General features: G+C 36.3%; 1 protein-coding gene across 1 annotated transcript; it reads right to left on the reverse strand.

Annotated features, from left to right (window-relative positions):
• Window positions 1–24,511: 24,511 nt before the first annotated feature.
• Window positions 24,512–27,125, reverse strand: LOC131065419 (11S globulin seed storage protein Ana o 2.0101). The gene is made up of 5 exons (XM_057999921.1): window positions 26,765–27,125; window positions 26,073–26,440; window positions 25,299–25,757; window positions 24,969–25,183; window positions 24,512–24,885 (listed from the first exon to the last, which is right to left on the reverse strand). The coding sequence occupies exons 1-5, from the start codon at window positions 27,108–27,110 to the stop codon at window positions 24,711–24,713; spliced, it is 1,563 nt and encodes a 520-aa protein (XP_057855904.1). The 5' UTR covers window positions 27,111–27,125; the 3' UTR covers window positions 24,512–24,710.
• Between the last annotated feature and the right edge of the window lie 44,964 nt (window positions 27,126–72,089).

Consider the following 72,089-nt stretch of genomic DNA (forward strand, 5'->3'; position numbering starts at 1 on the left):
ACCACAGAAACTAGAGGAAAAGTTATCAAAATGAAAGAAGGCATTGCAAGGAAGGTGTTGGAAAAATGGGAGGTAACAAGAAAAGATTTGAACCTGTTTCTTGCTCTGAATGGAGAAAGAACGAAGAAGTCTGGGGTATCCTTCAGTAGGGGGGTCTCAATGTTTTCATGGAGCAACTAAATGGGAAGGACCCCACAATCACCAGCTATTTCATCAAGAACTAGAAAAATGGAAAATTTTTGTTTGGGTCACATATGATGAATGTAGATGAAGAGGTTATCGTTGAGGCCACGGGGATGACTACCGAGGGTATGAAATTTTGCAGGGACAGAGGGATATCAGATAAAGCAGTAGACAAGTTTCCTATTACGGATGGTGAGAGAAGAAAGATGATCAAAATTGACAACTCCTACCACTCCATGAAGAGAATTTGCAGGCCATGGAGGTTTGTCTTATTTTCTTCTATTGAATATATTACCTTAGATGGTAGGTTTACCAGGCCATATGGGAATCACTTCGTCCTTCTCAACCATTTCTGTTATGGAGAAAGGGTTAGCCTTCCCTATTACCTTGCCTATTCAATGGATCATACTATAAAGGAGATCCAGAAGGACCCTAAAGGTGATCATGCCCTCCACCAGGGGCTTATGGTCCTAGTTTATAAAATGCTAAAGGGGAAGTGCATTGAAAAGCCTATTAAAGGCAAAAAAGCTAGAGATGAGACTACGAAAAGTAAGGATAGTGGTTTCAACTTTGATTCAGAGACCGAAGGAGAGTCGGAAGAAACTAGCAAAAAAGGGAGGATTAGGGCCAAGAAGAGGAGGATTATTGTGGAATCTGAAATGTCAGATTCTGAAACTGAATCCCTTGAGGAAAAACCTATTAAAAAGAGGAAATGGAAAGCCTTTGGAAAGAAGGCTCAGAAAAAGAACACTAAAAAGGGTAGCAATTCTGATTTCAATTATGTTCTGGTTGAATCTGAGGAGGAGGATGAAGAAAATAAGAGGATTGATAGTCAAGACAAAGAAGGGGAGGGTAACCCAGTTAAGGATAATTTGGAGACTGTGAATACCACTAGTCTACATAACGAGGAAAAAGGGGGTCAAAGTGATAGTGGTGACAAAGATACTATTAAGGATTTCTATGAGACCATTGCTACTATGGTGAAGGATATTAATAGTTTGAAAACTGATACACAGGCCATGGCAAGAATTACAGTTGGTGACAAGCCCTTGGCGGAGCATGTTAAAGAGTTAGTGGCCATTCTGCATAATGCGGAAGCTATTGAATGTATGGTTGGAAAAATATTAGCAACGAAAAAAAAGGTCAATGAGATGGGAGATAGAAAGGAAATGGAAAACAAATTGAAAGATTTTGGTAGTAGAATTGATAGGCTAGAGCACAACGTCAAGCAGATTGCTGATTAAAATTTCCAAATCCTCAAATATTCGGTGGACAACATGAACATCTTTATCAACAGGTTCGAGAATAATGCAGAGAAGGATGGTGATAAAGAGCAGGTGAACAAGAAGGGTCATGAAAGGAGGACCAAAGCCAACACAAAGAATAAGGTCGACATCGATGGTCGTGAGCTGGAGGATATGAAGACCTCAACAAACAACATGAAACAAATGGTTGTTCACGCTAAGGAAATTCTGAACAATATTTAGTTCCAGTTGTTGTCCTTGGTTCTGTCTCTTTGTTGTCTTTGTGCTTTCCTTTTGTTGTCTGCTCTAAGTTTTTAATGTAATGATGTATTAAGTTATTCCCTTCCGGTGGGTTCATTTTGTCTTTTTGAAGTGATCAGGCACTTTTTTTAGCATTTCTGTTTTCCTGGCTTGTAAAAGGTTCAGGTACCTTTCAAATACTTACTTTTACTTAATCAAAACATTATCCTCTATAACATCAAAGACCATGCAGATGCTTTCCACATCTTTAATGTGTTCATCTGGGGTAATAGAGATTTCCCTAGTAAAGAATGGTATGGCCTTTAGGGTTGCTACTCAGATATTATTCTTTTGGGATAATACTAAAGTGTTGCCACCATTAAAGGTGATAATATATGTGCTCTAGGGATTTCAATAAAATATAGTGGGCTATTGATGTGAATGGCAGGGCCTTTAGGCTGTGCTAATCTTGAAAATGGAGGGGTGGAATAGGATCTTAGGGGTGTAGATGCTCTGCTTGAGTTCCCCTAATAGGTCACAAAGAATGTCTACCTCCTCTTCTTCTAGAACTTAAATATGAAAAATGAATATATTGAAAATTACCTCTAGAAGATGCTTTGGTTTGTGTTCTTGGCATGAAAAAGGTAGCTAGTCATCACCAAGAGATTGAAATCATTCCTCAAAGTCACCAAGTGTTGAATGTGATTGCGTCCAAAGGCTGGATTGCTAAGAGCAACACTGAAATGTTAGCATACAAGTTGAAATTGTGTCCCACCGAGCGTGCTAGAAACTATTATCACAAAAGTTTGCCTGCTTGATGAACAACCTTGATCATCAACCTTGTGACACATTGAAACAACCTCCAAGTGTGGGACCTTACATAGTTGAGGCTGAGTCTTTGGAGAAGGTTGGCTTCCTTTTCAATCTAATGCAAGTGTTGGTTTAACTCAACACAAATAAATCCTAATCTATTGATCTGAGGGGGAAAAGGGGAAGAAGGAATGCTTGAAAGGGAAAAGGTTTGCACCTAGATTGAAATATGATCTTCCATGCCTGTAACTGCACAAAAAATCAAGAAGACTACCCCAAGTATGCACAAATTTCTATCCTAATTAGCTCCCTAAGTATGAGTGAAGGTTGGAATTCTATAGGATGAATAAAGGAATTAAGTTAATTCACAAGAAACATCCATAGAGAGATAAACACTCACTTAATACTAAGGAAACAAAAGAGAATACATTTAAATAAGAAGGTAAACACATTACACAAGTTGTTTAAGATGAAAAAAGGCAAAATAGGCTAATTCTATTAATGCAAGACAAAAAATTTTTTTACAGTTGTAGAAAAACATGTTTCTTTAAAAGAAAAGGAAGATCCCTGTAACAAGGCTACAAAACTGCCTTTATAGTTCAGGCATAACTAAGAATGAATCACAGTTAGAAACCCTAACCCTACTAGGGTTAAGTTACAAAATATCAGAAGGGGTCAGATCAAACCAACTGATCTGATGGTTGCATGCACACAAGTCTCTGAAATTATCTTCCCCTTTTGGGAAGAAGCAAAATCCCTGCAAAGGGGAAAAATCTCTACATTCGAGGCATCCGAAAAGCACTTGAAGAGAAAAAGTCCTCATTTTACAATAAATGAGCATGGGTGGCATCTGTAAGGAACTTGCAGAGTCATGTTTAGAGTTATGGTAGAATTCATGAGACCGGATGAGCTACAATCGATTAGATTTGACCTGATTTGACTACCGACAAGGCGATCATCCAATTACCGACCCTCAAGTCGACAACCGCCTCTTTGCAAGAGATTTGAATTTGGTTCATTTGATCCTTCCTATCATGCACATATGGATGCCTCAGATCATGCCACGAGACCCTCTAAAGGGTTTAAAAGAAGTTTAAAATGTGGATGTTTGATCTGCCTCATAAGTGAAATTGGATGGCTGAGATCGCGTCATGCTACCCTGGTCCTCTAGTGCGAGATGGCGAGAGGCCATCATGTTTCTATGCTTATGTTACTCTTCAAGCCCCTTTGGTTCATTGAAAATCCCTCACAGGATGGCGAGAACACTTGTATTCTATGTTGTTTGTTACCCCAAAATCCCTCACGAGATAGTGGGGAACAAGTATCGTAGTTACCCCACAAGGTCACTTGCTTTATCAAAATATTATCGCGGGATGGTGGGGAACAAGTATTTTCATTACCTCGCAAGGCTTCTTTACTTCCTCATAATCCCTAGCGGGATCATGGGGAAGCCTTTGTCTTATCATTATTATGTTTTCATGGTGCACCTTCAAAATTCTCTATGGGATGACGGGGAACACTTTTGTTTTGTTGCCCCACAAGGTCACTTTGGCCTAATGAAACTGCTTGCAAGATAGAGGGGGATTCTTTATCATTATTACCCCACAAGGTCCCTTAAGTGCTTAAAATTTACCATGGGCTAGTGGGGAAGGCATGTGTTCAGTGTTGTTTATTACCCCGCGAGGTCGCCTTGGTTCCTTGAAATCGCTTGCGGGATGGCAGGGAAGCATATGTTTTAGTTACCCCACAAGGTCGGCCATAGAAGCTTTGCCAAAAAGGGGAAGTTCACCAAGACAAGGAATTTCACTGAGATACCTTTTATTCTTGTTGACTTTGGAAGGTTTGGCCAAAATGCTTGAGGACCTCGCCAACTAGTAGGAGGAAAGAGAGAAATTGTCACTATCTTGGACCTGACCCCCCCAATCGGTGACCTGTTAAGTGATTTGACCACCTGAGCTGGTCAATGTATGAATAGAAAATTAGACCCCAAAAAGATTTGAAAGGCTTAAAAGCCTTAACACTTAAGGTTTAGGGTTTAAGGGCTCCAAAGAGGTTTTCTCTCAGGGTTTTCTAGCCAATGAAATATCTCAAAGAGGATTTTTCCAAGGCTAATAGTTGACATGAATTTAGTCAACATTTATCTCTTTTCTTGAGCATGAAACATTAGTTTCAAACGTGATAAGTATCTCAAAGACTATAAGTGTTACCCTCTAATCCGTAATAGATGTTCAATGCTAACCTTCAGATTTGGGACATGTGCTTAACCGCCTCTCATCGATTCTTGACTCTGGTCGCTATGGCATTCATTGATAGCTCAAGATTTTGGCATAATGCAAGCGGTATCCAACAAGTGGTATTAGAGCATTGGGTTATAGGTTTGAATCTTGCAAGTTGAGCTGAGAGGGGGATTTTTACCCTCTAGTCTGTAATAGATGTTCAATGTTGACCTTGGGATTTAGGACATGTGCTTAACTTCCTCCCATGGATCCTTGTCTCTATATAATGTGGTATTCATTGACAGCTTGAGCTTTTGGCATAACTGTAGAGGTTTCCAACAACAAGATCAAGTTTGACAATAAAACATTACTTCTAAACACAATAAGCAACTCAAAGACTACAAGATTGGGTTTAAATCTCTTTCAAATAACAACACAATTCTCACAATCAACTTTGAATAATGTTTTCACATTACAACTTGTTCCAACACAAAGATTGAAAGAAAAATCTCTCTTTTATTGATTGCAATTTGATTTACATCTAAAAACAAAGTTTTAGAGTGCTTCCCAAATTGGTAGAGTTTTGTTGCATTGCCCAAAAGATGAAAAAGAAAATCCTTATTACAATGAGCATCATCATATATAGAGAGGAGAAGTGCAACATGAAATTAGGAAAGTTACAACTAATTTGTGACCAATTCAAAGGTATGGTCCTATTTGACTTAGGACACATGCAGTCCTACTTGTGTACCAGTGCATACATAGAGTGACACCTGAGGTGTTGATTGATATTACAAAATGCCACTGCACTAGAGAGACATAAAAATGACTAAGTGTCCAGAGACACATCGTTATTATGATCATCCTTCTTTAGAAAGTCTTCATATTGTTGTCAAGTAGCCTGAATTTCAAAATCATCTGATGTTCACAATGTTTGATGCCATTGAGGATGACAGAAAAAGTGGATAGGAGTCTTGCTTCTTCAACTTCATTGTCTTTTCCTTGGAGATGATTCTGATATCTGTATAAGGACAACACTGTAGCATAGAGAAATCATCCATACCTGTAAGGAGCAATTTATCAATCATCTTGATCATTTGTACTAGACAGGATCATGTATGTGTTGAATTTGATTTCATTAGGGTTTCCAAAACCCCAATCATATCATGGTAGAACAAGTGTAAATCAGACCTACGAACCCTATTTACGTTTGGGTGCAATTGGTGTAATTTTGGCTCATAGAACCGATTTACACTTAAGGAAAAGTGTGGCTAAAAGGTGCAATTTGGGTTTGTGGACTTGAATTATACTTCCAGAGAAAAAGGCTAGGTGTAGTTTGGACCTATAGACCCAAGCTGCACTTGAGAAAAATATGTCATTGGTGTAGGTTGGACCTATAGGTCCAAACTACACCTAAAAACGTGCATAAGGTAAAACTAGGTGTAAGTCGGACCTACAGATCCGATCTACACCTAAGCGAAAGGATCAAAGTGTATAAACCCACCATGCACTTGAAAAGGGTAGAACTCAAATCATGGTGTAAGTCAGGTTTGTGAACCTTCCATACACAATGGCAGCCAAAAATGGTGTAAGGTGGGTTCAGAAACCTTCCATACACTTAGGACATGGCACGTAAGGTTGGTGACGTGCAGGGCAAGATCGCAAACCCACCATGCACCAAGTAAGGTTTTCGGTGTATGTTGGGCCTATGCCCCTGCCACGCATTGTCCGCACAAGGATGGAAAGGGGTATATGGTGTCATTCACTTTCATAGGCCCAATAAATGCCAATAACATGGTGTAATTTGGGTCTATCAACCCAAACAACACCAAAAGGTGTAAAGAAGGAGGAGGTGCAATTCAGGTTTGTAAACCCTAATTGTACTTGAACACTTAGAATTTACAAGATGCACAAAATACCAAAAAGATTCAAATGAAGGTTCTAAGGTGGAAAATCACACATGAGAAGTGACACAAATTACCTCGAAAAGTGTGCATACAACATATAAGCAACATATTGGATAAAATTTGTGGGATTACCCTATTTTTCCAAATTGGGGATAACAACTCCTTTCTTGTCACCCCCTTCCAATACATAGCCTGAATTAAAAACCCGCCTATTTTCACCAAATATTGTATGTATCAATTTTTTCTTTAAAATTTTTCATACCCCTTTATATTTCCATCTTATGTATCTCAGAGACATTAAAAATTCATCTTGCTGACTCACCGATGCACATGTGCATGGACACATCATAAGGAATGGCCATTTGGAGAATCTTTTTTTGTTTAGTTCTTGCTGATAGGCATGATACTAATACATCCATTAGACGCAATTCTTCTTTTTAATCAAATAATCATTGTAGACAATTTTTCTATTACTTTAATTTCCATTTTTAACATTTAAATAATTCTAATAAAATTATTCCTTTGCCTTCCTATTGGCTGATGGCGTCAACAATCATTGCAGGGCTAAATTGTCCAAGTAAAAAACTATTCACAATCTCTATAATTTTTCACTTGTTTTTGATTGGAAATACACAGTAGAGTTGTGAGAGATACATATTAATCATTTAAAAGTATTACAAAATTTGTAAGGATTATAGAAAGACTCATATCAAAACCAATGATTTATTATATAACCCATATGATTTTTTTTTATATTGAGAATAGTATACAAAAGTTAAAATATATGCATTGTTTATTTGATCGATATTTTATAACCATTAAACCATATACAAAAAAAACTACTAAACACCCTAGTCTATAGTATCTCCATCTTTTTTGAAAGCTCACATTAAATCAAAATACATCATAGTCAGCAAAATTGATTAACATAACCCATATACTTCCCCTAAATTTAGACATTAAATATCCAGAAGCAAAACCAGAAAAGCCCTTATACATTCTCTCGATTGTAAACCAAAAAACCAAATGCTAAAACTCTTAGTGATATGCAAGAAGAAGAAATGAAAGGGCAGAGCATCCCTTAGACCTTAGTGATGGATTGGTCCTAGAATGTTTGCCCCTGCCACACCTAGTGTATCGGCTATGGTTCATCATCAGAAGGTCAAACTTCTTCAACAACCACCCCATGATGCTCAGGTTCATAGTTTGTGCCACACCATGGCCAAACCCTTCCTCTCTAATTAATCCCTTCCTTTGTTGAACTTTAGACCCAAATTTTTTTGAACGAATCTCATGTTCTTGGGAATTTATGGTCTTCTTGCTTCAAACACATCCACAAATGCCCCAGAAAGAATAGGCATCCTACGAACTTGTCGACCCCCATGACAAGTTGCAAAATAGTACTATGGGAATGAAATGGTGAAATGGTCATCAATATTAGCAACGACTATTTCAATCTCCCAAAAATGTGTCGCCAAAGAGCTTCTAATGCAAGCACATGGCTATCACCTTTTCTTCTCCCACCCTGATAATCAAAGCTAGGAATACAACAAGGATGCTTGAATTCACTCTGTATCTATGAGAAGTCATGATGAAATCCTCCCTCAGAATTTTTTTGACTACATGAATGATGAGAGGGTTCAAAACCCCTAAGAGACGCTAATCTAAAATTTCTCCAAGAAAAGATATTTGTTGTTTAGTAGAAATCAAGCAGATAGGAGAAGCCATAGATGCAAACACAAAAAAAGAAACAAAGGCAAATGGTGGGGAAATGAAGGAATTGAAATGGAATGCAAAAGGAGAAGTTATGCATAAATATATAGAGAAATAACTGGCTTCAACCAAAATAATCAAGAAAGAGATCATTAATGTGAAATAAATATGACATAAGTAGAGGTCTTGGAAATATATAAACATATCCTTTTTATAGGAAAAAAAATCATGTTTGTAGGAAAAATAATCATTCTTAATCACGTCGTATACCAGTTGTCCATCGATATGTGTGAGGGGAAGGTAAGAATCTAAGGAGTTCAACCAAACATTAAATGAGAAAAAAAAATTGAGGAGAATGAATAAAAGGATTGCCTAATTTTGATGGTGTATGCTTCAAAAAAATTTAGGATCTCCAATAACCAGAGCCAAATTGCCTTCAATCTCCACTTTGTCTATGTTTAAGTTGACTGATTTGGCTAGTAATATTTTCCTCTTAAGTTGTCTTTAATGCTTCTAAGTCATTTCATTAACTGGCCTCGTGCCTAGGCTTGCATTATATTTTGTTGGTCAGTATATTCTCCTTAAGTCTCCATGCACATGTTTTTATTTTTCCTAAGTCATGTGTTAGTATGTATCACTCCCTTATTATGTCCTAGTAACTCCATCTTCAAAGCATGTGCTTTAAGTCACTCCTAAGTCATGCTCCCACTAGGAGGTCATCAGGTTGTCGTAGAAGCCTAAATCATGTTCCTCTGATCTGTCAAGCTGATGTGGAAATCCACATCATGACAGATAAATAACAAAAGCAACTTTCAGTGGCATCAGTGATATCCTTGTCGAAGTCTCAATGACCTATCAATGTCCACCTATCAACAAGGATTCAGCGAAGGATTGATGTCGAATGTTTTCTAGGAGATTTATTAGATCCCAATGACTTGACGATACCAACGTGGACAATGTTCAAAGGCAAATTGATTATTAGTGAGATCTTGTGCTTAGGGGAGGCTTTGATTCTATCTTGTCAACTTGTTAATACACATGTGGATGGACACTCAAAAAGAGAAAGCTTGTTGACGATACCAACATGGAAAATGTTCAAAGGTAAACCGCTTATTGGTGAGATCTTGCGCTTAGGGGAGGCTCTGATTCTATCTTGTTGACTCGTTGATGCACATGTGGATGGATACTCAAAAAGAGAAAGATTGTCAATGAGATCTTGTGTTTAGGGGAGGATCTGGTTTTATCTTGTCAACTCACTGATGCACATGTGGATGTACACTCAAAAAGAGAAATCTTGTTGGTGAGATTATGTGTCTCGGGGATATTTAAATTTCATCTTACCAACTCGCCAATGCATACATGGATGCACACATAAGAAGAAATGGCCATTAACAAAATCTTCTTACACATCCAAATGACTTAGAAATGGAGGAGGTTGTTAAACCATGGCAGATATGTGGCATCCACATCATCAAATAGTGCAAACAAAAAAATGATGTTAGGAGAGAGATTGGTGGGAGAGATTGTTGACTCCTGCAATCCACCAATGATGACACATATGGGAAAGTTCTACGTTCAGCCAAGACAAAAAGACATAGTTACATTTCCTAATTGGTTTTCAGTAGAATCAAAACTCATCGGTGATGGTTTTAAAATGTTTCAACTATCCAATGGTGCCAAGTGTTGCAAAGCCAACCATCGATCAAAAAATTTCAAATTTTGTTGATGACCATCAATCAAATCTAATCAACAATGGAGTTTTAAAATTGCTCAACTTCTCATTCCAAGGAATGAAATCTCACATAAAGTATATTAATGGTAGACACATGGTAGATAGATAGTTGATAAAAGCACTAATTTGAGCGGATTTTCTCAATTTTGAGAAAAAAGTCAATTGAAGGTGAAAGAAAAGGCAAGCTCAAGCTCTAGAGATTGTGTTTTAGAGAATCTGGAAAAAAATTGTAGACAAAGAAATTTGTATAGTGACTTGGCTTCTTTCCAATTTTCTTGTATCTGTTCGTAATTTTTAAAAGTTTAGAGGTTAAAGAAATTAGAACCCCTAGCCATAGCATTGATTCAATGTTTAGGGTTCCTCCGTAAAATTAAGAAATCGGAAAACATGTCAACCTAACCCAAAGACTTTGCATTGGAGGGCCCTAAACCCAAAAGGCAAAATGAGTCAAACCTCTCTGATGACCTAATTTCTTAATTTCCAAGGTCTTCTCGAACACCAAGAACTCTAGGGGGTGCAGACGAATTTCATGACTCTCTTTAAAGACGTAAATTGTGCTAACTTCAATAATAGCCGAAATACTCTTTATTCTTAAATAAACTCATAAATCAGTTAATAAATCTATTTCATTCCACTTTTCCATCCATAGCTACATTTGATCATTCCATTTAGATCGTAATAAACACAAAATTTTTATAAAAGATAAAGATTCTTCATTCAATAAATCGATAAAACTAGTATCTCAATCATACAATACTTAAGCTTTTCAAGGTGCCATAAGTTCAATAATAAATAATACAAGGTAAAGGGTGAGATGCATCAGTTGATCTCCAACCTAAGCTATCACAAATGCAATCTTTAGCATGAAGACGAGAACAAGATTCAGGCACTTTTTCTGCCCAACCTTGAAGCTTACACTTCCCCGGAATTCTTAATCAATCAAGAATACCCGACCCTGCATGAATTGCTTAGCAAAATAATTCGAAAGGCAAGATGGAATCTGGTGCCTGCCTAGATTATACATGCAATTCATTTTTCTAATTCCATTAAGAAACATGCAAGATTAATCAAGGATATGGTAGAGATCATAAATAAAATAATTCCATCTATTTCAATGGTTTATTCAATTTCATTACTTGGCCGAGTATAATGCCATGCATAGCAAAAATAAATAGTTTCGAAAAAGCAACTATTCTCTCTAAGATTCCATATTCGACACCCATCCCAAAAGGTAACTTTCCATACACAAGCCTATCTATATTTGTTCACATAAATCTAGAATAAATATATACAGAAGACAATCTTTCGCCTTTTCAATTCTAGCTTCCTATATCTCATAAGATATTTATATTATGTTTAAGGAAGACAATATTTTGTTGAATAGAAATAGAGAGAACCAATCTTTTGTTAAAATCAATCCTATCTGACAGGAAGCAATCTTTCATAGATAAACAAATATACATCTGAAAGAAAACAATCTTTCGCATTCTATCTTTCAAGCAATTTAAAGACAAGATTAAAATATTAAGGTGGTGTAACACATGTATGTATCTTACATATAAATTGAATAAAATGAGTACACATTCTTTTATTCAATTATCAAAACATTTAAATAGCATAATCATTAACATGAATTCCATTTCTTATGGTTTAGAAATCTAAGTTTTATATCATCTAAGCTCTCTATCTTTCCATGTGTCTTGGTTCATTTACCTCTTTTCTCAAAACATCATATTTAGTTTAATACTAATATGTGACTTTTCATGATTTAAATACTCAACTCACTAATTTTACTAATTTACCATAACAACAATCTAACATGATGAAAATTCATAAAGCATCTATCTATATGGCCTTTTTTAATGAGACACTTGATAACCATCTTTTCTCTTCATGCAAGGATCTAATTTGAAAGTGTAAGTCTTTTCTTATGATATCAAAATAAAATTCACTATTTAATAAGTCATAATCCTAATATTTCATCTTCTTCGTAGTTCAATTTCAGAGTTTCTCTCTCTATCCTCTTACTCTATTTTTAGAGGATTGCGTGATCTAATTTCTAAGAGTTTCACTAAGTTTTATCAACAAACTTTCATAAAATATATAATTATTGCATATATATTTGCATGATCATAATTTAAACAATTAAAAATGATTCATATTGCGACTCTAACTCTTCCATTAGAATATTTCATAAATCTAAAACTAGATCATTCTTTATCTCTTAAATCTCTTCAACAAAACATACTAGATTCGAGCCTACCTCAAGAAATGTGATCTAGGTCTATTATGATCCTTGATAACTTCAAATTGTTGGCAATACGTCCAGATTCCAATGCTTTCCTTCTCAGCGCTCTTCTATCTCACGAGCTCTCTATTCCTAGTCCTTAGCCTTTCTATTTTCTGAAAATTTGTCTGATAATAACAAAGTAACTAACACTCATTCAAGAGCCTAACCCCTAAGTTCGACACTAAATCAGAGATGATCAATGTTGATCTTTTATGACTCGGTCGTAAACACATCAAAATCTCCTCTATTTCATTCTCTCTAATCTCTTGTCACTCTTCTACATTCTTCCTCTCCTCTATTTTGCTTCCTCTAACTTGCTTCCTCCAACTTCCTATCCTCCCCTTTCTTCTAACTTTCTATTTGCTATCTTCCTCTATATCATTTCTGCCCCCTCTCTATCGAGCCTATGCCTCTATATATACTATTTTTCTCCTATGAAATATGCTACCTTTTTGGCTTAGACATTGCCATGGGTCTGACACCTTAGTTACATTATTGGCAGGTCTCTCACTCCTCTTCCCCACGTCTAATCCTTCCTAGGAGACTTCCTAATCCATCTACCTCTTATTTAACTACCTCGTCGATGCGTCTAGGGTGCTTGGATCCCTACTGTTGTTTTCTACAGTTGAGTCGGCCTCCTCTAGCCTTGGATTATGGAGGGGATTGTTTGATTTCTCAGTTATCTCCGTGGGAACTACAGTCTTTCCTTTTGCCATCATGAAATGGGGAGAAGTCTGTGGTTTTCAAATTGTCATGGCACTACGTGCCAAGTCGCTTTCCTTCCCCATCGGTTGTGAGCCACCATGTGGAAGGGTTAATCTGCAATTTAAGTTAAGTCGACTTATCGACTTCTACATGCAAATGGCCAGTTACGTAAATAGTGATCTCTCAAGTCTTAATGGTTGCTGGTAGTAGGTGATTGGAACAACATTATTGTGGTTTATGCTTTAATAGGAGTGGTCGGTGTGGTCTAGGTTTTATAAAAAGGGAGGAGGGGTGGTCGGTGGTAATACCGACCCCTCCCTTTAAATAAGAGGGTGGTCGATATTACTATCGACCACCCTCATTATAGTTTTATTCCTTTCTTTTAAACTTAACCCACCACTAATATCTCCTTTGTTATTATTATTTTTAATTTTAATTTTAATTTTATTTATATTTATATATATATAAATAATGACTTATCTAATATATATATATTAAACATTAAAATCGTTAACAAATTCTTTAATAAACTATTTTCTATAATTAAATATATATATTGAATTTTCATTAAATAATTTAGTTATGCAAATTTATCTACATATTTGATATTCACATATGTACTTATAAGTCTATAATTGAATCATTATTATAACTCTAATATATATAATACATATACATATTTAATCTCAAATGATTATGTATAGATAAAACAAAATTCTTGAAGTAATCATATTTCATGATAATTGGATATTTATAACTATATATATATATATATATGATTGAATCCATTTCACATATACATATATATTTTATACTATTGTCCAATTTACAAAAGTAAACTCATAAGTACAATTTTTCATACATTTATACATATCTGAACAAAAAGAACATAAAAACCTAGGGTCAATATTCATTTTTGAATCCTTTACACATTTCATCTCTTTTAACAATAAAGCATAATATTTTACAATCACTCATGCAACTTAGATTTACTCAATCACCGCTCAAATCATGCAATCAATACACATGTATAAACATTTAAATCAATCTACTACTCATTCCAAATTCATTATTCCAATTTAAACAAACATTCAAATAAGGTCATTTAAATCATCCATCATTACAAGATGCAAATTATAAGTCCTAATGTGGTGTGTGAGAGATTCCATCTATTCTAATGAAATACAAGAGCTAAGACAACTCTACCTAAACCATTTTCTCACCTTCATCTGTGTTCACCAATTCTTGCATTCACTTGCACTCAGTTGCTCATTAGCAATGACGATCCAAATTTTGCTATAAAAATTATTACTGATCATTCGATTGTATATAAATCATTTCATTGCATTCGATCTCATATCTTATTTCATTGATAATTCCAATTTCATTTCATTTCCAATTCATTTGCGGAAAATAAACATTATTTTCCTAATAAAATAATTATGGAAAAATAGGGTTTGTGACATCCTTCCCCTCTTAAATGAGACATCATCTCGATGTCTTATTATTCTATCAATAAACACATACTTTCTCAACATCATAAACATTAACCATACATTGTGGTCTCAATCAAATATAACAATAATAGTATCATCTATACTATCCAAATTTACAACATGTAAATAAAAAATCAGAGTATTCAAGTATTTCATGCATCAAGGAAATACTGCTCTAATAAAACAAAAGATGAATATGATAGTCAATCATCTCATCATCCTCCCAAATAGCACTATCATCAGAATATCGATCATACTGGAACCAATACTGAGGGAAATCTCTTCTAAGTAGTCTTAACGCTACTCCAATCAAGAATTTGGATGTGCTCCACTAGCACCATTCCTAGATCCTATATCCATAAGCAACTGGATTCATACTTCCAGCACATCGAAGGGTCCCACATATCTTGGTACCAACTTTGATGATTTCCTCAGTGAAATAAAGCTCTTATGAGGCTTCTCCCTCAAAAGAATTTCTTCTTCAGTAACAATTATCTGAGAGTCTTGTTTCTATTACCATGACTTTTTCTTGTTTGTCGACTATCTCTTCCAATATATTCTTGATCAATTTCATCTGCTCATCGAATTCTTTAAGCATATTAGAACCAATGATGATCCTATCTTTATCCTATTCCAACTAACAAATGTTTGTCACTTTTGTCATAAAGCATCATAATGGGTATCATTTATTAATAATGCATGAAAAGATTTTGTTGCATGCCAACTCAGTCCAAAGGAAAATATTTCTTCCATTCGCATTTTTAATTCATGTGATACATCAAAAGAATTTTCCACAACCTGATTAACTTTTTTCTTTCTTTCTGTTCAGTCATCTACGTAAATATGTCATACCGATTTAATCTAGTTCCCAAAGATATATTCAATATTGTCCAATTCCAAAATGTCATCCAGTCATTCCTATTTAATATTTCTATTTTTGAAACTCCATGCAATAGATAAGTTGAATGAGTAAATGTCTTCACAAGATTTAATGATTCATCTTTATATATATCCAAGTACGAAATATGCAATCTTTGTCAATTTGTTGACTCTATCCAACTATAATATCATGCTTGTTCTTACTCAAAAGCAATTCTTGAATACATTTCATATTGATTTCCTGCCACCTATACTCAGGTTTGATACAAAAGTCCTATTATATGATCTTTCTCAACTTTTTATTGTTGAACCTTGTGCCACATACTCAACTATCTTTTCCAAAGTTCTTAGGTTCGTCACATCTTTACCAACAATCTCTAGATTAACTAGATATTTCCAAATGTTTTAAATATGGTGCAATATTTACTTCCTCAAGTTTCTGCCTCTAAGTGAGTACATCCTCCATTGGAATTCTTAATTACCCTCAATTTCTTTTCTCAAACCTATCAAATCTATGATCTAAAATATCTACTTTCAAAACCTCAACAATGTTTTTTTTTCTTCCAAGTGATTCTGAAATAATTGCTATTTCAAGTTTGACCTTCTAGTAACCATGGTAGATAAAATTTCTTGATCTATGAGAACCCATCATTTGACTTCCTTTTTATTTCCAACTATTCCAACCAACTCAATCTGCTTCATACCTCAAACTTCTATCAATCCATAAGATGTCCAAATTACTATGTATGCTCTTAATCAACAAATAACAAGGCAACCATGACGACAGAAAATTTCCTAACATCATAACATTTTGTTATACAATTACTAGCACAACCTTATACTTAATTATCTCAAATGTGTTTTTATGCCAAATACCATATATTCTTGGATGTTCAAGACTCCAAAACCTACTTTTTAACAAAAGACATCTTTCATGGTCACATGATCTTGAAGGTAAAACCAAGGAAGGAAGATCTCATATAATTGATGAACTAATTTGAATTTGTCTATATATATATATATATATATACCTTTGAAAGGCCTATCCTCTTATTCCACACATTGAATTTATTCAAACTAAAAAATTACACAAATACATAGTATTATTGCCCTAACTAACACAACACCTATGTTTGGTACACTCTCCACTTTTACTCTCTTGGACATACTATCAGGGGTTTGCTATGAACATGATATGGAAGGAATGCAATATGCAACCAAAAGACAATGCAAATTTCAAACATTAGATCAGCCACCATAAAGGTTAAGAGAACAAGTGATCAATTTCAACAGTAAATTATAAAATACACATAATGAAACATTAAGTCAAGTGTAACCAAGGGTCACAAAATAGAAAATTGGTGACTCATCCATTTAGAAAAGAAAAAGAAAATATAATCAAGTCAAGAAGTCAAAACTCATTCAAAAATCAATGATCAAATAATTCATCAATAAGTCAAATAAAGCATCAAATCGAATACATGTCAAATGTATTGAGTGACTAGGAGTAGTCACATATGAAGGAATGTTACAACACCTTGGGGTATCTTTTCCAGAGTGTGTGGGAGAGAGTATAAAACATAGTACCTACAATTTCATGTTTGAAGATAAGGACACAAACTAGAATACAGAGTCCTATGAAGATTTCATCATATCATCCATAATTACTATCCATATAGTACCTACCTTGTACACTATAGACATAGAATAATATATTTCTCAAGAGATAAGTTAGAATAATTATCAGTGTAATAAATCAAGCATCTCAATAATCTAGGTTCTAATAACAACCATCATTTTTATATCAATAAAATCTCAACTTACAACTTCACTATATAAGTACCCAACTCTTACTCAATAAACTATCATCCGACGAATGTGTCCATTAAGTATGTCATTCTAGGAGATACTCTTTCTCCATCTATCCAGACACCTTGTTGATTTCGCAAAAAGCAACTTTACTTATCGATTGTTCATAAATGATATCACCCAAATTTATATCTCTTCTAATGGAGTCAATGGGGTTCATCCTTTCGACTTATCTGAACTAAATATAGTTGACTCAGTAGGGAGATGCTCATTCTTCATCTATCTCCTCAATAGGATAGTCCAACTATTCTTGTCTCCCAAGGGAATGGTAGATGGGATTTCCGTTACCCTACACAGCTTGGTTAGCTATTTCTTCTCTCTTGGTTTAGAAGTTGATTCCTTTCTTATTTAATCCTAGAAGTAGACAACTACCTTCCTCAACCTTATAATTCTCATCTTGAATATCTTGAATTCATTTCATAGTAGGAGGGAAATATTTCTTCCTTAATCAACCATCCTCCTCTTCTAGGTTGTTGTCATCAATTCACCTTGTAAAAGCTTCGTGCTCCTTCTTAATTTGCAAGTATCATGCATTAGATATCCAATACCAAGTTTGCTAAGCACAAGACTTCATTCATGAAGTGAACTCATAGGCCCTAGAGTTATAAAACTTGGCTCTGATACCAAAATGTAAAGACGTAAATCGTGTTAACTTCAATAATAGCCAAAATACTCTTTATTCTTAAATAAACTCATAAATCAGTTAATAAATCTATTTCATTCCACTTTTCCATCCATAGCTTCATTTGATCATTCCATTTAGATCATAATAAACACAAAATTTTTATAAAAGATAAAGATTCTTCATTCAATAAATCGATAAAACTAGTATCTCAATCATACAATACTTAAGCTTTTCAAGTTGCCATAAGTTCAATAATAAATAATACAAGGTAAAGGGTGAGATGCATCTATTGATCTGCAACCCAAGCTATTGCCAATGCAATCTTTAGTAGAAGATGAGAACACAATTCAGGTGCTTTTTCCGCCCAACCTTGAAGCTTACACTTCCCCATAATTCTTAGTCAATCAAGAATACCCGACCCTGCACGAATTGCTTAGCAAAATAATTCAAAAGGCAAGATGGAATATGGTGCATTCCTAGATTATACATGCAAGATTAATCAAGGATATGGTAGAGAGCATAAATAAAAGAATTCTATCTATTTCAATGGTTTATTCAATTTGATTACTCGATCGAGTATAATGCCATGCATAGCAAAAGTAAATAGTTTGGAAAAAGCAACTATTCTCTCTAAGATTCCATATTCGACACTCATCCTGGAAGGTAATTTTACATACACAAGCCTATCTAGCTTTGTTCACATAAATCTAGAATAAATATATACAGAAGACAATCTTTCGCCTTTTCAATTCTAGCTTCCTATATCTCATAAGATATTCATATAATGTTTAAGGAAGATAATCTTTCGTTGAATAGAAATAGAGAGAACCAATCTTTTGCTAAAACCAATCCTATCTGATAGGAAGCAATCTTTCATAGATAAACAAATATCCATCTGAAAGAAAACAATCTTTCACATTCTATCTTTCAAACAATTTAAAGACAAGATTAAAATATTAAGAAGGTGTAACACATGTATGTATCTTACATATAAATTGAATAAAATGAGTACACATTCTTTTATTCAATTATCAAAACATTTAAATAGTGTAATCATTAACATGCATCCCATTTCTTATGGTTTAGAAATCTAAGTTTTATATCATTTAAGCTCTCTATCTTTCCACGTGTCTTGGTTCATTTACCTCTTTTCTCAAAACATCATATTTAGTTTAATACTAATATGTGACTTTTCATGATTTAAATACTCAACTCACTAATTTTACTAATTTACCATAACAGCAATCTAACATGATGAAAATTCATAAAGCGTCTATCTATATGGCCTTTTTTAATGAGACACCTGATAACCATCTTTTCTCTTCATGCAAGGATCTAATTTGAAAGTGTAAGTCTTTTCTTATGATATCGAAATAAACTTTACTATTTAATAAGTCATAATCCTAATATTTCATCTTCTTCGCAGTTGAATTTCAAAGTTTCTCTCTCTATCCTCTTACTCTATTTCTAGAGGATTGGGTGATCTAATTTCTAAGAGTTTCACTAAGTTTTATCAACAAAATTTCATAAAATATATCATTATTGCATCTATATTTGCATGATCGTAATTTAAACAATTAAAAATGATTCATATTGCAACTCTAACTCTTCCATTAGAATATTTCATAAATCTAAAACTAGATCATTCTTTATCTCTTAAATCTCTTCAACAAAACATAATAGATTCGAGCCTACCTCAAGAAACGCGATCCAGGTCTATTATGATCCTTGATAATTTTGTCGGCAATACGTTCAAATTCCAATGCTTTCCTTCTTGGTGCTCTTCTATCTCACGAACTCTTTATTCCTAGTCCTTATCCTTTCTATTTTCTGAAAATTTCTCTGATAATAACAAAGCAACTAACACTCATTCAAGAGCCTAACCCCTAAGTTCGACACTAAATCAGAGATGATCATCATCGATCTTTTACGACTCGATCGTAAACACATCAAAATCTCCTCTATTCCATTCTCTCTAATCTATTGTCGCTCTTCTACATTCTTGCTCTCCTCTATCTTGCTTCCTCTAACTTGCTTCCTCCAACTTCCTATCCTCCCCTTTCTTCCAACTTGCTATTTTATATCTTCCTCTATATCTTTTCTGCCCCCTCTTTATCGAGCCTATGCCTCTCTATATACTATTTTTCTCCTATGAAATCTGCTACCTTTTTGGCTTAGACATTGTCATGGGTTCGACACCTTAGTTACATTATTGACAGGTCTCTCACTCCTCTTCCACATGTCTATTCCTTCCTAGGAGACTCCCCAATCCATCTACCTCTTATTTAACTACCTTGTTGACTTGTCTAGGGTGCTTGGATATCTACTATTGTTTTCTGCAGCTGAGTCGACCTCCTCTAGCCTTGGATTGTGGAGGGGATTGTTTGATTTCTTAGTTATCTCCGCAGGAATTGCAGTCTTTCCTTCTGCCATCGTGAAATGGGGAGAAGTCTGCGGTTTTCAAATTTCCATGGCACTACGTGCCAAGTCGCTTTCCTCCCCCATCAGTCGCGAGCCACCATGTGGAAGGGTTAATCTACAGTTTAAGTTAAGTTGACTTATCGACTTCTGCATGCAAACGGTTAGTTACGTAAATAATGATCTCTCAAGTCTTAATGGTTGCTAGTGGTAGGTGATTGGAACAACATTATCGTGGTGTATGCTTTAATAGGAGTGGTCGATGTGGTCTAGGTTTTATAAAAAGGGAGGAGGGGTGGTCGGTGGTAATAACCGACCCCTCCCTTTAAACAAGGGGGGTGGTCGATATTACTATTGGCCACCCTCATTATTGTTTTATTCCTTTCTTTCAAACTTAACCTGCCACTAATAACTCCTTTGTTATTATTATTTTTAATTTTAATTTTAATTTTAATTTTATTTATATTTATATATATATAAATAATGACTTCATTAATATATATATATATTAAACATTAAAATCGTTAACAAATTCTTTAATAAACCGTTTTCTATAATTAAATATATATATTGAATTTTCATTAAATAATTTAGTTATGCAAATTTATCTACATATTCGATATTCACATATGTACTTATAAGTCTATAATTGAATCATTATTATAACTCTAATATATATAATACATATACATATTTAATCTCAAATGATTATGTATAGATAAAACAAAATTCATGAAGTAATCATATTTCACGATAATTGAATATTTATAACTATATATATATGATTGAATCCATTTCACATATAAATATATATTTTATACTATTGTCCAATTTACAAAAGTAAACTCATAAGTACAATTTTTCATACATTTATACATATTTGAACAAAAAGAACATAAAAACCTAGGGTCAATATTCGTTTTTGAATCCTTTACACATTTCATCTCTTTTAACAATAAAGCATAATATTTTACAATCACTCATGCAACTTATATTTACTCAATCATTGCTCAAATCATGCAATCAATGCACATGTATAAACATTTAAATCAATCTACTACTCATTCCAAATTCATTATTCCAATTTAAACAAACATTCAAATAAGGTCATTTAAATCATCCATCATTACAACATGAAAATTATAAGTCCTAATGTGGTGTGTGAGAGATTCCATCTATTCTAACAAAATACAAGAGCTAAGACAACTCTACCTGAACCATGTTCTCGCCTTCATCTGTGTTCACCAGTTCCTACATTCACTTGCACTCAGTTGCTCCTTAGCAATGACGATCCAAATTTTGTAATAAAAATTATTATTGATCATTCGATTGTATATAAATCATTTCAGTGCATTCGATCTCCTATCTTATTTCGTTGATAATTCAATTTCATTTCATTTCCAATTTATTTGCGAAAAATAAACATTATTTTCCTAATTAAATAATTATGGAAAAATAGGGTTCGTGACACTCTCAAAGGAATTGTAAAGAAGCTTATATGCCAATCAGAGGCCATAACATTTTCAGATATTTTTACATCAAATCAAATAGAGAAGCTCTTGAGTGTAATCCCTGGAGATTAGGGTTTCCTTGATTGGTAGTCCCAAATGTCTTTGTAATTGTGGACTTAATTAGAGTAATTGCAAAGCAATACAATCCCAATACAAGGTGCATTCAATCAATTTATGGAAACTTGAGTAAAATTAGTAAAACCACTATTTGTCAAGTGTTTAGCATGGAGGATGTAGTAGGTAATGACATGGTTATCAACTTGAGTACCTTGAAAGCAAAATACCATTGTGTGAAAGGGATTTATAGGAGAAAGTGGCTACCACTTAATAGGTCCAAGTTGGATTATAGACTTCAAAATTTTGAGAAAATAGACCTACCACCTTATAGTGTTGATTTGTTTCACGGGTATTTTTAAATGACTTATTATGCTATGTGTCAAGTGTTTGGTTTTGAGGGTCATTTACACATTCTTGATGTACTTGTACAATGTTGATTTGTGATGTCCAAAATACTGTTGAAAATAAACCTTTTGACTATCCTCTCTTTGTAGTAGAAGGGATTCATAATGCCCTAACCAATATCCAAAGGGGTAGTTCAATTGTCACATTCAAATGACATTCCTTATTGATGCATATATTGCTATTTTTTGGATAGAAAAATAGATTCTGGAGTAATCATTTGTGCGTTAAGGAATTTGATGATAATGGAGCAAGGCAACCCATGCAGGTGTGGACATCTATTTGGGACTGTGGTTATATGCATGCCCAATATTTATGTTTTGAGGAGCATTTTGTTAAAAAATTGTATTGTTTATTTGGTCATAACCCTCCAATGCTTGCAGATGAGATCATGAAGTTCTTGAGGTGTAAAGAAAGGGAACAAGAGATAAAGGTTAAAATAATCTTATCATGAAGTTCTTGAGGCGTAAAGGAAGGGAACAGGAGATAAAGGTTAAAATAAACCATAATTATGCTAATTGGTACATATAGAGAAACATACTTACATAAGAATCTATGGATTTGAGGGACATCCACATTTTCTACCTTTGATAGTTCATCTATGGATTTGAGGGACATCCACATTTGCTACCTTTGATAGTTCCCGATAGATTAGCTTATCTTGAAATAATCAAACAAATGTATGAAGCAGATGCTCCTTTCAATTAGTCACATAAGGGTTCTTTTCTCCCTTATCTTCATATTAGAAAATTTTTAGGTTTCTTCATCAAATGGATTTGCATAAGCCATCAATTTGTTGGATAGCTATAAGTTCTGAAAATTTGATCCAGAACAATACATCACATTTTCAATAAAGTTTGTAGGTTTGGGCACATACAGTCATACGTTTGTGCTAAAAAAGGAATTAACAAGGAACTACCCCACTTATGAAGCCAGTACATAAGCCAGTATAGAAAGGGTTAAATTTATGAAGCCATTATAGAAAGGGTTAAAGCATTGATAAAAATCCGACAAGTTGAAAAAGCAAGAAAACTAGTTATGATATGGTCACAAGAATGGAGTTGGTACTCCATCCCGATCTTCACCCAGTGTCTCATCCATTAGGATGGAAGTATTGCATTACGGTGGAATTGTCTCATCCATTAGGATGGAAGTGTTGCACTGGGGTGGAAGTGTTGGATGAGGTGGTGTTGTTAAGTGGTTGGAAGTGCCATTAGGATGGAAGTGTTGCATTAGGGTGGAAGTGTTGGATGAAATGGTGTTGCTAAGTGGTTGTCATAGTTATATTTTATATTTTGTTGAGTAGTGAAGTTCAATTTTTTATTTTATTTTTTTAATTTTCGAAACGAAAGAATAGTCCGGACACAAATATGGAAGTAGGGTGGAAGTGTTGGATGAAATGGTGTTGTTAAGTGGTTGTCATAGTTATATTTTATATTTTGTTGAGTAGTGAAGTTCAATTTTTTATTTTATTTTTTTAATTTTCGAAACGAAAGAATAGTCCGGACACAAATATGGAAGTGTTGGATGAGATGGTGTTGTTAAGTGGTTGTCATAGTTACAAATATGGAAGTGTTGGATGAGATGGTGTTGTTAAGTGGTTGTCATAGTTATATTTTGTTGAGTAGTGAAACTCAATTTTTTATTTTTTATTTTTAATTTTCAAAACAAAAAAATGGTCCGGACACAAATATACAAATATTCATAGTTATATTTTGTTAGAGTGTTTATATTTTGTTGTGGACCGAATATTCATAGTTATAGGGTGGAAGTGTTGGATGAAATGGTGTTGTTAAGTGGTTGTCATAGTTATATTTTGTTGAGTAGTGAAGCTCAATTTTTTATTTTATTTTTTTAATTTTCGAAATGAAAGAATAGTCCGGACACAAATATGGATGTTAAGTGGTTGTCATAGTTATATTTTGTTGAGTAGTGAAACTTTATTTTTTATTTTCGAAACAAAAGAATGGTTTCGGACACAAATAAATATTTTTGTTAGAGTTTTTGTTGTCATAGTTATATTTTGTTGTGTTTGAAGCTCAATTCTTTTATGTTTTTTTTCAATTTCGAAACGACAGAATAATGACCATCAAATTCATATAGTCCGGAGTCCGGACACAACTTAAAGTAGTTAAATAACTAAACCGGCATGCAATTGAGTTTATGAGAAAAAGTCAAAAAGAACACTCATAATATTGTCTTTGCTCTTAAAGATAAGAAAAAGTGGCAGCATCCTTTTTATAGAGGAATGTTTCTAAAGACACGGGATTCGCTCTCCACTGAACACGAAACAACATTTCATATCAGAACTAACTTCTATTTATTTAGAGGGAAAATGAGGATCAGGTGGCCCCATTTCCATTTTCATGTACATAAAACCAGATCTCATACGATACCCTGCTTTCATTCTCATTCACTCCTCAGATTCTCTGCGGCTTCCACGCGGGGGCAGAATGAGGAATTCATGCTCTCTGTTCCACCTCAATTCATGAGCTTCTCTCATCGAAATGTTGTATGCATTCATCACAACCTCCTGAGGCATTGCCTTCAGCACCGAGTTTCTTCCAGTAAAGCTCGAACGGATTGGACTACAAATCAATCAATCAAAACCCTCAATACACTTTTCCTACTTATGTTGCAGAAGAAAAAGTAGTGAAATTGATGAGCTCACCTGTGGCATGTGGTGAAGGTGATCCAGTCGAAGCCCTGGTCACCAGCCCTCTTCATGACGGCATAAAACTGAGGGATGACGAGGAACTGGCCTTCCTGAACTCTTCCATCGAACACCCTTCTTCCCCTGTTTTCCACAACCTGAATTCGGGCATCGCCTCTGGTGGCATACAATATTGCATGGCATGCAACCCACGATGGCGCAAACATGGCTCCCTGGCAAAATTGTTCAAGTTAAACATCAGAATTTGGCTGATTTGAACTTAGAAAACAACCCAATTGAAACATTTTTAACAGAAATGAGGAACAGTGGGATTTGGTTATGTCTTACAGGGCGGAGAACGCCTCTCTCGGCGGCCAAGTTCAGGTGAGTGAGTGCGGGGAGTTTGAAGCGGTTTACTGTGTTGAGTCTCCCTCCATCTCTTACAAAGACGTCGGCGTCGTCGGGACGATCTGCATTGTGGCGCAGGCGCATGTTGCAGTAGAATTGATGAAGCCCACCTGGATTTACGCCCTCCCTCTCGTCTTCCTCTGAGTCCTCTACGAATGTATTGAAAAACTGTGGTGCTCCTCTTCCTGGTCGTGGTCGAAGTGGCTCATTCACTCGGACAATGAGCCCACTTTCTCGGTTGTTCTCTTGAATGTCGATCACTACTTGTCTCCTCACACCCAAAGCCTCTGCTAACATGTTGGGATCGAACCCTGCCAGAACATTACCTCCATATCTCTGCCCTTCTCCCTGCCTCTCTCTCCTTTCCCGAGTTGCAGAGGATCCCGCCAAAAAGAAGGGCTGCCATTGCAATTTGGGTTCGATTCAGGATCATTGAAAAAGGAATTAGGATTTGATTGCAAATGGCATTGAAAGAGAAAATCCCAATTTTGATTTGATTTAAAATGGGAATTGGAAAAGAAAAAAGAAAAGGGGATGAATGAAATGAAATGCTTTAGGATTTGATTGCAAATGTGCATTGAAAAAGAAAATCCCAATTTTGATTTGATTGCAAAAGAAAAAAGAAAAGGGGATGAATGAAATGAAATGCTTTAGAATTTGATTGCAAATGGGCATTGAAAAAGAAAATCCCGATGAATGAAATGAAATGCTTACGCGGTAACGTTTGTCGAGCTGGTTCTGATGGTTGGAGGCGTCGGCAATGGCCACGGTTCGGAGAGGAGTGTCGCCATCATTATACCACCAGTACGCCACCCCTGCATAGATGGCTACCACGTCTCCTCTTCTCACTCTTCTTATCTTCTGCGAGCTTTCTTCCCGAGCACGCTCACGCTCGTGCCTCGAACACTCTTCCTCCCTTCCTCTTCCTCTTTGCTCTTCTTCTCCCTCTCCTCCTCGTCCTCGTTCTCCTCTTCCTCTTCCTTCTCCTCCTCTCCTCCTTTGGCACTCTCCTTCTTCTTCAAAAGGAGACCGCCTGAAAGTCTCGGGACACCCAGGAAAAACCACACCCAACCACCCCTGACCTGAACAATCATAAATACCCATATCAGCAATTCAACTCATATCAGCAATTCAATTCATACCCACATGAGCTCATGTGGGCAATCTAGTTCATACACATATCAGCAATTTAGTTCTTAAGGCATACCCTACCCACATCAGCAATTCAAATCATACCCACATCAGCAATTAAACACATATCAGCAATCTAATTCAGACCCATATCATCAATGTAGTTCATAAGTCATACCCACATCAGCAATTTAGTTCACAAGTCATACCGACATCAGCAAATTCAAATGGAATGAACAGAAAGCTGTGAAGATCCATTATGGCCTAGTCCCTACCCTCAACGACGTATCTAATTTCAGGAACGTTAGAGAACCTCTGGAGCGCGAGGCAATCTCTTTCGACAGTCTCTCTGATAAACTCAACACCTGCGCAGTCCAATTCATCATTATCTTGCCTGGTAGAGAGCTCGATAGTGCCACCCTCTGATCTGATCGTCTCATAAGGCTGTTGGGCACTCAGATGCTGCGTTCTGCAGCTTTGCTGCTGCTGCATCTGCCCCTCTCGCTGCTGTTGCTGTTGGCCATTAACCACCTCCGCAAGTGACCAGCAGCACAAGAACAGTAGCACCAAGGCTCTCATGTTTTTCTCCATTGGATTTCTTACACTACACTGATTATACATGCTCGCTTCTTTAGTGCTTTTATAGCACAGCAGTGGCGATACTATTAAGGCTCCGTTTGATCAAGAAAGACAGATGGAAGTGAGGTTTAAACAAAACAATAGTGGTCTATGAGGTGTCAATGCGGCAGCAAGCAGCCGCATCGTGTGATGCGGCTACCCTGCCATGTTTCCCTCAGACCAAAACCAACCTCACAAATGTCTAAGAAATTTCATGCCTCACAGTTTTTCATACGGTTTTTTCTGGAATGGTTATTCTTCCCTACCTCTAACATCTAGAGTTAAATACACCACCCAATGATGTAGTAACTAGCAATTGCACGCAAATATGCAAGTGAAAACGAAGAGCAAAAGGATCCACACAAAGAAACAAATTTACCAAGTATTGGAACCTATATTGCTTTGCTGCAATCAATGGAGACACAACCTAGAGAGCCATAGAAGGGATGTTACATTGCATTCTATGTTGAATTCATGAAAGGAAAAAGATGACTACAGTGTTTGGATGGGAATCCTCGATGAAGTAGTACTTCCATAATATATGAATTGATTGATTTTAGTAAACAAATGTAACCTGGGGTGAAAAAAGATGTATGCTTATTAGTCCTCGATATTGTGGTAAATGTCAAACCTTATTCCATACAAATGTATAGAGGAGTGGAATGCTTAGAGAGCCACTAAGACATAAGAATAATTCAATCTTTCAATTTTGGCTTTGTTATCAAGAGGTTATATGAAAAGTCATCTTGTATAAGTTAAATGCTTATCAAGAAATAATGTCTAATGTAACAATTGTCTTGAAGTTGGGTCAAAGAGGGAGGGATTCCATAATGTTTATTAGTGTCTCTTTCATCAAAGCCTTCTACGTCACATTATTAAATTTCTTATTGCATACAAATGAACGGAGGGAGTGGGATACTACTTGCTCTCTGAGAAACAAGGAGGCATCATAATAGAACCATTCAATCCTCCAGTATTGGTTTTGTTATCAATAGGTTGTATGAAAATTTATTTTGCATGGGTTAAAAGATTATCAAGAAATAGTGTCTAATGTAACAATTATCTTCAATTTGGGCCAAAGAGAGATTCCATAACATAAGTTGGTACCTCTTTCATCAAAGCTTCCTATCAAAGGTCACCAACAAGAATGATAGAGTAGCCACCAAGTGGCATCATGTTTTGTTAAGGAAGTTTAGAAAAAGTCATTATATTTAAGTGGTTAATGTGAACATGCTTGAAGTCCATTTGCAACTCATCAATATCTATCTTTCAAGAGGTTTCATGTCCTTTACAAGGATGTAGAAGCCAATGTAAATGGATAACACTCTGAAGTTGAAAGTTTCAACCATAATTAGTATAAGAAAACACAAAAGTGAGTGATTAGTCCCTTCCTACAAAGAAAATGTAAAACTAATATTATTTTATTAGATCACAACAACAAAAGTGTTTAGGAATACTGAACACACCTTAACATTCTTTGAAATTTATATACTCTCCTTTATAGGACACACATATTGCATACAACAATCAATGTCACCATGTGCCACTACACATTGTTTATGCACCACTATGCATGGCTTCACATAGCTTTATACACAAAGTTGGTAAATTTTCTAGAAAATTTATATGTATGTGGATTTCTTTAGTCATGGAATGGAATGACATTTGTTAGGAATCTCAATTAACAAATTTGGCCCTAGAATGAATCCTAGACATCATTAATCTCAATTGATAGGTAGCTAGAAGGTTGACATTTGAGTATGATTAATTACAACTACTTCTCATTTATAATTTTAATGTAATATACATATTCATTTGTATATTCACATTGGTAGTAATACATTCATAATTAAATAGTTATAGACAAACCAATTTGATGTGTTAACCCCTTTTTAGTCATAGGAAATCACATTGTATGTTGTATTATTTGTAACATGGGTTATTGTGTTGTATTCATTTATGATCACAAATTTAGAATATTATGCATATTTTCTAAAGTCTTCTTCTTGCATATCTTGATTGTGTTTTGGTTTACTAATCTATTGTTTCCAATTGCATTATCCATAAACCCATCTTTCTCATGATAAGATATTTTCAATATCACCTAAGCTCTAGATCTTTGATATTAGAGAAATGCTTCTCACATGCTTAACAACTATTCCCATGAAACACCAAAGACCTTCCAAGCTACGAGTTACACTAAGCATCTTGAAATTCAAAGGAAATATCAATATTACAATATTGGATAATTGGAAATGTATTTATTTTTTAGTCACTTTACAAATATAGAGAAGATTTCATTTGTAGCATTGAAGATGTTCGTTTGATACCCATTGATGGGATAAACACAATGTGTCACATGAAAAGGATTGTGATTTAATTTGGACATGTGATTCTTCATATAACTGGTAAGAACAGATTTTTTCATGATTGACACAATAATTGGGCTTACATCTAGTATTCAATAAGGAATTCCTCAAGCCATACTTTCCTCCTCTTCTTGAGAAAACTTGTTAAGACAATCCTTTAAACTTGGATTCTAAGAATGTGTGCAATTTTCTACAAGGGTAAGTGCACCAAGATGTGCTACCAAAAGGTGGTCTTAAGATGCCACTTTTTTCTTAAATTAGCAAAGTTTTAACTACAAGAAATCAAAGATAGTTATCCTCAAAATTTGTAGATGCAAGAAGAACAAGAGTTGTAGTGCTCCAAATCTAGTTTCTAAACCACCAATTTATTCTGAAAATTTTGAAGATTAAGGGCTCCAAAAAGGGGGAGCACACAAAGTGGTCCTATTTTTTGTCAAGAAAACATAACATAGCATCTAGTATGCTCCCCCTAAAATGCTAATATTTTTTTTAGAATTTCAAAAATCACTTCAGTGAGAAATTAGATAAAACCAAGTAGTTTAAATGCCAGATTATTAGCTAGATTTTTTAGCAAGTATATGATTTCTTACTAATTTTTGAAGTGGACACATCCTGAAAAATAGAAATTTGAGTGGGCTCCCCCTTAAAATTATTGAAAACTAATTAACAAACAAAAACAAAAAAAATTAATACATGTAGAATGGAGTCTAGTTTCTAAGTATGTTATTTGTTCCAAAATTGGATGAATGAGTAAAAAACTATACCCAAAATAACGCATGTTGGTTTTTGAAAAAAAACACTGACACACTAGTTAACAAAATAAATTAAAGATGAAAATCTTAACTAAATAAAAATTTGAAAAAACTATATGGTTAGATAGCTAAGATAGAGCTTAATGTCATTGTGGTATTTTTATTATTTTCATTGAAACACATAGAAACTTGATGGAGAGCACGACCAAAAATATGTGAAACATTTTTTTTGTCATAAAAGCACATCATTGGCATGCAATGGTCATCCAAAATGTTAGGTTGGATTCCCAAGGCAAATCCAACCCAAAGGGTTGGTTCTTCCCAATGAAAAACATTTGGTGAGTGTCAAATATGGCACTCATTGAATGTGTTGCATTGGATAATTATCTTGGCTTTCTCTCTCTCGAGTACCTTTATTAAATGCTGCAAACTCAAGTCAATCTCAATCTTTCTCACCTCTCTCTCCTCTATAGGTCTCTACCATACTCTCTATCTTGCCTTCCCTCCTTACACCCATCTATATCCTACCTCCCTCCTTCTCTTTCCATCTCTCTCCTTCTCTTATTGTTTCTATCCTCTCTCTTTTTGCATTCTCTCAATCACTACCTATCCCTCCCATCCTCTCTATCCCCCAATCTCTAGGTCTCTCCCTCCCTCCCTCCCTCTTTACCTTAGTAACTCTCCCTCCTTGTATCATTACCCACCTCACTCTCTCCCTCTATCTCTACCCCTAGATCTATAACATCTCTCTCCCCAAGTTCTACGCCTCTCACCTCTATATCTCTCCCCTCTCTATTTATTTCCCTCCCTCTCTACTTCTCTCCCCCTCTAGGTATGTCACCTCTTTATCTTTCCCCTCTCTAGTTCTATCTTTCCCTCTCCACCTCTCTCTCTATCTATTCTTACCCATCTCCCATTATTCAAACTATCTCCTCTTCTCTCTCTCTCTCTCCTCGCCTTTCTCTCTCCCCTCCTCTAGGCCCCTCACTCCCTCCATGTCTACCACTCCCTTCATCCATTATTACTTATCTCTCTCTTTGTTATATTTTTCCCTCCCTCCATGGATACCTTTCTCTCCCCTCATCTAGTTCTCCTCCTACCTCTCCACCTTTCTCTCCCCCCTTCCCTTATCCCTCTTACTCCCTCATTGCCTCACTATTTTAGAGTTTATTATTGATGATCTGAATAGTTGAGTTTTTACCTTTCACTCCCTCATTGCCTTCTTCCCTCTCTATTGGTACTTCATTTTCTTTCTCCCTCTATTATCTCTCTCACCTTTCTCTCTCTCCTTTGTAGGTCTCTACTACCCTCTCTTCCTCTTTGCCTCACCTTTCCTCAAGTAAAAGCACAAAATTGTGTCACATTTCAGGCCAACTTATCAACACAAGTGAATTTAAGTAATTCTAACTAAAAATTAATTTTAGTCAAACATATGGTCTATATAGATTCATTATAGCTAAGTTATATATGGGCCACAACTTTTTCAATTGGAAGTGTCTACTAAATGTATATTTTATACCACTTTGGGTCTAATTACCAAAAAAAAAAGAAATTAAAAAAACTCAATGTTTCAACAACTCCTACTATTATAAATAATATTTTTATTGAAATGTAAAAATACTCTTTTATAGATCTATAAGTGAATTTTACAAAATATATATCTTTTAATATTTTAATTATTTTTAATATTTTATATATTTATTTTTATTGAAAATAGGCCATCAACACTAAAACATAAGGTTGATTATCTTGTCAAGGAAAAATACCAAAATTTATTTAAAAAATTTGAAAAAAATATGATGAAATAGAGAAAAGAATCTATTTCAAGAAGGTATACTTCTTTTCTAATTTGGATAAATAATTAAGAAAAAATGTGGTGGGAATTGGAAAGAGTTATATTTCAGCTTACTCAACTTTTAAAATTTATTTAAAATTTATATTTAAAAAAAATAGTAAAAAATATATCCATGCACTAAAGTTTCAAGTTATCAATATACACAAAAAAATTGAAGAAAAAAAGGTAAAATTTACTAAATAAAGTGTGGTGGCTTGTGTAACTTCAATTTCAGCATTTTATCAACAACTAAATTATAGTGTTTACTTTATAAAAAACTACATTCAAATATTTTTTAAAATTTTTGTAAAAATTACAAACATAAAATTGACAAAAGAATATAAATTTTATTAGTTTACATCATTTCAAAATTCAGAACATATATTTCACTTTCTATTGATTTAATTTAAAAAGTTGAATCAGCATTGGCCATTTCCTCTATAAAAGTTGAATCAGCATTGGTCCTTACCCCCATCTCTATCCCTACATGGGTAAATGCATAAAGACGAGTCCCACTTAGGGGGAAGTCCATGCGTTGGGAAACACACCACTAGGAACGGGGCCCTGTTTAATTCAAAACAAGGCCCCATTATTAAAATATAATGGGGGCCTGTTTTAAAAAATGGGGCCCCATTTCTTAAATGAATTTTCCGCGTTTTCTTTCTCCCCTTTTTCATTTTTTATGTCAAATGTTGCAGTGTGAATAGGAGAACAAAAATGGGGCCTCGTGTTTGATAGCAATTTTCCAGCTCCTACTGCCATCCCAGGTACGCCATTTTTCACCTTCTCAACATTTAATAGTTTTATTGTCTTCTGTATTTTATTTTTTCTATTATATAAGGTTTTTTTAAATAAATTAGGGTTTACGGTCTAATGTATTTTACACATTTCAAGTTATTGAAAACAAACTAAATTAGGGTTCAGGGTTATGAACAAGCTAGTGATAACAAACTAAATTAGGGTATGGAAAAAGTTTAATCTAAGCAATTTTCACCATATAGCTAGGGGTGACAACCAAATAGTCTTATCAACAGTGGCAACTACATATTCAAGGGTGGTAACCACATAGTTGCTATGTGTGTGGTTAGCATACAAACATTTAGTTTTTACCATATTGACACTATCATTAGTATTTTATTGTCGGTCTCACTTAGCCTTATCTTAGGTGGTAACCTTATAGCCTTTATTGTCATGAGAATTATCTAGTTTCTAGTATCAGAGTTTTTATTTAACCTCAAACTGAAGGTTCCTCTTCATTCATAAAATCAATCTCTCTCTTTTTTATTTTTTATCTAGATTCCCTTGGATCCCTTCATGTAAAACCAAATGTCTTATTTTAACCCGTGTGTCATTAAACTAACATTGTGTGCATTCTTATATTAGGTTCAATGTGTTTGTGTTTGTTTATATCTATTGTACACTCTTTCATGATGTATGTTTCCATATGTTTATGTTCATGTGTACATGTCTTTCATGTATGTTTGTTTCCATTCTTAGTATATCGTAATGCTTTAATTGTCTCTATGTATTATTTAATGCATACAATGATTACTTTCCTTAGATGCATTGAAGTAATAGGTACATGTGTGCTTGAAAAAAGAACTGTGAAAGAAAAATTAAAATATTGGCATCTCTTTTTGTTGTTGTATATCCACTACATTTGCATGGTTATATGTGTTTATTACACTCTTTTAATTAAGTACACTTATTTCTCTTTAGTGTCATCAACCCACTAAAGGGGTAAATTTTAGTAATAAAATTCACATATCTTGAAAATTATTTTAGTATGTTTTGCATAATTTTTAGGCATCCCTCTTAGCATTTGTTTTTATCTCTTATTTATCACTTGTTCAGACTTTGTCTAGTTTTGTAAATCTTTGTTTGACCTTATGCATTTATATTTTCCTTATTCTCATCCAACTAATTTGTATCCTTGTTCCACCTAAAATTTTAGTTTGTTGTATTTTGTTTCATGTGTTTGGAGCCCTTTTTTTTAGGTTGTTTCCCAATATCTTTCTCCATGATGATTATATTGATGTGACATAACCTCATATAAGCCTATCCTTTTTCCCTTTTCCTTCTAGCAAAGTTTGAGAGCTTCACCATTAAATACCATGTTCATACCCCCTCTTGGGAAATCTACACCCTTTGATAGTTTGAATGGTTTTGTATTTTTCAATCAAAGTTAAAAGGAGTAGCTCTTAATGAACTACCTCCCTTGTGTTGGTGATCTAGGATGTGCATCCCAAATCCCTAAGACTGAATGACCTCCCTTGAGTATAGGTGTGTCAAACTAAATAAGAAGACCACAAAACGTATGCTTGTATTGGGAAACTAAAAAACAATTATTGAGGGGGGTATGACCTCCTTCAATTCGGCTCTGCCAAACCAAGGGGTTTTCCCTAAAGTTTTATAATAGATGTCATCATAGGAACTAAATAACCACTTTTCTAGAGGTACCATACTTGATCCATAGTGCACTTCTATTCTAGTTGTCACTTCATGCATGCATGCTGGTTTGTAATACTTAGGGTTGAGAATATCATTAAAAAAAATAATCTACAATATGAATGTATATGAATATGTTTTATTTAAATCCTTTGTGTTTTTATACACAACTAGAAATGGTAATTAATAAAATTACTTACACCATAAATTAAAATATATAAATTGAAAAATATTTTAATTTATTTGTTTTTTGGGTGTGTTGAGATGGTGGAGAGATAGGACTAGTATCAAATTAATTACTTTATTTAACTAGCCAATAGAGTTGCTAAGTTTCAAGAAACTATGTAATTACTAAAAATAATGGTAATACATAATTTTCCCCAAAGTTCAATATTAATTTTATCTTGTAGTCTCCAAATGCACATTATGAACTCAAAACACATTATTTTAGATTGTGTACCCATACTCTAATATTCTTTCTTCAACTCTAGTGGATAGTTATCTTAATCTATCATTATCACACAATGGAATATATTAACAAAAAAAAACTTAGGATATGGATCTTTGTAATGATATAAGTAAATTATTTAATATCATTTAACTTATTACCATATTGTTCTACATGATCCATCATTTAGTTGTATTGCCCTTTAACTCGTCCCCTTCCATTCATTGTTTGGTTTAACTATACTTTACATAATTGTTATATTTTCTTGTTGTTCATTATATTAGAAATGTTGATATTTTATATAAAATTACATTTTTATTTTTCTATTAAGAGAAGTGATAAGAATTCTTGTATATTATACATGATATATAGTGCATGGGGGGCCAAAAAGTGGCGATGTGAAAAAAATAGCCTTTTCCACTCGCCTAAAAATGCGAAAATCCATGTTGACTTTTGCTTGTTCTGGGTGTCAGTACACCTTGGCATGGTAAACACCTAAGCAAATCGGATATCCGATATAGGTAATTTTAAATTTAAAAATAAATTATATATTATATATTATTATATTATATTATAATATTAATATATAATATAATATAATATATTATATATTATATAATATAATATAATATAATATAATATTATATAATATATTATTATATTATATATTATATAATATATTATTATATTATATATTATATAATATATTATTATATTATATATTATATAATATAATGTTATTTTAAAATAATTTAACTATAAAAATCCGATATCCAATAAAATCAGATATCGGATTTTATCAGATATCCGATTTTCTGAGACAATATAAGTGGATTGTAACAACCCGTGGGTTATTTTTCACCCACGAGCTGTGCGATTTCTTTCAAATCCGATATCCAGTTGGACCCGATATCCGATTTTGTGACCCAAATTTGCAAAAAAACCATTAAAAGGTAGGATTTTTATTGTTTATCATCATTTTCATTCAAATTTTTGCATTTTTTTGAATGTTTATTTATTTTTTCATTCAAAATATGTTTTTTTCATGAAAACTAGGTTTTTTTAAATCAAATACAAAATTGTTCAAATTTGTTAACAAAATTCAATTGTTTACATTCAATTAGGTTAAAAATGGGGGATAACAATGAAAATATTGATCAACCACAACCACAACAACAAAACCCTCCTACACAAAATCCTCCTTTGCCAAACCCCCCCTCAATTCAAGATTTAATTGCACAAAATTTGAACCAATTGAGGGAGATTGCAGACGTCTATCGTAGGATCCCTCGGCTGAACCCAATGTTTGATCCCCTCACGTCGATCATAAAGAGTATAGAAACTATCGCTGGGAGCACAATGATGCTCTTTTGTGGCGAGATTCTATGAGAGAACAATATGCGGATGGCTTGTCCTATAAGGAGATCAAGGATCTTGAGTGTTGGTGTAAATAATTTTTCATCATGGATATTATTACACTTTACTTAAGTTAACTTAGGATAATGCATCTCATCGTAGTTTGGATATGAGACACTTAGGGAAGTGTGCATATAGGGATATAGCTTGTAGGAGAAATTCCACCCTTTGTGGTCTTATCTTGTTGTTACACTCCACATTCGGTGGGTTCTCCACCTCTTGTGGAATATTATATTATTTCTCCTACCTACCCCTACTTTTTCTTACCTACCCTTGTTTCTCATTGAGCCACATGTCATGATTGTGTGGTCACATATCCATATGGCCTTGCTTCTATAAGCAGGCCCATATTCATTGTATTGGTTAATCCGGTTGATCATTTGCATATTAATGAGAATACAATTTTGTTCTTGTCATTCTACTGTCTCACTTTTGTGCTTTTCATTGTGCCCTTGATCTTGGAAAAATCTCACATGGTATCAGAGCCATTGGGGCTTCATTGATTGGTTTTGGGAGACATTTTTGGAAGGCTTCTGTTTTTGGGTCTGAGGTACTGCACATTTTGGAGCCATCTTAGAGCGTTTTCGACCTCACCATTGCGTCTGGGAGGCTGCTTCCATAAAAATTGAGTATAAACTCGACCTATTTTGACGAAAGTCGGATTTTGGGTGTGGAGGAATATTTTGCCCAAATCGGGTGGTATGGTACGAAATTTTCAAATTTAAAAAAAAAAAAAAAATTCTTAAAAAAAAAAAAAATTTCATTTTGAAAAAGTTTTTTTTGAAAAAAAAAAAAAAAAATCATTAATTTTTTTTGGGGGTCCCATGACCCACCCCCCCACCGTACCCCGTACGCAGTCTCTGCAGATTTCACCGCTATCGTACCTCAGCCACTGTGTAGCACCGCCACCGGCAGCCCCAGCCATCGGCAACTCCGACCCTGGCAGCTCCACCCTCCGGCCCCACCACCAGCAATCCCAACCACCGACAGCCTAGGCTCCGGCGACCCTGCCCTCCGACACCGCCTTCCAACCCGATGGCCCTGCCTTCTGGCCCTAATGGCCCCGCCTCTCATTGCCACGTCTGATGTCATGTTCGCTGCCACATGGACCTTCTGCCATGTCATCCGTACCCTCTAACACGTTAGTGGCGCCCAATCAGCCGCTACATCACCGCCCAGTCAGCCTTGTCAAGGGGGTGCGACGACCATTTTGACTGTCAAACGACCGTCAAATTTAACATAGTGTTTTGCTAACGTTACCCTGCATCAACATTTTTTTGAAAATTTTAGACCCCTCTCTATTGAGCAGCTTGGTTTTCTGGGTCAACTTTGGAGGCTCATAACTTGCTCAATTTTGCTCTTTTTTGGGTGCAATTTTTTATTTATTTAGGCTAATTTTTTGTGCTCTCTGTAGTGGTGTGGTTATTTTCTAATATTGGTGCACTTTTTCAAAAATTTTGGATTCTCTCAATTGTTCCTATCCAATCCTCGATTTTGCAACTTCAAAGGCTTCGTTTGAGCTCATACGACCTCCTTTTTAGGTGCCGTTTTTTTTTAAAGTGCATATTTTTTCATCTACTTTCATAATCTATGATAATTTTTTAGATATTTTGAATGGATATTGTACTTTCAGATATTGATCTTCTTTGTCCTACTTGGTACTTGTAATTTTCTTGGATCTTAGTTTAGATCTCTTGCATTATTAGTTTGAGTCTCTTTTGGCCTCATTGAGGCAATTGTAAAGTTGAAACCAGAAGTCCACTTTGCCATTTTTTGCAAGTGGCCCATTGTACATGCACTAAGTATAAAGTGCCAAATCATCTTTTTTTTTGGGGGGGGGGGGGGTCATTTGATTGAGTGAATTTGGGGGGGTGTCTTGTGTGATTGTGCCTCTCTTTCCTTGTGCTCTTTCATTTTTGTTTCTATGATTCCTCATAAATTTCCACCTTTAACTAAACATAATTATGCATCTTGGAAAATTAAAGCATGGATCAACTTAATGGAAAAAGGACTCACGCATTACATAGATGGAACAATAGCAGCACCACGTGATCCTAAGGCTGATCCTAATGCTCAGTTAGAATGGCTCACTAATAATTGCATGGCTCTTGGAACTTTGCATAAGTATGTATCATATGACCTCATTTTTCACATTGAGAAGTGTACTACAATCAAAGAGGCTTGGGAAATGTTTCAGAAATTGTAAGGTCAAGTTGATGAAATCAGCTGTTACAAGATTTACAATGATCTCACCAACTTGGATCCCAAGAGTTTTGATACAATCCAAGATTATGTCACCAAAGAAAATGAGTTAAGAGCAAAGCTTAAGGATTGTGGAATTGACAAAAAGGATGCTCAGTTTATTCAACTTGTTGGACAAGCTTGCACCTGAATATGCAACATTTGTTTCTAGCTTCCAAACTCATCATTTGACAGTGGGGAGTTCCTACACTATGCCTACATTTGATGCTTTCATATAAATTTTGATATTGGAACAATCTAAGTTGTTGAAAATGGTGCTTCTCAAGTCTTCAAAGTCCATGGCTTTGGTGGCTAATCAAGGAAGTCAAGGGAGTCAAGGCAAAGATTCCAACAAAAAGAAGAAGCAATCTAAGTCAAAGCCACAACATGAAAATGGACAATCATCCTCTTCATCACAAGGTGATTTTTCCTCTTCCAAGAAGGGGACTCCACCTAAGAAGGATAAACCAACTTGTGCTTATTGCAAGAAGTATGGTCATGATGAGCATTGATGCCACACCAAGCAAGTTGATGAGTTGACAAATCTTATTAAGAAGAATAACATCAACTTGCCATCTGCCTACACAAAGAAGGATTCATCTCCTTCCTCTTCCTCTCAATCTAAGGGAAAAGGGCAAGCATTTGTGGCTACAATAGGTTCTTCACAGTAGTGGATTCTTGACTCGGGCGCCTCTTATCACATGGGTTCTACAAAGGAGAAGTTTTCTTCATTGGAGCCATCAAAGGTACCTCACATTTACATAGGTGATGATACACAAGTTGAGGTTGAAGGGAAAGGTTCAATTGACATGGATGATGGAACATTTTGAGAATGTTATCTATGTTCCTAACTTGTCTACCAATCTTCTCTCTATTTACCAAATCACTCACTACGGGAATGGGAAAAAGGTTGAGTTTAAACCTGATTTAGTTGTGGTAAAGGAACTTGATAATGATGCCTTGGTAGCAGTGGGAAAATTCAATGACAACTCAAGGCTTTATTCATTCTCCCACTTTGTGCCAAGTTCTCCTTCTAGGGCCTTGCTTACTCATTCAAATTCAGGAAGTAAGCTATGGCATGAGCGGTTTGGTCACCCCAACTACCACTGTCTTCAGTAGCTCAACACTAAAGACATGGTCACAGGTCTACCTCGAATCATTTTTTCAAAGGGTGTATGTTCAGGATGTTCCATGGGCAAGCATCCCGAAGAGAGGTTTGATAAAGGGAAAGCCTAGAGAGCTTTGGAAGTTCTTCAACTTTTTCACAGCGATGTAGTAGGTCCATTTCCTTCACCTTCATTTAGTAAGGCCTGCTATGTCCTCTCCTTCATTGATGACTACTCCCGCTTCACTTGGGTCTACTTTCTTATTCATAAGAGTGAAGTGTTTGACAAATTTCAAGACTTCAAGGCTCATGTGGAGAAGCAATCCGAGAAAGTAGTCAAGATTCTTTACACAGATAATGGAAGGGAATATGTGAACAAAAGACTTGAGGATTTTTGTATATTTGAGGGGATAGATCTTTAGCATTTTGTTTCTTACACTCCACAGTAGAACAAAGTTGTAGAGTGCAAGAATAGAACTCTCAAAGAAATGGCTAGTTGTATGATACATGCACGTTCTCTTGATCCCGCCTTTTGGGCAGAGCCTATCAATTGTGCCACACACATCCAAAATCGGGTTCCTCACAAAGCTTTGATAGGTATTACTCCTTTTAAGGCTTGGGCTAGTAGGAAACCAATTGTGAGACATTTCAGAGTCTTTGGGTGTCCAGCATGGGCTCGCATTCCTCAGTAGAAATGCAAGGCATTGGAACCTCTGAGTAGACCTTGTCTTTTTGTTGGATATCCTGAGGGTGTTAAGGCATATCGATTGATGGATCCTGAGACACATGAGGTGTTTATTGAGAGGAGTGTTCATTTTGAGGAAAGCTCTCCTAGATTAGCCTCTCTACCTCCTCCACCTTCCTCCATTATGGATAGTGATGTTAGTGATTCAGATAATGAGACTCCTTCAACTTTGACTCGCAAGGTTACACCTTTGCAGGGTCCACTTGCAGTTGAGGAGCCTCATTCTCCACCTCCACCTAGACCTCGTTGGGCTCGATAGACACTTGAGTCAGTAGGTTCTCTTGTTGGGGATCCTTCAGATACACGAAGGACTTAATCACAACATCAGGACCTTCCACATGCATTCATTGCTACCCCTTCCGATCCACAGACATTTCGGGAAGCATCAGGGGTTCCTGAGTAGGACCACGCTATGGAGGAAGAATATAGTTCCTTGATGAGGAACAACACATGGGAGTTATCCCCTCTCCCTAAGGGGAGAAAGATGGTTCGAGTAAGTAGATCTATTGGACCAATTTTGCAGCGGATGGTAGTATGGATAAGTACAAGGCTCGTCTTGATGTGAAAGGTTTCTCTCAAGTTCCAAGTGTTGACTATACTAAGACCTTTTCTCTTGTAGCCAAGATGAACTCCATTCGCTTGACACTTGCTATTGTTGCAGCTCATGGTTGGGTTGTACACCAAATGGATGTGGAGAGTGCTTTTCTTCATGGGGATCTTGATGAGGAGATTTATATGGAGTAGCCATAGGGTTTCATCCAAGATTATTCCTTGGTTTGCAAACTAAGGAAATTTCTCTATGGCCTTAAGTAGACCCCCAGGGCTTGGTATGCCAAGATGGATTCCTTTATTCTCCTAGTCAGGTTCACCAGGTGTCATTCCGATCTGAATGTCTACATTTTGTGACAGGATGACTCACACTTGATACTTGTGCTCTATGTTGATGATTTGATCATTATAGGGAGCACTGCATCCATCATTAGCAGTGTCAAAACTGATTTGCATGACAGATTTGCTATGACTGACTTGGGTCTTTTGCACTACTTTCTCAGGATAGATATTTCATAGTCATCTTCCAAGATTACACTATCGCAGCCCAAGTATGCACTTGATCAACTTGCACGCTTTCATATGGCTGATTGTAAGTCTGCACTGACTCCATTTCTTCCAGGAGTCAAGCTTGAGGCTCGATGCTCTTCTCCACCAGTTGATGCCACATTGTATCATCAACTTGTGGGTAGTCTCATCTACTTGACTCACACACACCTTGATATTTCAATTGCAGTTGGCATGGTTTACCGCTTCATGTAGGAACCACATGAGCTTCATTGGAAAGCCACCAAACGCATCCTTCATTACATCCAGGGTACACATCATTATGGGATTCACTATGCAACAGGCATAGGAATTCACTTAGTTAGTTACACAGATTCTAATTGGGCTAGCAATATTGATGATTGTAAGTCTACTTCAGGTTACAACTTTCAGCTTGGTTTAGGTCCCATTTGTTGTCAGAGCAAGAAGCAGCATGCTATTACTCTCTCTTTGACTAAGGTTGAGTATCGAGTGATAACTCAATGATGAACAAATAGTACCAAATCGGTACTGAGAGGGGGGGGGGGTGAATCAGTACAAACACAAATACAGTCCAAAATAAATACTCCAAATGATTGGCAAACAGGGATACTGGTTGAAACAGAGTGCAACTAGTAAGACCCAGAACAACTAAAACAATCATAAACCGGTCACTCACTAAGATTTCCTCTTAGCTCAATACTATAGTACCATTACACCCTCATGCATGAACAAGTAAACTATCATCAGATCTTCATAACAGTTAGTTCAATATCTTTTATAGACAGGCATAAAACACATAACCATCATATGCTCAACAGGTAATAACAAAGCATCACAAGATAAAAGCATCACACATGATACACATATTTTTCATGTGGAAACCCAACTGGGAAAAACCACGGTGGGGATGAATACCCACAAGCTGCTTTTGAACTCTTTAGAAGTCCGCTCTATTAGGAGCCTTGTCCGATTAAAGACATTACAATAGGTTTTGCTAGGAACTGATCTTGTTAGGGATCGCCCAGTTAAGGGATGGCTACAATACCTGGTTAAGGGTTAAACCCGGTTAGGGTTACCTTGTTAGAGGATTTCAAGAACTCAATAGCTAAAGGATCTCCAGAGCTCTATAGCTTCCCAGAACTCAATAACTTCGAGTTACCCTATTAAGGGATTTGAATCAAGCTGGTTAAAACTACCCTGTTAAGGGATTTGTATCAAGCTGGTTAAGGCCACCCTGTTAAGGGATTTCACAACTATTGAAGTGGTTAAAGATCAACAAGAATTACAATGATCTGGTAACAACACTCAATGCTAATGCAGATCTATTTTGGCTCCTCTTCACCTTCTGCACATTCACTTTGCAGGTATCTCTTCTCTCCTTTGGTCTGGCAAGAATCATGTATCACTTCCCTTGGATACACACACACAACTTTTGCCAACAACCTTAGAAAGAAACACAAAATTGACCTTATAGGAAACAGATAGGTCGGTAGCAAAAACCCTAAACCCTAAACCTGTAAGGTTAAGCAATTCAAGTGGTTCAATCCTGACCGTTGAATCATACTACATTAAATGCAACAATCTTGAATCGATCTCAAGACATTCTCCATTGTCCATTATCCACCGATTTCATGGTGGCTGATAAACCATCACGCGTTATCACCGTTTGACAAACTTCACACATTCCCAAGGTAGCTAGGAATAGTCTTCTTCATGCAATATCCTTCACGCGCATAGGGCTTACGTGGCAACACAGTCTGTTCTCTATTATACTGCCAACTCATCACACAAAGATCACCGATTGAGTCACATAGGCTTGAGGTACTCCAACCGGAAATCCTGAAGTGGAAACTACCTACCAACCGGTAGTCATACATTGCTTCCATGTGTCGGTTCCCATAACTACATGCCGGTTCATCTTGAACAAATATACCGCTTCACTTTGGCATATATACCGGTTCACACATATGCCAGTTATCTCTTCTCACATATCACATATTGACATCAATGACAACATACAATATCATTATGTCCTTATACCGGTTCACATAATGCCAACAATCTCCCCCTTTGGCATTGATGGCAATATACAGAGATATCTCTCCGCTTCATAGCTTCTCCCCCATTTTCTACAGATATCTTTTCTGCTTCACTCCTTCTCCCCCTTTGACAACAATACCAAAATGGAGGCAGAAGCATCCCTGTTCCATTATGCTGCTCCCCCTAAGGAGTAGCATCCTTCAACACATCAATGAACAAAAAAAATTTGACTATGCAATACCTGACTGATGTGGAACAAATACTTTTAGTTCACCTCCTGAAGGGGCAGTACCCCCAATTCACCTCTTAAATGCACAAATGTAGTCTTTAGGAGAGGCTTGATGAATATGTCTGCTAACTGCTCCTTACTGGAAACATGTTCCAGTGCAATCTCTTTATTCTGAACCTTTTCCCTCAAGAAATGATACTTAAGCTCAAAATGCTTGGTTCTAGAATGTAAAACCGGGTTTTTTGAGATATTGATAGCACTTGTGTTATCACAGAATATACTTACCAGTTCAGATACAGGTATTTTGAAGCCTTCCAGTACATGCTTCATCCAAATTGTCTAAGTGTTGTTCATGAAAGTTGCAACATACTCCGCTTTCACTGTAGACTGAGAGATACAACTCTGCTTTTTACTCATCCATGAGACCAGTCTACCACTGAGAAAGAATGCACCATCGGTTGTGCTTTTCCGATCATCCACATTACCTGCCCAATCAACATTTGTGAACACTTTCAGATTGAAATCATTGATGTATGTGTACCACAATTCATAGTCAACTATTCCTTGTAGATACCTAAGAATCCGCTTGACTGCAACCAAGTGGGATTCTCTTGGACTTTTCTGGAATCTTACAGTATTGCCAACTGCATGTGCAATATCCGGTCTGCTATGCACTACATAATGCAACTTACCAATCATTGATCGGTATTCCTTCTCATCAACCAGTGCGGAATCATCCTCTTTTGACAATTTGCAACCGGTCACCATCGGTGTACCAACCGGTTTGCTATCTTCCATGCTAAAGGTCTTCAACACCTCTTTGACATATTTGGACTGAGTGATAAAGATTCCACCTTTCATCTGTTGGATCTGTAATCCAATGAAGAACTTAATCTCCCCTATGAGTGACATCTCAAACTCTTTCTTCATCTCATCAGCAAACTCATGACTCATCTTATCATCTCCACCAAAGATAATGTCATCAACAAAAACCTCACAGATCAGGGTCTGATCTCCTTCAGACTTCAAGTAGATATTGCTATCTTCACTTGTTCTTTCAAATCCAATCTTCACAAGATGGGAATGTAGGCACTCATGCCATGCCCTAGGTGCTTGCTTTAGACCATATAAGGCTTTATGTAGCCTGCACACCATATCACTGTCTTCAGATAGGGAAAACCCATCTATTTGCTCTATATACACCTCATTTTCAAGTACACCATTTAGCAATGTAGATCTTACATCCATTTGATATACTTTGAACCCTTTAAAAGCTGCATATGCAAGAAGCATACGAACTCCTTCCAATCTGGCTACAGGAGCAAAGGTTTCTCCATAATCTTCTCCTTCTTCTTGAGCATATCCTTTGCACACCAATTTGGCTTTATTCCTAATCATTGTGCCATCCTCATTCAACTTGTTTCTGAACACCCATTTGGTGCCAAAGACATTTTTATGCTCCGGTCTAGGTACCAAGGACCATGTACCATTTTTCTCTATCTGGTCAAGTTCCTCTTCCATTGCCTTGATCCAGTCTTCATCTTTATGAGCCTCTTTGAATGATTTAGGCTCAAATTGAGAGATCATACATGAGTTTTCTCTGATCTTTCTTCTTGTAAGGATTCTTGCATCCTTATCTCCTATGATCTGCTTAGGATCATGATTCAGCTTGACATACCGAGGAATGGTCTTTACTGGTTCTTCTTGCTTTTCCTCTTCATCCTCATCTTCATTAGTATCAGCATTCACCGGTTCAAGAACACTATTACTGGTACTTGGTTGACTAACAACCGGTTCCCAGAAGGTTGCAATTGGTTCATTTACAGCTTGCTCACTACCAGTTTCCTCAGTTTTCTCAGAGGATTCATCAACTCTTACATTGACACTTTCCATAATTCTCTGAGTCCTATTGTTGTAACACTTGAGAGCTTTACTCTTGGTGGAATATCCTAGGAATATTCCCTCATCACATTTAGCTTCAAATTTGCCCTGATGTTCACTCCTCTTGATGTAACATTTGCTACCAAATACCCTAAAGTAGCTAACCACAGGTGTCTTACCGGTCCAATACTCATAAGGTGTTTTGTCCTTACCTTTCTTGATGAGTACCCGGTTCATAGTGTAGACTACAGTGTTCACTACTTCTCTCCAAAAGGTGTGAGCTACCTTTCCTTGAATCAACATGGTTCTAGTTGCTTCAACCATAGTCCGGTTATTCCTCTCTACTAGGCCATTTTGTTGTGGAGTCCGGGGGGCAGACAGTTGCCTCTTGATGCCAAATTCTTCACAATACTTGTTGAATTCACCGGAAGTGAATTCCCCTCCTTGATCAGTTCTGAGACACTTGATCCTTTTACCATTTTCCTTCTCCACTAATGCTCTGAAAGCTTTGAATTTCACAAAGGCTTCAGACTTGTCTTTCAAGAATGTGACCCACATCATTCTTGAGTAGTCATCAATGAGAATCATGAAGTACCTATCACCCTGCACACTTCTAGTTTTCATAGGACCACACAAATCAGTATGCACAAGATCAAGCAGGTTGTCAGCAGTGAAATATTTACCTTTAAAGGTTGAGGAAGACATTTTCCCCAATTGACACTCTCTGCACAAGGTATTATCCAGTTTGCGTAGCACCGACAACCCTCTAACTGCCTTGATCTTACTAGCCTTCACAATGATATCAAAGTTTACATGGTAGAGTCTCCTATGCCATATCTAGCTATCATCAAACTTGGCCATAAGACATGTAATTATATTTGCATTTAGATGAAATAGGTTACCTTTGGTCTGCATTATGGTGGCCACCAATTCACCCTCTTTTCCTTTGATTCTGCAAACTACATTCTTGAATTCCAGAGTGAGGCCACTGTCATTCAGCTGGGCAACACTCAAAAGGTTGTGTCTGAGACCATCAACCCAGTACACATTGTCAGCACTACTCTTTCCATTCAGAGAGATGGAACCTCTGCCTTTGACCATGCATGGTGCATCATTTCCAAAGCGAACCACACCACCATCATACTCCTCCAAGGATAGAAACTTGCTCCGGTCACCTATCATATGGTGAGAACAGCCACTGTCAATGATCCACTCATTGGAATTATCAAACTGGGAGACAAGAGCCTTCTTGTCTACCACATCTTCCTTTATAGCAACAAACACAATGTCTTCATTCTCTTCATCTTCTGATTCCTCATTTGCGACACCTTCATCAACTGCCACAAAACAGTTTCTCCAATTTCCTCTGAATTTCCTAAACCTTTCTGGTTTGTCCTTGTTATCACCATTAGGACAGTTTATAGCAATATGTCCTGTCCGGTTACAAGAAAAGCATTTCAAAGGTAGCTTACCTTTGTATTTACCGGTTCCTTTAGGAAGCTTCCTAGCAAGGAGAGCTTCAAATGCCATCAGAATCTCCTCATCATTCATTTCTCTGCTCTGTCTAGGTTCACCACTAGTGCTAGCTTCTTTTCCTTTTTTGGATGGTATAGAAGTGGCTTTAAATGTTGATTCAGTCTTTTGAACACTGCCATCAAAACTATTTAGCTCATAGGATGTCAACTTGGCTATGATGGAGTCCAAGGATACCTTAGTCTTGTCTATTGATCTCAGCTCCTGAATAGCAGCAACCCTTATTGCATAGACCGGCAACAAGGATCTCAGGACTTTGCATACTACAGTGGAATCTTCTATTTTACCACCTGCACTCTTGATTTCTCCAACAACTGTTTTGATTCTTATTCCATACTGCTGAATGGTCTCACCTTCAACCATCCGCATATCTTCAAACTTCCCTCTCAGGCTTTCTTCCTTAGCCTGTTTTACATGTTCATCACCACCATAGATATTTTCAAGAGCATCCCATACCTCTTTGGGATTTACCTTGTCCTGAACATCAATAAACTCAATGTCAGAAAGACTACTAATAAGGGCTTCCATGACTTGCCCATTTTCTTGTATCTCTCTCTTTTGGTCATCGGTGAGAGTACCGGTAGGGACAACATAGACATTCTCAACCTAACTCCAATGTTGAGCACCCATGCTTCTAATGAATATCTTCATCCTATCTTTCCATATACCAAAATTTTCCCTGTTAAACTTTGGACCTTCCCTCTTCATCATTTGACTGGGATCTTTACCTCAAGTGGTTAAGCTTACAACACAGAGGACCTAGAGTGCTCTGATACCAATTGATAACTCAATGATGAATGAATAGTATTAAACCGGTACTAAGAAGGGGGGGGGTGAATCAGTACAAACACAAATACAGTCCAAAACTGGTTTGACAGCAAATACTCCAAATGACTAACAAACAGGGATACTGGTTGAAACAGAGTGCAACTGGTAAGACCCAGAACACCTAAAACAATCATAAACCGGTCACTCACTAAGCTTTCCTCTTAGCTCAATACTATAGTACCATTACACCCTCATGCATGAACAGGTAAACTATCATCAAATCTTCATAACAGTTAGTTCAATATGTTTTATAGACAAGCATAAAACACAGAACCATCATATGCTCAACAGGTAATAACAAAGCATCACAAGATAAAAGCATCACACACAACACACATATTTTTCACGTGGAAACCCAACTGGGAAAAACCACGGTGGGGATGAATACCCACAAGCTGCTTTTGAACTCTTTAGAAGTCCACTCTATTAGGAGCCTTGTTCAGTTAAAGACATTACAATAGGTTTTGCTAGGAACTGATCCTGTTAGGGATCACCCGGTTAAGGGATGGCTACAATACCCGGTTAAGGGTTAAACCCGGTTAAGGTTACCTTGTTAGAGGATTTCAAGAACTCAATAGCTAAAGGATCTCCAGAGCTCTATAGCTTCCCAGAACTCAATAACTTCGAGTTACCCTGTTAAGGTATCAAGCTGGTTAAGGCTACCCTGTTAAGGGATTTCACAACTATTGAAGTGGTTAAAGATCAACAAGAATTACAATGATCTGGTAACAGCACTTAATGCTAACGCAGATCCATTTTGGCTCCTCTTCACCTTTTGCACATTTACTTTGCAGGTATCTCTTCTCTCCTTTGGTCTGTCAAGAATCACGTATCACTTCCCTTGGATACACACACACAACTTTTGCCAACAACCTTAGAAAGAAACACAACATCGACCTTATAGGAAACAGACAGGTTGGTAGCAAAAACCCTAAACCCTAAACCTGTAAGGTTAAGCAATTCAAGTGGTTCAATCCTGACCGTTGAATCATACTGCATTAAATGCAATAATCTTGAATCGATCTTAAGACATTCTCCATCGTCCATTATCCACCGATTTCATGGCAGCTGATAACCCATCACACGTTATCACCATTTGACAAACTTCGCACATTCCCGAGGTAGATAGGAATAGTCTTCTTCATGCAAGATCCTTCACACGCACAGGGCTTACGTGGCAACATGATCTGTTCTCCGTTATACTGCTAACTCATCACACAAAGATCACCGATTGAGTCACATAGGCTTGAGGTACTCCAACCAGAAATCCTGAAGTGGAAACTACCTACCAACTGGTAGTCATACATTGCTTCCATGTGTCGGTTCCCATAACTGCATGCCGGTTCATCTTGAACAAATATACCGCTTCACTTTGGCATATATATCAGTTCACACATATGCCAATTCTCTCTTCTCACATATCACATATTGACATCAATGACAACATACAATATCATTATGTCCTTATACCAATTCACATAATGCCAACATTAAGGAGCTGTTAACGCAGTGATTGAGACCGTTTGGCTTTAGCAGATTCTCACAGAGTTTGGGTTCACCACTCCATGGTCGATAGTCATACATTGTGACAATCAGAGTGCTATTGTAATCTCAAAGAACTCGGTCCAGCATTAGCAGACCAAACACATAGAGATTAATATGCACTATATCCGAGAGCTGATTCAGGAGCAGGTCATTGATTTGCAATATTGTCCTATAGGGGAGCAGGTTGCAGACATATTCACCAAACCTTTCACCGAGAGTAAGTTCCAATAGTTGCAAGCTCTCTTAGGGTTCCGAGATGTCTTGTTAGGAGGGGTCAACTGACTTCTCCTTCCTCTCTTATGGGGGGGAGTTTTTCCTTTGAGGTTTTTTCCTTCTTCTTTTAGAGTCTTTTGTACATTCATCTCTCTTTTGGGGGGGAGTTTTTTCCCACAGGGTTTTCTCCCTTTCTTTGTTTGTGAGAGATTGCATTGCATAGGTTTGCTTGCATTTGCATATTGTACAAGGGTACCTATCATGGCTTAGCAGTCGAGACCCATCTTGCATTGTTGACTTGAATCTTCATTCCCCTAAGTTGCACTTAAGGGGGGGTGTTGGTGTAAATAATTATTCATCATGGATATTATTACACTTTACTTAAGTTAACTTAGCATAATGCATCTCATCATAGTTTGGATATGAGACACTTAGGGAAGTGTGCATATAGGGATATAGCTTGTAGGAGAAATTCCACCTTTTGTGGTCTTATCTTGCTGTTACACTCCACATTCGGTGGGTTCTCCACCTCTTGTAGAATATTATATTATTTCTCCTACCTACCCCTACTTTTTCTTACATACCCTTGTTTCTCATTGAGTCACATGTCATGATTATGTGGTCACATATCCATATGGCCTTGCCTATATAAGCAGGCCCATATTCATTGTATTGGTTAATCCAGTTGATTATTTGCATATTGATGAGAATACAGTTTTGTTCTTGTCATTATATTGTCTCTCTTTTGTGTTTTTCATTGTGCCCTTGATCTTGGAAAAATCTCACATCAAGATATCTAAATCCTCTATCGCCGCATTTTTTGTGAATCCTCGCACTGGTCAACCCGTAGACCCCAAAAAATAAAACTTTCTATTAAATGGTGCACAAATGATGGTATTGTGAATTTTTTTGGGGATCATTGGTGGATGGTTTTTGATAAACCACCTAGCAACAATCTTGATGTCCCCTTCTACTTCATCAAAAAATTGTATGCTGAGTTTATTTTAGGAACAAATGTGAACTACTTTGACATCCAACCTTTCCAGGGTGTGGGTTTAGGTATGCCCCAAAATAGACCTGGGGTGGTCAGAGTAGTCCAAGGCCCATATGTCCCCCCTCCTCCTGTTGATCCCCCACCTCTAGTGAAACATCCAGATATCATCTGTGAGCCAGTCCTCCTTGGCTCCACACATTTGCATGCCCCATAGTTGTGTCATGTGTGGGCACGTATGCTTGGGTCCAATTGGACAACCTGTTGATCTTGTTAGATATTTGGTTAACCCCAAAGATACTGAGAGGGTGGGTGAATCGGTGTCTGACCGGTAGATGAAAGATTTAAACTTAATTGCAACTTTATAACTGAAATTAATATATCGGTAAGCAAATAATAATGCAGTAAAGAGAAACAAAAGATTCAACATCAATGCACATCATAACACAAAATTTTTGGCGAGGAAACTCGGTAAGGGAAAAACCTCAGTGGGATTTGTGACCCACAATATTTACTCACTTAATTTTGTGTGTAGTTCATTTTTATGTTAACTTTTCTAATGTGAGTTATATAATATAACTAATCTTAATCGTGGTTTGTTTTTTTCTTGTGCAGGATCCTTCAGAGCCGAGCAGTGCGGTGAAGAGGATCAATTTTGATGATCCATCAGTAGCTTAGGATGTTATATATAGTTTTGGGATGCTTACATATCTAGTTGGCATGTATATTTGTATATGGACATACACTCACGTATATAGACATACATTATGTTTGAGTTGGTGTTTATGCCATATTTGTGTATGGACATACACTTGTAATCATTTGACATTTTCATATATACAAAAGTTGATATTTGATCATATAAATTATTGCTCATGTGTGCATGGTGTTATCATAGAAAATTTAATCTTCAATCCAATAATTAATAATGGTTATTTAATGAACAATACAATTCATTTCATTTCATCATAAGTGTTGTTTGTATAATGAATAATACAATTCATTTAATGAACAATACAATACAATTCATTTAATGAATAATACAATTCATGAACAATACAATTTATTTAATGAAAAATACAATACAATTCATTATTACCCTATGCATGCTCCTATTCCCCCCCCCCACTCGGTCGAATGCTCAGGGTCATACCCTACTGGCGTCGTCCCTTAAGCACCATAAGTGCTAAAAATTGTCAAAAGTTGACAGGCCCTAACTCAAAATCTGTGGCACCTGCAAATGATCTGTTTGAACCTATGGGGCCATGAGAGGGGTCCCTACAAAATCCTATCTTGGTTTTACAATCTTGCCTACAGCTTTATTAGGGAAGCATTTTTTCAGTTGGCGAAAAAATTGTCAATCTCATTCAATCAAATGTTGTCGCATGGCCAATTTCTCGTTTTGCTTGTCATGATCATGAAATGTCAGTTCTGACATGTCCAGTTAGACATTATTACCCTATGCATGCTCCTATTCCCCCTTCCCCCCACTCGGTTGAACGCTCGAGGTCATACCCTACCGACGTCTTCCCTTGAGCACCCTAAGTGCTAAAAATTGTCAAACTTTGATAGGCCCTAACTTAGAATCTGTGGCACTTGCGAATGATCCGTTTGAACCTATGGGGCCATGTGAGTGGTTCCTACAAAATCCTATCTTAGTTTTTCAATTTTCCCTATGGTTTTATTAGGGCGGCATTTTTTCAGATGGCAAAAAAATCATCAGTCTCATTCAATCGAATGTTGTCGCATGGCCAATTTCTCGTTTTGCTCATCGTGATCACAAATTGTTGGTTATGACATATCCAGTTAGAAATTATTACCCTATGCATGCTCCTATCCCCCCCCCCACTCGGTCGAACATTCAGGGTCATACCCAACCGGCGTCGTCCCTTGAGCACCCTAAGTGCTAAAAATTGTCAAACTTTGACAAGCCCTAACTCAAAATCCGTGGCACCTATGAAAGATCCATTTGAACCTATGGGGCCATAAGAGGGGTCCCTACAAAATCCTATCTCGATTTTTTAATTTTCCCTACGGTTTTATTAGGGCAACATTTTTTCAATTGGCAAAAAAATAGTCAGTCTCATTCAATCAAATGTTGTCGCATGGCCAATTTCTCGTTCAGCTCATCATGATCACAAACCGTCGGTTTTGACATGTCTAGTTAGGCATTATTACCCTATGTATTCTCCTATTCCCCCCCCCCCCACTCGGTCGAACGCTCGGGGTCATACCCTACCCATGTCGTCCCTTGAACACCCTAAGTGCTAAAAATTGTCAAAATTTGATGGGCCCTAACTCATAATTTGTGGCACCTATGAATGATCCATTTGAACCTACAGGGCCACGAGAGGGGTCCCTACAAAATCCTATCTCATTTTTTCAATTTTCCCTACGGTTTTATTAGGGCAACATTTTTTCAATTGGCAAAAAAATCGTCAGTCTCATTCAATCGAATGTTGTCGCGTGGCCAATTTCTCGTTCAGCTTGTCATGATCATGAACCATCGGTTCTGACATGTCCATTTAGGAATTATTACCCTATGCATGCTCCTATTCCCCCCTCCCCCCTCGATCGAACGCTCGAGGTCATACCCTACCAACGTCATCCCTTGAACACCCTAAGTGCTAAAAATTGTCAAACTTTGATGGGCCCTAACTCAAAATCTGTGGCACCTGCAAATAATCCATTTGAACCTATGGGGCCATGAGAGGGATCCCTACAAAATCCTATCTCTATTTTTCAATTTTCCCTACGGTTTTATTAAGGCAGAATTTTTTTAGTTGGCAAAAAAATCATCAGTCTCATTCAATCGAATGTTGTCACGTGGACAATTTCTTGTTCAGCTCATCGTGATCACAAACCGTTGGTTTCGACATGTCCAGTTAGGCATTATTACCCTATGCATGCTCCTATTTCCCCCCCACTCAGTCGAACACTCGGGGTCATACCCTACCGACGTCGTCCCTTGAGCACCCTAAGTGCTAAAAATTGTCAAAATTTGACGGGCCCTAACATGGAGTCCATGGCACCTATGAATGATTTGTTTGAACCTACGAGGCCATGAGAGAGATCCCTACAAAATCCTATCTCGGTTTTTCAAGTTTCCCTACGGTTTTATTAGGGTGGCATTTTTTCAGTTGGCAAAAAAATCGTCAGTCTTATTCAATGAAAAATATAGATAAACAAGCATTACACTATAGACACATAATGATCATCAATATTTCTATGTATTTTATACACATAATTACCATTACACTTGCATGTGACATCCATGAATGAATATGAAAACATGATTTTTCATCATTATCAATACAACTACACCAACGTACTCATGTACAGATACATTGTATATCATCAATATAACTAAACTAGATTGATCATGGACATCGTATATCATCATAACAAAGTTACATCAATTCACATCCATATACAAATACAATATCCCACTTCTTCTGCATCAAACATCCTCATTTCCTAAGAGAAAAGCTTACATACAGCAATGCCTGAATATAAATGAAGACCAAAATAAGCGACCTTTTTATGCGGAATGAATGTGCTACAAGAAACAAATTATAACACTTAATAAAAAAAAAAATTTCAAATTATAAATAGATCATTTGAAACATTTTTAAGATGTACAAGATTGTATAATTATGAAACTTGCCAGTTTCTCTGCAAAGTCTACAAGCATAACTTTGAAGAAAGACGCATGTTGATTAAAGCCCTTCTCACTGCATTTCTTTGTATGGTTGAAGACGATGGTAGATATTGTCATTTCTAAATGGAAATGCATTCACTTGACATAGTGTGTGAAAGTTTAAAAAATTTAATCACAATTACAAAGTGAGGGACTTAGTGTTTATGCACAAAATTTAATCTCATTAATGCACAAAGGAATATGTACCATCACCAAGAGTAAACTAGTCAATGGAAAATGATCTAGCATGAACCTGTACTTTTAAGAATTGTTAGTCTACACATAAAATGCATGCATGAACATAAAGGCTTTATGATAATCACTTCAACTAAAATGCATGATAATAAATGAAAATGTGGGATTATATACCATAAAAATACGTCCCTTCGAATTATATCAAGAGAACCCACTATGTTGACGCAAAAATCATAATGCGATAATGTTGTATATCATTAAAAAGACCTACATGAGCATAAAGGTTTTGAGATAATTATATCATCAAAAATTGTCAAATAGTGTTGTCTAATAACAAAAATTGTAAATCTCATCAAATACATGATAATAAGCCGTGTTGCAAAAATACATCCCTTCGAATTATATCGAGTGTACCCACTATGTGCATGCAAAAACCGTGTTGCCAAAAAAAATGTTCATCAATAGACCTTCATTTTGAACACAACCTTAATATACACGTAACAAACTTGAACATTAAGGTTTTATGATCATTGTTTGAAATGAAATGCATGATAAAAAAAAAAAGGCACCATTAAAGATCTACTGCTCAAGTATGTCTGAAGGGTCATCTCTTTGCTTAAGAGTATCTAGTATTTCTTCATGATCAGCAGTAGTCACTATCCATAGGCCTTTGGTCTTCGGTTTTGCTTGATTCTTCAACAAATTGACATTTGTAGCTATAATAAGGTGTGAATACATGAGAAGGGTTTTGTGTCTCTCATAGTCTTCAAATGCAGGTATGCTATTCTTTCTAATCATGTATGTTTGCAACCAAGTTCTCAAAACAACAACTGAACATATAGGATATGTGAACCCATCATCATCTATCACTAGTTGTGTTAGCTTTTGTTTTCCTTGTACAAATCATGCTAGCCAATATTTTGATCTCTCTTCATTCCCTTGCTGTGTAACAATTGCAAAAAACATGTCTTGGTTGTACACGATCTGATAGATGGTCATACTTAAGTGAACTTACCATGTCATCATTTGACAAGGATATTTTTTGAGATAAAAGAGTTAGATATTGGGGAACCCACATATCAACCCACTCACTTGACTCACATTGATCCCAATCACATCAAACACAACTCTGACAAAAACAAGCCAACGCTCGTGTCCAAATGGTCCATGTACTTGCATCTAAGCTGAGAAATGAATGGATCTTTGAAGAATCTTTAATTTTTGGACAATCCAATCTATATCCCATTGTGCCCTCCTCAACCAACCAAAAGAATTTGGTCACTGTTGAATCAAGAGTACCTCCATGTGACAATGTTGAACTACACCAATCAATAATTGAACGTGCATCAGAGAAATTTGCACCTGAAATCCTCAATCGCTCCTTAACTAGAGCTCTCTTCAAACATTCACCTGCTCCATCATGCTCCCCTATCCCATGCCCTGCTTAAAAAAAACACCAAATATGAGGTATACACCTCTCTACATGCATTCTACTCAACTAATAAAACATACGGGCATTCTTGAATTGACTCGTACAATTATTTGACCATATGATATGTCGATCAATTGCAATATCTTTCTCATGCAAGAACTCAAAAAAAATCTTGAAAGAATGTTGCACATACTCGGAGGAGTGTGATCTATCATCACTCATATAAAAATGATACTCCCTGATTATCTTCCTATTCTCTTCTATACTATCAGGAGCATGTCTATATGTAATGTGAACAAAAATAGCAATCTGGATTGAATTGTAGTACTAAGACTGTACCTCATCCTGTGGTTGCAATGTATAGTTCTTTGCAAAATCAACCACTGATACAATAGTGCCAATTGGGAAAGAGTTCTTACACATCCTGAAGTATTGATCCAACCACTGAGACCTCTGGGTGTGCCTTGCATACTTGTAGAAAATATTTTCCTTAAAATCCAAAATAAAATCAGCAACACTCACTTCTCTTGAGACTAATTCGCATCTAGAACCTTCACCTCCACTCTTCAAAGTATATTTCACTATCTCATATCTTCTTTCCAAACTCGTGTTCACTTCCCTCATAAAAACATGAAACAAACTTTGATAACTCACCACATTGTGAGCACTTCTCATTCAAACAATCATTTCTATAGAAATAGCAGCCATCATCTCTAGGGCATAAAAATAGATCTTGCAAGTCTCTTGATGATCTCGGAAATAGCATTGCACCACACTCCTACAACATCTCATTAGTATGCATCGTATAGAAAATATGGCATAAAATTTCACGGTACATTGAAAACTCCACATGGTACTTGAAATAACAAGTATTAAGAATATTAAGAGGTACACAATAAAATGGCTTCAAAGATTCAAAGGCCCCTTGTGATATTTGTAAGGTTGGATGTACTTCACAAAAAAAATTGTACAACATTGTTTGGCTTGATTCCAAGAAATGTTTGGGATGCGGTGTGTGGTCTCAGTTGCAGATTCTTAATTTCAAAACATCCTTTACATTGGGTGATACTCTAGAATTAGAGTGCCAAAATTGTTGAATCTCCTCCTTCACATTGTCAATCAACTTTCTATCAACATGTGGAAGTCTCCCACCAAAAGCTCATGTATCATGTTGAAGTGGATCCTCAAGTCTTTGTCTTCGTGCAAGTGCTCTACCCAAAGTTTTACGGTTTATGTTCAAATCAACACAAGTTTGTCTCATTTGACAAGCCTTCCTTAATTGATGGCTTGCTAAGGAGGTTGTAATCACTTTGAGTGGATCTCTTATCTCTTTCCTTGGTATCACTTTGAGAGCATCAAATAGATTTTTGGCAATAATAAAATTTCTCTCCATCTTCTTGTTCATATGAATCTTCAATTTATTTAGCAATGGTATCATCTTTAGCAATTTAACAAAAATTTGGCATTGCTCGGTCAATGTCTTATTGCTAAAATTTTGGTCAAAAAGTTGTGTAGCCCACAATCGAATGGTTCTTGTTGACCTCTTGGCTTCAAGATTCACAATAATGTTTTCATCAATTTCATGTAACCATTTCAAGGTTCTTGAAGGTCTTGGATTTGGAATTTGTCTTTCATCCATGAGAGGGTCTTCATTTCTGAAGTAATTAGGTGTTACATATTGTTCACTTGGTTGAGAAATTCTACCTTCAATGTCAAAGTTTTCCACATTTTCACCTCCAATGTCAAAACTTTCCACATGTTCACCTCCTATGTCAAAATTTTCTACATTTTCACCTCCAGTGTCAAAAAAATCATATTTGCACCAAAATTATGGACACCTTCTTTGTCAACTCCCATATTTTTCACTTTCCATTCTCACATCATGTTGAGCATTTTCATTATCACTTTCAACATTTTCAACATGTTCAACATTTTCACTTTCAAAATCTACATTTTTTCATTTTTAAATTCAATCTCCTCTTCACTTGAAGTAACATTAGCAATATTTAGCATACCTTGTCTTCTCCTCTTATGACCTTCTCTATCTCTTTGTCTATACACTTTAATTTGGTCATTTGAAAGCTTTCTTTTGCGTTTAGACTTCTGACGACTACTACTCCCCATTTACCTCCACAAAGATGCTCCTAAATGATTGAAAATGTAAGATTTGACTTTAAGAATCTCTCAAAAGCACAAATTTGTCTCAACCTGACTGAAAAACCCATGATGCTGATAGAAAATAGAATGTGAAGAAAGTGGGCCATTGGAATCCACAAAATCACCCACAAGGCTCTTTTTTATTTACAAAAATTGGATATCTGATATAATCGGATCCGATTTTAATGCATAAATTTATGGTCCCAAAAATTAATCCTGTTGTCGCCTCTTTTTTTACTATCTCCACATTAATCATAGTCATAGAAATCGAATATCCGATGGTCGATCAATGGAGATCAAATTGGTTTTGTAAGAGGATTTGGTCCTCTGGTATTGAGCTTAACCAGAACTGTACTCAGGCATAGGAGATGCTATCTTTTGCAGTTCAACACTTCTTCGGATTGTAGCATGGATCTGTATGTAGTTAGTGAGACTCCTTTTGTGAAGAGTAGTGTGCTCTAGGCTGTTGGCCTTCTTGCAAGTGTAGGCCCCTTCATTGTAAATTCACATACTTATTGAAGAAGTATTATCTAACTGTGAGTAGGCTTCCCACCGTGGTTTTTCCCTTTACCGAGTTTTCCACATACAAATCTTGGTGTTATGTGGATGGCTTTTATTCTGTGATTATTGTTTATGCTTAATTGGATTAACTGCTATTTTGGTATTATTGTTTTGAATTGATAATACTTTCTGTAATCTATGACAACTGATTCACCCCACCCCTCTCATTTGTCTTCTGGTTATCTGAACTATCTAACAATTGGTATCAGAGCTTTGGTCCTCTCTGCAGAAAGCTTAACCACTTGAGGAAGATCCTATGGTGACTAACAGTTCAAGTTCATCTAGTTCTTCTAGAGCTATTTTTCGAAGGGATATACCGAGGCTTGAAGGAACAAATTATACAATATGGAAGATTCAGATCGAGACTCATCTGAGATGTCTTGGCAAAGATATTTGGGAGATCACAAAGAATGGTGTCACACCTTATAATCCTAGATCTGGCAATCCTCCTCTGACAAACCTAGACAAGGAGCTTGAGAATTATTGTAGAGAAAGAGAAGCCCTCTTGTATGCACTTTCTAATCAGAAAATTATGGGATTAACAAACAAATCATCTAGAAAGGCTATATGGGATAAATTACAGACCCTTAATGAAGGTAACCTTACAATGAAGATTTCTAAACTTGATGAGTGAGATATGAAAATCTAAAGATGGAAGAAGATGAAAGGATTACTGCATTCATGAAAAGATTAAATGAGATTGTTATGGGAATTCAATGTTGTGGTGGAACTCTGAGTTAAGATGAAATTGTTTCTAAAGTCCCGAGAGCCCTACCACCGACTTACAAAATGAAGGCTACTGATATTAATGAGTTGAGAAAAATGGCTAATACATCTGTCAACAGAGATACTTTGGTTGGGAAACTATCTGCTTTTGAGCTTGAGGAATTTGGACCTTCTGGAGCTATGAAAAATGAACCTGGTTTTCATGCATCTACATCTACAACTAGCAAGCAAGATTGGAGAGTCTTATATGCAAAAGAATTAGAAGATTTGAAGAGAGAAGATAAAGAGTTTGAGCAACTTGAAGCAGTATTTTCTAGAAGAGCCCCGAAAGGACCGGTAGGAAGTAAGTATGAAGGAAAAGCACATTTTAAATGTTTTGCATGTAATAAGATTGGTCATTTTGCATCTAGATTTCCTAAAAGGAATTTAAGATTTGAAGAAAGAGTTAAGAAATAATTTAAGCCTAATCAGAACAAGTTTAGATTCAAGAAAAACAAATTATGCTACATAGCGGATGAGGAAGGTATTGTTGATTCAAATGATGAACTGGTAGAAGACTCTGCTAGTGGATCCAACAATGGGAAAGAATGGGTATTCTTGGCTATCAAGGAAGATGATACGACACTTGAAGAGAATGTACCAGAGGAGAAGACACTTGTTGCTAAAATTGAGGATAAGGATGAATGGGTAATTGACAGTGGTTGCTCACATCATATGACTGGAGATAAAGGAAAGTTTTTGTCTTTGCAAGAAATTGATGGTGGATTAGTTAGATTTGGAGATGAAAAGGCATGTATGATTAAGGGAAAAGGAACTATATCATTGGATGGTAAGAAAAATATTGACAATGTTTATTATATTGAAGGTTTGAAGCATAATCTTTTGAGTGTAGGAAAATTTGTAGATACGGGATTTCAATTACAGTTCAAGGATGGAAAATGCAAAATCATTAATAGATCTAGCTTGGAAATTGCAACCGGTATGCAGTCAAAAGGTAACATATTTAATTTGAACTCTAGTGAGAAGACATGTTTGATTACACAGATTGATGAAAGTTGGTAATGGCATAAAAGGCTATGTCATGTAAATTTTGATTGCATTGTGAAGATCAGCTCAACTAAGGCTGTTAGAGATATACCTAAGATTATGAAGCCCTATAATCTGGTATGTAAAGAATGTCAAATGGGTAAACAAGTTAGAACCTCTTTTAGGAGTATACAAGATAAATCAAATGATGTTCTTGATCTTATTCACACTGATTTATGTGGCCCTGCTAGAGTTAAAAGTTTTCATGGTGATAGATATTTCATGCTAATCATTGATGATTATTGTAGAATGATGTGGGTTACTTTTTTGAGAGAAAAATATGAATCATTTGAAAAGTTTCTAATCTTTAAGGCTAAAGTCGAAAGTGAGACAGGATTGAAGATTAAATGTTTGAGATCAGATCATGGTGGAGAATTCACATCTAGTGAGTTTAATAACTTTTGTGACAAGCATGGTATCAAAAGACAATTTTCTGCTCCCCAGACACCTCAGCGGAATGGAGTTATGGAAAGGAAAAACTGAACTATCTTGGATGCTTATAGAAAAATGATGATGGAAGAAAATATACCTTATATCTATTGGAGAGAAGCAGTTAGTACAATGGTTTATACATTTAACAGAGTACATATCAAAGGAGAAACTGGTAAGACACCTTATGAATTATGGTTTGGCAATACACCTACAGTTAAGTATTTTAGAATCTTTGGTAGTAAATGTTATATCAAGAGAGATGATGTTATTGGGAAATTTGATCCTAGAAGTGATGAGGCATATTTCTTGGTTATTCTAATGAAAGCAAAGCATATAGATGTTATAACAAGAGATTGCAAAAAATAGTGGAGAGTGCTAATGTCAAAGTAGATGAGCTAAGCAAAAGTCAAATCAGAATTTATGAGAAGGAATCAATAGTGGAAATGATTATATCTAAACTGGTAGCACCTTTATCGGAACAGAGAGTTGAACCAGTTACTCCAGCAACATCAGAAAACTCTACAGTAACTGAAGAACAAGGAAGAGGAACAAAGAGTCAGAAGACTCCTAGGTATGTGAGATTGAATCATTCTGAAGATCAAATCATTGGGGATAAGAGCAATGGAGTGATGACAAGAAGAAGACTGGAAACTAATAAGGTATGTTTAATTTCACAAGTTGAATCGGTATCAGTAATTGAGGCATGTAAAGATGAATTTTGGTTAAAACCTATAGAAGATGAATTAGATCAGATTGAGAAAAATAACACATGGACTTTGGTTCCCCAGCCTAAAAATAAATTTTTTATTGGAACTAAATGGGTTTTTAGGAATAAATTGAATGAGGATGGTAAAGTTATAAGGGATAAGGCTAGATTGGTTTGTAAAGGATATTCTCAGAATGAAGGAATTGATTATGGAGAAACATTTGCACCTGTAGCTAGTATTGAAGCTGTAAGATTATTTCTTGCCTATGCTGCTTATAAAAACTACAAGGTTTATTAGATGGATGTTAAATGTGCATTCTTGAATGAGGTGTTGGCATATGTGCAGAGTATGATGACATGATAGTTTTGTATGTTGTCATTGATGTCAATATGCTGAAGTATGAACCGATATATTGAAGTAAGCGATCTGGCAAGTGAACCGGTATGATGGTACAAGTGAAGCGATATGATGAAGTGTGAACCGGTATGATGGAATGAACCGGTATATGTAGAAAGTGAACCGGTATGTGAACCGGTATATGGAAAGTTTGTATTGGGGTTTCTAGTTGATGCATTCCAAGTCTGTGTGATTCAACCGACGACATCCTGTGATGAGTTAGCATTGAAATGAAGATGAGATCGCATTGCCATGTCAGCCTTGTGCACGTGAAGAATCTTCTTGAGGATCTTGCATGAAGAAGATTTTATCCACCTTGAGAATGTGCAAAATCTCAGTAAATGGTGGAGAGCGCGTGATGGGTTATCAACTTCTAGAAGCGGTGGAGAGTGCGTGATGGGTTATCAGCTTCTAGAAGCGGTGAAGAACGGACGATGGAGAACGTCTTGAGATTTGTTCAAGACTATTTTACTCTATGTAATGTGATAGAATGGTTAGGATTGGACCGAATGTATTGTTAACCTAGATGCTTAGGGTTTTAGGTTTTAGCTATCGACCTAATTGTTGTCTATAAGGTCGATGATAATTTGCATTATAAAGTTGTTGCCAAATGTTATGTGTGTATCCAAGTGAAGAGATACTTGATTCTTGCCAGACCAGAGAAGTGAGTAGATACCTACAGAGTGTAATTGCAAATGTAAAGGAACTAAAGTGTATCTGCCTTGGCATTAAGTGTTGTTATTAGATCAATGTATTACCTATTGACTTCTAACCATTTTAGCAGTTGGAAAATCCCTTTACCGGGTAGCTTTAACAGGCTTTTTGTAAATCCTTTAATAGAGTGACTCAGAATCATTGAGTTCTTCAAATCCTCTTGCGAGGTAATCTTTAACAGGGTTCTAACCTTTAACTGGGTGATCCCTAGCAAGATCGGTTCCTAGCAGAACCTGTTGTAAAGTCCCTAACTAGACTAAGCTCCTAACAGAGCGGACTTCATAAGAGTTCAAGAAAAACTTGTGGGTATCCATCCCCACCGTGGTTTTTCCCAGTTGGGTTTCCACGTGAAAAATAAGTGTGTCATGTGTGATGTTTTTTCATGTGATGTTTTAGTGTTTTTTGTTAAGCGATAATGCATGCTGATCCAGTGGTCACTATATTTATGATGTATTACTTGTTTAAGCATATGGGTGAAGTGGAAATGAGATATTAGGTTTTAAGCATATGGGTAAAGTGGAAATGAGATATTAGGTTTTGTGAAGATCTAAGTGTTACCAGTTTATGACTTTCACAGTCACTGTGTTTTACCGGTATTGCCTTGATTTAGATCGGTGATGTTGTTTACCGGTTAGTGTAGTCTTTGTTGTTTAAGTTGTTAAAAAAGTTTTTGTCTATACTGATTCACCCCCCCTCTCAATATCTGTTGAGCATTTACTGTTCATCATTATTCATCATGAGGATCTTGATGAGGAAGTTTATGTTGAGCAACCTAATGGCTTTTCACTATTAGATGATACTGATATGGTTTGTAGGTTAAGGAAAGCTTTATATGGATTGAAACAAGCACCTAGAGATTGGTATGCAAGGTTGGATAAATATCTTTTGAAGCTTGGTTTTACTAAGGGCAGTGCTGACAGTAATTCATATTATAAAATTACTGATGATGATATACTGATTGTTGAAGTATTTGTTGATGACATTATTTTTGGAGGTGAAGACAAGTTATACATAGAATTTTCTAAGAACATGGAGAAAGAATTTGAGATGTCTATGATTGGTGAGATGAGATTTTTCTTAGGTTTGTAGATTACTTAGACTGACAAAGGTATTTTTATCCGTCAAACTAAATATGCTAAGGAATTGTTGAAGAAATTTGGTATGGGAGATTCTAAACTGGTAAGTACACCTATGGTTACAAGTGAGAAATTGACAAGGAAAGATGTTCTAGCACCGATAAATCCTACAAGATACAAATCTATGATTGGAGGTCTACTCTATTTAACTCAGACTAGACCTGGCATTATGAATTTTGTTTGTATTGTTTCAAGATTTCAGAGCGATCCTAGAGAAAATCATGAGATCGCAGTGAAAAGGATTTTTAGATACTTGCAAGGTACATCAGAATATGGTTTGTGGTATCCTAAGGATGATAACTTCATGTTATGTGCATATATAGATGTTGACTGGGTAGGAGATGTTGATGACTGGAAAAGTACTTCTAGTGGAGCTTTCTTTCTTGGAAAGAAGTTGGTTTCATGGATCAGCAAGAAATAGTCATGTACTTCTTTATCTACTGCTGAAGTTGAGTATGTTGTTGCAGCTACTAATTATACACAAGTTTTATGGATGAAGCAAATATTGAAGGATATAAAGGTGGATTGTGATGCACCAATAGTCATTCACTTTGATAACTCTGCTGCTATTGATATATCAAAGAATCCAGTATTTCACTCTAAGACAAAGCACATATCTATCAAGTATAACTTTTTGAAGGAAAAGTTGGAAGCAAATGAAGTTAAACTATTTTATGTGAACACTAAAGAATAGATTACAGATATTTTCACTAAACCTTTATCCAAGGAATATTTTGAATACCTAAGAGATAGATTGGGGGTTTTTGCCCCTTCAACAAAAACTTGATTGATGCGGTTTGGCATCAGTCTGGTATGCATTATTAAAGATACTATTCATTCTGACACTAATGTGGGATGCTACTACTCAAGGGGAGTAGTCAGCTTTGAGATTCAGAGGCTTATGTTTTTTCTTTGATATTTCTATCAAATTTCTAGCATTGATGTCAAAGGGGGAGAGATACTAATGTGAAAAAGACAAAAAGAGAGAGAAAAATCATCAGGGGAGAAACATTGATATTCAGAGCTATATGCGGGAGATTGTTGGCTAACTTCCACAGGGGGAGACTTGTTTGGTATTTCTTGGTACTTAGATGTTTTTCACATCTAGTGTTGCCAACAATGATAAAGGGGGAGATTGTTGGCCATTTAGTGGAATTGATTATGTGTTGCATTGATGTTTTGTCATTGATGTCAACACTAACTATTTGGATGCTTTACCAACACCCTTCTGATCCCGATAGGATGAGTGGTTTTTGGTTAACTTGGATCTAGCATGATCTGGTTAACTCCAATATAATATGGTGATGGAATTGGCTTGTTCATAATGCCTATACTCATATTTGGTCAGTTGGTTTTGGTCTGGTGATTGGATGCTATCCTACTTACACAGAAGATTGGTTTTTATTCCAGCAAGGGTTTCACCGGCAGATCTTTTTGTGGAGATCTTTGATGTGTTGCATAATTGGTGTTGGTGCATCTTTTGATGGAGTTTCAAGATGTTGTTGGTAATCTTGTTTGAGACTTGGCATTTGGAGATCATTGTTGAAGCGTGTGAACCTATACTTGGTCTTGGTTGACCTAGGTTATGGACCGCCATTAATGTAACATGTGGACATGAATTATTGTTGTATTTTTGGGATGTCTTATATGTTGGATATTATTTATTTTGGTCTAAGGCCAACATGGTTTGTAATAATGTAATTGGTTTATTGTTTGGTAGCCGACCTGATTGTTTATGGTTGAGGGTTTGTATAAATAAGATGTAAGATCTCATTGTAGATCATCATGGTTATTGTAAGAGGTCATGGCCAAGGAATGTAGTGTGTGAATATTGTAATATCATTCAGACAGAGGAGTTGGTCAATCGATGGAGATCAAATTGGATTTGTAAGAGATTTGGTCCTCCGGTATTAAGCTTAACCAAAACTATACTCAGGCATAGGAGATGCTATCTTTTGCAGTTCAACACTTCTCTGGATTGTAGTTTGGATTTGTATGTAGTTAGTGAGACTCCTTTTGTGAAGAGTAGTGTGCTCTAGGTTGTTGGCCTTCCTGCAAGTGTAGGCCCCTTCATTGTAAATTCACATACTTATCGCAAAAGTATTATCTGACTGTGGGTAGGCTTCTCATCGTGGTTTTTCCCTTTACCGGGTTTTCCACGTACAAATCTTGGTGTTATGTGGATGAATTTTATTATGTGATTATTGTTTATGGTTAATTGGATTAACAGCTATTCCGGTATTATTATTTTGAATTGATAATACTTTCAGTAATCTGTGACAACTGATTCACGACCCCCCCTCTCAGTTGTCTTCCAATTATCTGAACTGTCTAACAAGGAGAGAGAGAGAGAGAGAGAGAGAGAGAGAGAGAGAGAGAGAGAGAGAGATTAGGGGAGGGAGAGATTAGGGGAGGAGGAGAGAGAAATATTAGGAGAGAGAGGGGGAGGGGTAGGGGGAGAGAGAGATTAGGGGATATAGAGAGAGATTAGGGGAGAGGGAGACATATATTAGGTGAAAGGGGAAGAGAGAGAAAGATTAGGGGAGAGGGGGAGAGAGAGAGATTAGGGGAGAGAGGACAGAGGGGGGAGGGGGGAGGGGGAGAGAGATTAGGGGAGAGAGAGAGAGAGATTAGAGGAAAGGGGGAGAGAGACAGAGAGAGAAAGAGAAAGATTAGGGGAGAGGGGGAGAGAGAGAGAGATTAGGGGAGAGGGAGAGAGAGAGAGACAATTTGGTATCGTAAGGGGTCATATGGTGTTCTAAGGGGTCATAGGACACAATATGACTCCTTAGAACACTATAAGACCCATAACGACCCAATATGGTGTCATAAGGGGTCATATGTTGTCCTTAAGGCTCATATGGTGTCCCATGACCACTTAGGAAACCATATGGTGTCATAAGGGGTCATAATGGGTCATATAACTCATAATGACATCATATAGAGTCGTAAAGGGTCATATTGTGTCCTAAGGGGTCATATGGTGTCTTAAAAGGATCATATGACACAATATGATAGCTTAGGACACAATATGACCCATAACAACACAATTTGGTGTCTTAAGGGGTCATATGGTGTCCTAAGGGGTTGTAGGACATAATATGACACTTTAGGACACCATAGGACCTATAATGACCTAATATGGTGTCATAAGGGGTCATATATTGTTCTTAGGGTTCATATGGTATCCCATGACCCCTTAGGACACCATATGACCCCTAACGATACTATATGGTGTCATAACAGGTCATATGACCCATAAAGACACTGTATAGAGTCATAAAGGGTCATATTGTGTCGTAAGGGGTCATATGGTGTTTTAAAGGGGTCATATGACACAATATGACCCCTTAGGACACAATATGATCCATAATGATACAATTTGGTGTCGTAAGGGGTCATATGGTGGCCTAAGGGGTTGTAGGACATAATATGACCCCTTAGGACACTTTAAGACCCATAATGACCCAATATGGTGTCATAAGGGGTCATATGTTGTCCTTAGGGGTCATATGGTGTCCCACGACCCCTTAGGACCCCATACGACCCCTAACGACACCATATAGTGTCATAAGGGGTCATATGACCCATAACGACACCATATAGAGTCATAAAGGGTCATATTGTGTCCTAAGAGGTCATATCTTGTCTTAAAGGGGTCATATGACACAATATGACCCCTTAGGACACAATATGACCCATAACGACACAATTGGGTGTCGTAAGGGGTCATATGGTGTCCTAAGGGGTCGTAGGACACAATATGACCCCTTAGGACACCATAGGACCCATAACGACCCAATATGGTGTCATAAGGGGTCATATGTTGTCCTTATGGGTCATACGGTGTCCCATAACCCCTTAGGACACCATATGACCCCTAACAACACCACATGGCGTCATAAGGGGTCATATTGATGGACTTGTAAAGCACTAAGAGGGGGGGTGAATTAGTGACACCCAGAATAGTACTACTTTAAATACTGACCAGTAGATAAACTTAACTAGTTTGTTAAACAATATGAATGCAATAAAAAATGATATAACAACATCCACAATAAGTAAAACATCCACCATCACACAAATGTTTATATGTGCAAAACCCAAATAGGTAAAAACCATGGTGAGATGGGACTCACAAGTTAACTATCTGCAGTAATAGATAATTGAGTGGTTAGGGTCTACAAATGTTCTGCTAGGAGCGAATCCTATTAAAGGTCCCAAAGCTTAGTTAAAATCTATACCCTATAAAAGGTAGTACCCTGTAAAAGGTAGTACCCTGTAAGGAGTAACCTCGGTGGAGGATTTCTAAATCCAAACTAATGGATCACCCAGTTAGAGGATTTGAACAATGAAGCTTGTTAGAGCTTACCTAGTTAGGGGATTTGATTGTTGCAGTGATTAGAAAACAACAGGTGATGTGATCTAGTGATAGCACAAATTGCTTGTATAGATCCTCTTCTGCGCACTTAAATCCTCTTTACCAACATACTCTGCGAGTTAACACTTCTGCTTTTACACATAGCATATCACTTTCACTCATACATAAATAATTCATTGTGATGTCAATATATAGACATTTTAGATTTCATGTCGGCCTCTAGAAATCAAAACACAATTACCTAAGTGTAGTGTATCTAGTCAAGTGATCATAACTCATCACAAAAATACCGCCAAATCTTGTCGGTAAGGATAACTCATCACGACTAGTGATAATGCATCACATAATCAGTGTATGTCGATTGGAACAATCAATACCGATTGGAGTTAAACATATAAACCGTTATCCTTGATGCTCCTATGATAATCTTTGTTGGATCTTCATGTTGCTGTCGAGTTATGTTGATCGATTGGTTGTCTCCTATGCATATACCGGTTGTACCAAGTACCGATTAGAAATAAACCTCTAGTATACCAGTTGTAGTATAAACAACTTTGAAGTTACACCAGTAGACAATATGAATATATGTGTGTGTGTATGTGTTTCATCAATGATAACATATGATGAATTCATTACAATCATCATCAAGCCAACAATCTCCCCCTTTGGCATTGATGGCAACACTTAGAAAATTTTACAGTAATACTGCCAAGTGTGCTTACAAAAAAAATTATACACATACTCCCCCTTACTACATACATCATACAAAATTTTCAAAAACAACATACATATTTCTACTCCCCCTTTGACAACAATGCCAAATTTAAAAGCAATATATATATATATATATATATATAGAAATGTTTGTATCAAAATGTTTTACATATACAAAAGCTTTGAAAAAATAAATCAAGATTCATGCATTCACAAGTCTCATGAAAATAACATTAAAGTTTCTCTTCAACTATGATAAGGCATGTTTCCATGTTTCCAACACATTCTCAGTGTACTCAAGTGTAGACATAATCTATGTATGGAACTCTTCCATGGAATCAAGTGTATAGGTTTCTGGAGTAGCTAAAATAGCTTTTGCATTCTTGTAGGCTCTCTGCAGTATATCCACTTGGGATGTGAGTAGACTCTTCAATTCCTTTAGTGACCAGATTCTTTTTTCTTTCTCAAGATCATAGGTATCCAGCCTGTTGTGCAAATCATCAACAGATTTGCTAAAAGCAAAAAATGAGTCTTGAAGTGGTACATATGCATTGCATATCTTTTCTAGCTCTTGCTCTGTTTCAGCTTGCCTTTTAGTGATATCATAATAAAAGAATGAAACATTAGAAGCAGAAGCAAGATATTTGCCTCATGTTTCAATAGCTTTACTTAACAAATCCTTATTCAAAGATAGAGCAAATTTCCCTATATCAATTGCTTTCATAAGCTTCTCTTCGTGCCTCTTCCTGTAACTCTTCTCAGCATAAGTTTGTGTTGCTTCTTCAAGTGACTTAATTTGGTTAGATGCATCAGCAACCACTTGACCAAGTTTTCCAATAGGGGTTGTCAGATTTCTTGTAGAAGTTTCTGGTAGTAGACGATAAAATATCTACTACATTCTGAATTGTTTCAGCTTCCATTCTTTTCTCTTTGAGTCTCTTCTTGTGAGCTCTAGATTGCATGACAATTGCAATATTCATCATTTCAGATGCACTCATATTATCAACAATTATAGGCCCTGATATGCCTAATGAGTCATCATCATCTTCATCAGTCTACTGAATGACTAATGCTTTTGTCGGTTCAGAAGATGTTACCTTAACAATTTATTTATCTTGTCCTTTCTCCATTTCTTGTTCAAAAATTTGTGTGTCAACATTTTCATTAGATTCCTTCTAAATGTTCTATGAAACCAGTGGGGATTGGGGTTTCTCAGGTTGTTCCTTTGTAGGTGGAACATCCACTCTTGGTTGAGTTGTCATTTTCTCAACTGAAGTAACTTGTAAAATAGTGATTTCAGGTGGCTACATATTTGGTACAATGATGTCTCGAGATAGATCAATTGTATCCTGAATATCATCAACAACTTGGATGATAGTGTCATCCTTCTTCTTGACAGGATAGACCACATCAGCTTGCACAATTTCTTCTTCATCCATTTTAGGTCGATCAACAATATCTTGTTCATCCTTAGAAGAATGTATAAGATCTTCTGAGTGTTTGATACTACAAGCAATCTGATGAGTCTCAGTCTCAACAGTTTGCACTTTTCCATTGATTAGCTTCAATCTTCTTGATTTGTAAGGATAATGAACTTTATACTTATCAACCAACTCATTCAACTCATCCTTTGACAATTCAGGAAAATATTGTACAAATACATCATCTATGATTCATTTTTCTTTCTTTATTGCTTCCTCCCATTTATTCAAAAGAATAGTATACAAGGAATTAGAGATATCTTTTTCAAGATCATGTGGTAATCTATTGTAATGACACAAATGATTGATTACCTATTGAATGATTAGCTCCTTTTCATCTTCAATGAAAGAATCAAAATGTTCTTTGACATTGTCAAATCTGTTTCTCCCTAATGTTTTCACTGTCCTCTCAAAGGTAGTCTCAGGCTTGTAAGTTGAAATATCAAAGGGCACAGTTGCCTTCACCACTTCCTTCATTTGCTTTGCTACTCTACCAGTAGCTTTCATTTTCTTAGGTTCTTCCTCAGTGTCAGTGCCTTCAAATTCTGCTTGGAGAATTAGTTTCCGACCTCTTTTCTTAGATGCATTCTCCTTCTTTGCATAAACTTTAGGTGTCGATTCCTTTTTGGTTTGGACACTTTGTGTCACTCTTGTATTTTTCATCACCGGAGGTGCTTGCTAAGCCTTCTTTTTCTTACCTTTACCACTCATGGTAGGAACAATATTGGTTCCGACTTGTGCAGCCTGATCTTCAACACCATTCAATTTTGCCTTCTTTTTATCCTATGGAGATGCCAATAGGTTATTAGCATAACCAATCAGTAAGTCATAGTTGACCTCATAGTTCATATCTTCCATTTCTTCTTCTCTAGGCTCAATTGCCTCCATTGAATAGAAATCAATGGTAACTGTGAAAGCAATGTCCTTAGCAAAATGTTTTGCCACATCCTCAGGAAATCTTAATCTCATGCTCATTTTCTTCTGAAACTCATTGAAATATTTGTTCATTGCAGCAAAAAAGGTGTTCTTCATAGCCTTGATACTGTTCTTAATCTAGGTAGATACTGGTAGATCCTTAGACCATTCAAGATCACCTATTCCCAGTAGGAAATTCTGGAAATAAAAGAATAGACTGATCAATAATTGTCCAAATTTAAACTTTAGACTATTATCCTTCTTGATAGACTAAAGATTTAACATTAGTTGGCTCCTTATGGCCTCACATAGGTCATAATTAGCATTTTCAGTTATCATCTTGTAAGCAGTATGCACCGCTGCTGATGGAACACTATTTAATCTGCTAGAGTAGAATACCCGGTAGCCTATAACCATAGCTGCCAACTTTACCACTGGGTCCCTGATGTTATTGACAGAAAAAGAACGCTTATCAGATGTTGATCTAACTAGGGTGTATACTGTCTCTTTTGAAATATGCCTCAGCATAGGTATTTCATCGGTTGAGTAAAAAC

Source organism: Cryptomeria japonica, chromosome 10 (assembly GCF_030272615.1).
Source record: "Cryptomeria japonica chromosome 10, Sugi_1.0, whole genome shotgun sequence".
Taxonomy (NCBI): Eukaryota; Viridiplantae; Streptophyta; class Pinopsida; order Cupressales; family Cupressaceae; genus Cryptomeria; species Cryptomeria japonica.

Bases quoted from the DNA above. Each gene is read 5' to 3' on its own strand.
- LOC131065419 (XM_057999921.1), bottom strand. From the start codon at position 27,110: ATGTATAATCAGTGTAGTGTAAGAAATCCAATGGAGAAAAACATGAGA. The intron at 26,441-26,764 runs GTAGGGACTAGG...ATGATTGTTCAG, and splicing joins AATTAGATACGTCGTTGAGG to GTCAGGGGTGGTTGGGTGTG. The intron at 25,758-26,072 runs GTAAGCATTTCA...TTGCAATGGCAG, and splicing joins AGCTCGACAAACGTTACCGC to CCCTTCTTTTTGGCGGGATC.